At 45.5% G+C, this 72,089-nt stretch overlaps 3 protein-coding genes across 3 annotated transcripts; 2 read left to right on the top strand and 1 right to left on the bottom strand.

Moving 5' to 3' along the window:
* The first annotated feature begins 1,391 nt into the window (after positions 1-1,391).
* LOC115115376 (transmembrane protein 215) lies at positions 1,392-2,078 on the top strand. Its single transcript, XM_029643869.2, has one exon. The coding sequence runs from the start codon at positions 1,392-1,394 to the stop codon at positions 2,076-2,078; it is 687 nt and encodes a 228-aa protein (XP_029499729.2).
* A 771-nt stretch (positions 2,079-2,849) lies between these two features.
* LOC115115377 (PRELI domain-containing protein 1, mitochondrial-like) lies at positions 2,850-17,519 on the top strand. The gene is made up of 6 exons (XM_065003763.1): positions 2,850-2,988; positions 4,277-4,499; positions 5,318-5,543; positions 7,267-7,380; positions 8,452-8,530; positions 15,268-17,519. The coding sequence occupies exons 2-6, from the start codon at positions 4,408-4,410 to the stop codon at positions 15,381-15,383; spliced, it is 627 nt and encodes a 208-aa protein (XP_064859835.1). The 5' UTR covers positions 2,850-2,988; positions 4,277-4,407; the 3' UTR covers positions 15,384-17,519.
* Positions 17,520-21,594: 4,075 nt separating this feature from the next.
* mxd4 (MAX dimerization protein 4) lies at positions 21,595-60,805 on the bottom strand. The gene is made up of 6 exons (XM_065003762.1): positions 60,571-60,805; positions 59,816-59,915; positions 53,656-53,685; positions 30,404-30,518; positions 27,654-27,816; positions 21,595-23,567 (listed from the first exon to the last, which is right to left on the bottom strand). Exons 1-6 carry the CDS (start codon positions 60,632-60,634, stop codon positions 23,371-23,373), a joined length of 669 nt encoding a protein of 222 aa, XP_064859834.1. The 5' UTR covers positions 60,635-60,805; the 3' UTR covers positions 21,595-23,370.
* Positions 60,806-72,089: the final 11,284 nt, after the last annotated feature.

Genomic DNA, 72,089 nt, shown 5'->3' with positions numbered 1-72,089 from the left:
GTAAAACATGATAAAGAAAACATTACAGTGGCAATCAAACCAGGCTCTATTTAGTTGCATGAAAATCAATGAACCCATGACCCTTTCCGTGTATTTTTCCAAAACATTTTGGTACCCCAAGGATGACTCCCCATGCACAAGCAAAGGGACACACCCAGTTTTGATTTACAGCAAGGGGCTGGTTTTGCTACCGCCCTCCTATCATGTATCACTCAAATACGAGACCATTGAAGGAGCATCTCCGACTCCCCCATATGCATCAGACAGCACTGGGGTAATTGGCGTCTTCCTCTCTCACTAGTAGAAGCTTGACCCATGTCAAAACATCTTCCCTTGAAATGGGGGCCAGGACACACCCCGAAGCCATTTAAATCAAAGTCCAGAATTAGGTTCATAGGAGGTATCGTCATCTGTTGGACCAAGGTTAGACCCAGAGAGCTGATCTCCTTCTCTATATATTTGTTTGTGGTTTGGGTAAGGCACACTGTGTCTCTTGGCTAGAACCACAGAGCAGATGGAAGTGTTCGGGATGACTTTCATTCCACCTCTAGTAAGTCAGATCCTGTTCTAAAGGGTACGTGTCCATCTTCAACCTCCCTAGACTGTCTCCAAACACACAACCAACCACAGTTATATCTAGACAGACTTCATCAGGCGATGCAGCACAGACCAACTACACCCAGCCTTTCCATTGAATGAATCATTCATAAAGTATGAATATAATTCATGTTTGATAGAGGTTTTTCTACTAATTCAAAAGTGACTATTTTCTGAGTAGTTCAAGTGATTGCAAAGGAAAACTGCAATTGACGTTTTGACAGGGGAAAGTTTTTACTTCAGTGAATATGGCAGTTGCCTACCACCATTTGTTATGAAGTGGAGAAGGTAAGTACAACACAAACTAGTGCTGTGTAATAGCTAAGAAAGAGAGCTGAAGGCATGACATGCCTGGTTGAAAAGTGTGTTAATTAGACACTCAATGCCATTTGAGTGATCGACAGATTGCATGCGCCCGACATATCCCATCTTGTGAGTGGCTCCCAGAAGTCTTGTGGTGCTACACATGTTACTGCGGCATTCATTTACCATGATGTTGTGACGTGTGCTCATTCACTATAAAAGCAACCGTCTCCTGCTGGGACAGTTTATCCTTGTAATGAGGGTTGACACCTCTGTAGTAGTGGGCTTGCCTGTATTTGGGATGAGAATGTATTGCTGTATTGAGATCTATTTTCTACTATTATGTCCTAACCCATCATGGTAGAGTTTACCAGCTTTATTTCTGTATTGATTTGTAAACACCAGACTCTGGAATACAGTGTTACAAGAGGACTGTGAGGAGTGTACCGTCTCGAAGTGAGCGAACTCAGTGACATGGAGGGCTGGACACCATGAGGGTCGACGACATGAACCCCCGCACAGGGATGGTGGTGGCCATCAGCAGCCCCTTACTGTTCTTCGGCTTCATGTTCACCATGTCGGGCATGAAGGGAGAGACCCTGGGCGGGATCCCTCTCATCGCCATTGGACCTGCCATCTGCCTCCCAGGGGTGGTGGCTATCATTCTGGCTAACAGAACCAACGGCTGCACCAAGTTCCCCACCCGGCGCCAATGTCTCAACTGCCTCTGTCGCATGTGTAGGAGGAGGAAGCAGATGCCTAGAACCAAAGAGTCTTCCAGGGTGGCCAGAGACTCAGAGGAGCCTGATGGGGACAAGAGGACTGAGACTGGGTATAGATCTGGGGCTGGAGCAGACTCTGTATCCATTACCATTACAACAGTGAAGGAATCTGGTCATCTGATCAATAAAGTGAACCACAACCATGATGAGGTGCGACGCTACCCAGCTAGTGCCTTGATGGCCATGGCAGGTGTCTCTAACTACAGTATCTGTGAAAGTAAGTCCTACTCTATGGACAGTCACTGTGGGGCCTATAGTAGTAAGGTGCATCGTGTGCCTCAGCAGCAACGGGACAGTTTTGTGGTGTACTACGAGGGAGACTTCTCTCCGTACGGACCCGGTTACTGCTACACCAAACCCAGAGATTTTATGTGGGGCGTAGAGACTGTGGTCTAAGTGTGGATACTGAAGCCTACTGGGGAAACCCTATTACTGGAACTCGTAAACTACTACATCTATTTAGGTGTACCTGGGACATGAATAGTAAGCCTGTTTATCTTACAGGTAAATAATACTGCAGTACTAATGTTGAAGCAGGTAACATAAGAAAGACATTTGCAGTATTTGTTTCATGAATGAACTGTATGTTCCCTATTTATTTTGGATTTTTCTTTCATATTGAATAAATATCTAATCTAAATGGGCATTAAGATATTTCTCTAAATGGACATTTACATTTGCACTATTTTATATATTTTTGTCTTAATGATCAAGTATCTATTGCATATCTTATTCAGCAAAATCCATTTAATGCATTGGTGTGTTTATGGTATAGTTGCTAAATAAAGAAATGATGAAACGTTTTTGTGATTACATCTGCCCAGATGATGCACAAATCGACGTGAATCATGCACATAGTTCAATCTGCACATTACAAACCTGTTACAGAGACCACTAGAAAGGGATATACCACTGCCAATGTACTGTAGAGGCTACTAAAAACAAATTATTAACAGTTTGGATGTGAATTATTACCTTACATTATTTCAAAATGTAAACATCTCCAAGAACAGACAAATAACGAAAGATATTCCTGTTTAAAAAATGTTTACATCATGACAATGTATCTTCATCGGCGTGGTTTTCACCAATGAAGTCCAATAGAAGAAGAGAGTTGTAGTCCTGTCATGAATATTCATGATTAAAGCGGTGCATTGTTGGATACTACACATGCCATTTTTGGACTAGACAACTTCCGATTCAATGACGACTGCTGTTACGCTACTATCAAAATAGGGAAGATGACGGAGGAAATCTAACTATTGGTGCACTGAAAATCCCCATAAATGCTGCGATAGTATATCAGGTATGTGAACAGTTCAGTACAGTTTGATAATTTGATATAATCTGTATTTTGAGGAATTAGCTAGCTAGCTAAGCTACTCATGCTAACACGTAACAAAACGATAGCTAACGTTACATTTCACCATGTGAAACTGCTAAAATTATGTCAGTAAGCTAGACAAACCCGTATAGTAGCGAATTACTAGCTAGCTAGCTAATAATTTATCTAGCCTTCATAATCGTGCATTAATTTAGTGTTTTTGCCAGCTAGGTTGCATAATAGTACGATCAGTCAATGTGACATGTTCCACAAAGACCAGCACGCTCAATCCAGATAAGTACATTGTAAAGGGAACGGGAGTTATGTTCTTGGCAATGTAGCTAGGTATTAATAGAACAAGATTAATTTCAAAACCGGTATGCTTTTTCGATTGAATGAGCAGTTTGATGGTTGTCACTAGTTACCACAGCCACAAAGTCAAAATGGTCTAGTTCGTAAAAATTAATGAAAACAAATATGTGCTTTTTGGTCTTTAAATTAAGGTTAGTCACAAGGTTAGCAGTGTGGTTAAGTTTAGGGTAAAGCTTAGATTTTAAGGAGATAATTTGTAGGGACAGGCGGGGTTTCGTGATAATTATGACTTTGTAGTTGTGGTAACTAGTGAAGACCTTGTGCCAATCGTCATCTAACGTCACAACTGTCACATGTTGCAGGGGGTCACGTTATTTCCCATGCAACCTGAGCAATGTTCCTTCTCCCCTTGTACAGTATGTGACTGAATCTGTGACAGGTCTAGTAAAGCGAACGGTGATACCCCGCAGGGTGTACTGCTCTAAGTTCATATGGTACCTGTGTGTATTTGACCCAGCTGTCAGGAGATACTAAGCTAGCTACTTTTACACAGTACATCCTATTTTGTGGGACCGGCAGCACGTAGCCTAATGGTTAAGCGCATTGGGTCAGTAACTGAAAGGTCACTGGTTCGAATCCACAAGCTGACTAGGTGAATAATCTGCCGATGTGCCCTTGAGCAAGGCACTTAGCCCTAATTTCCCATGTAAGTCGCACTGCATAAGTGTCTGTTAAATGACTAAAATGATTGAAGCTGCACATAACCACAGAGGGCTGTAGCTAGCCAGTAGTAGCTACAAACCTAGAGCAGAGCAACATATCTTTTTGGTTCTGTTTTGAACACATACAGTATCTGATGTTATCAGACCTACATGTAGCTGAGATAAAGGTCTGTCCTATTATACCTGTTATCCTGAAATACCCCTCTCTCCCTCCCTCCACCTCTCTTCCTCGCCAGGGTTCAGTGTGTGCGTCAGGTGTGGATGGAGTCAGTAACATCAGAGCACCCAGCATAGTAATCACAGACAGGACAATCCGACGAAGTCCGTGTTCAGACCAACAGCCTGCACATCGGCAGGCAGGGGGAGAATGGTCAAGTACTTCTCTAACGATGTAGACATCAGGACTACGTGGGACCATGTTGTCTCTGCCTTCTGGCAGAGGTATCCCAACCCATTCAGGTACAGGACCTCGCGCTGACCTTTTTATGGCGGATGCCTCAATGATTTGGTGAGATGCGCATCTAGTAGGAGAGGGAAGGGATATGCCTATTTTCCATTGAGTAACAAACTCTAGACCCATGGAAAACCTGTCTGCTTTCTCCTACTATCAGCTGTGAATCTGCACAAACTGCACCAACCGTCATTCTATAGCCAAACTGTGCATCTGCACTGTTCAACCAAATGTGTTTTTGTCAAATGTTCAGTGGACATTGTTACAAGTTGTCCTTATGCATAGAGTTGTACTGTTTGTTTAACTTTGCAGTCATTGTTTTGTTTGATATACATTCTAAAGTGAAAAAAATCGGAGTCTCAGCATCATTATGTTACTGTGGAATTGCCCTGCTCTCAATCACAATGAGACGATGGTGTCTGACGCTGTTACACACGTTTAGAAAAAACAACAGTGAGAAGAGTTTATTAAGATGGAGAACTGAGAATGACCACAGTGGAGAAGTGATGCCAAGCTTTGTCAGATCAGAAGGAAGTGACTTCATTTAGTTTGTATTGTTCATTTCTGCTCTGTATTTAACCCGGCCATCTTTCCTTTTATTTGACTACTTGATTCAAGGTTTGTATTCGATTGCTAATAATCAAATACAAGTACTTGAAATGTACAAATCTGCAACTATTTAGCAGGTTAAATGCAGAAGTACTGACAATGTTAAAAATTTGTTTGTGGAGTATGTTAAGTGTCGTGAAAATATGTTATGTTGTCTGAACAACTAGTAATTGGACCAACTGATACTGCAAACATTGTGTGTGTTCCCGTGCATCAGCACCCATGTTCTCACGGAGGACGTGGTGCTCCGTGAGGTGACGGCGGACCAGCGGCTTCTCTCCAGACGCCTGCTCACCAAGACCAATCGAATGCCTCGCTGGGCCGAGTTCCTCTTCCCCTCCAACCTATCACGCTCCGTCTACATCGTAGAGGACTCCGTCGTCGACCCGGTCACCAAGAGCCTCACCACGTACACCTGGAACCTCAATCACACTACGTTAATGGTGAGGTACACCCCGACATGTGCTCCATTCTGAGTCGACCCCTAGCCCCTACACCAAGAAGTGAGTAGGGGCTAGGTGTTGATTTGGAACCCAGGGATACTGGTTCCCACAGCTTAGTGGTTGGAGAATGGTGCCTGTAACACCAAACGTGTGGGTTTGACACTCATGCCAGGCACATGTAGTTCATGTATGTGTTTGTTAGTACGTGTAGGTTTCTCTGTTTTACTAGGTTGGTGGACGCTCATGTCCCTTCACAGTACACTGACTCAGCACCATGTAGTGTCTTGTATTTGTTAGAAATCCGTGTTCTGTCTTTAGGAGATGGTATCAGCACCACCACCAGACAGAGGAACACGCTGTGTTTCCCCTACTGCATCTAGCAGCGGCGCACCACCTCTAAAAAAAGGAAACACTGACACTATTAGTATTGACTAAAATAAGAATGTATCTGCGTATTCGCACACAGCCTACTATTGAACAGAGACTTTGATATGCACGTCTACATGAAAACTGCTGTCCAAATAGTGTTATTATTGCATATCTTTAGATGCGGAATGAAATATATTTTTCCTCAATGGTTTAGGCTAGTTTGGTATCTGTCCCTTCATGACCTCCAGTGGTTGACCTATATTACAGCCACAAGACCCTAGACATTGACAAGAAAGTGCCCTCTGCGTTGCCCCGCCCCCCTGAGAGACTGGCTTGTTTACTGGTTGCGCTTGTTTGTTTTCTCTAGCAACCGACCGTCTCCAAGCCTACAGCACAATGAATATACTGTTTCCCAGAGAAATTCCTTCATGCTGATACCCACAACGTTTTCCATTGTATATAATTTGTGACATTTCCTATAAAAAAAATTGCAACATTTCCGCAGTCTGGCTGGATTGGTTCAGACTGGTAAGCCCTTGACTAAAGAGACACAGACGTGAAATGTATTGTTGGTGGTTTTCTGTTTCTCAGGGACCTGGTTTGTTGGATGAGAAAGAGATGAAGTTGTGTAACCTCCTTTGAGTCAGCCTGGTGGGTGGATATCTCATGGTTTACATCTCAAGTCTCTACGAGAGTCAGAGTTCACTCCATTCTACGGTTAGCAATAGAACAAGGCTTTAATGTGAGAGACTAAGTGAGACATTTTATCTCACCATACCTGGTCAATATCAACTAGACCTACACTACAATCATACACAGACCTTTTTATGATTCAACCAACACTTTGTCCATCCCCTTCCCACTTTGTGTTCGTCTCAAGATCGCCAACACTTGACGTCTATCTAACAAGATATGGTGCTGTCAACTTGATGGATGAGCAAAGAGGAGCACCATAAGGAACACACACCCACTCACACCCCACCAGATTATGCCCTCCGTCTAGTTAATGCAAAGCGTTGTGGCGGCGTGCTAGCGAGCGCTGTCTTGTTTTGATTCCAGTAGACGGCAGCTGAAGGAGGGGATGACTCATATCACTAGACAGATGGAACAAATTTGTAATTACCTACAAGATCATATTTCGGAACAAAATGTCAGATTCTTCCAAAACAGTATGTTATTATCGCATGCAACCAGTTCCTCAAAATGAAGTGGAATGGATAACTTGTTCTTCATTCATTTTGCATTGAAGTTGTTTGCTTCTTTTTGTATTGTGTCCTATAGTTGAGGGCAGCAAACCAACACCACCTGGTTAACAACCCTCTCCCCCCCCATCCCTTCCTCCTTTCTTTCCTAGACTGTGGAGGAGCGCTGCGTGTTCCAGGAGTCAGAGGACCGGCCTGCCTTCACGCTGCTCAGACGAGAGGCCTGGATCTCTTCTGGAGTCTACGGCTTCTCCAGACCTATCCAGGTACAGCACCGATGTAGTACAGACCAGCACAAGAGAAGATACCACAGCCCCAGAGCAGCTATAGGACAGGCCAGCCCCAGAGCAGCTATAGGACAGGCCACTATAGGACAGTCCTGTCTCCCTGTATGGATAGTGTACATCCAGGACTAAAGTAATGGTCGAAGCAGACCTGGGTTCAAATAGTGTTTGCTTTCTTTCAAATACTTTGAGTGTTTGATTGAGCCAGTCTGGGTTGCCGAATGAGTTTGGTTTTGGGACTACTCCATTGGTGACATTGCGCCAATCAGGCTCAAACAAGTGCAGCTAAATTATTTTAATGCATAACAAATACTATTTGAACCCAGGCCTGATGGCTATTGAATACATCCAAGTATACGAGGCTCAGAGGACCACTACACTACAGCAAAATAGTTGAAGTACCTCACCTCCAGTTCACCTCAGGACAGACAATCCCTTTTCATCACCAAAGCCATGACCTGTTTAAATGGGAGCAGATATTGAATAGCAGCAGTCTGCAAAGCAGCAGTACATTTGGATTTGTAGCCTGGGAAATCAATTTGAAGGATCTGCTTGCGGTCGTTGTTGGACACCTATGAGAACATATGTATATAATCCATCTATAACAAAAGCCCAGTCTGAGTTGAAAAACAGATTTTCCCTTAAGTTCCACCCAGATATTTGGTCGGGCAAATCTAAGAGGCCCACATAAGTATTTTCCACCTCAGCAAGCTAGGCATTCTCTCTCTCTCTCTTCTCTCTCTCTCACTCTCACTCTCACACGAGAGAGGGTTTATAGGGTCGAGTAATGGCACAAGAGGAAAAGTCTCTGCAGATGCCAAAACAAAGAAATGGTCATCTTCCACCAGGAATGTTTTCTACACAAGGGTAGAAAAAATTATTATTATTAGCAGTGTGGGCTAGCCTTGACTACCCCTAGAGAGAGAAAGGAAGTTGAGATGAAGGGAAAGAGAGAGAACGAGAGAAAGAAAGAGGGGGGGTACCCTGCTGTTCTCATGTCTCCCCATTTAAACCCTGCTGTTTCCTGTCATGTCCGTCTGTTCTGCTCCCCAGGAGTTTGGCTTGGCCCGCTTCAAGAGCAACCAGGTGAAGGCCATGAAGGGCCTGGAGTACGCTCTGTCTAACTTACACGGTACGTATTGAAGTAGGAGAAGCAGGGAACCAAACAACTTTATTTCTGGGATTTATGATGTGGTTGGAGGCGATGGGCAAACTTTTCTTAGAGGGAAAAAGTTATATTTTTGGGAGATTGTGTAATGTGGAAAATATGACGGAAAGTACCAAAAAGTATGTCAGTCTCCTCATGGCTGATTGCTGTGGTATGAAGTGAAGTAGTGAAATTAATCACAGCTCCCACCCACCAATCAACTCTCAACACTAACCCTCTCATCATGCCTTTGGGTGAGCAGACGCCAGATCTCTCTCCCCTGGAAGTGGAACACACAATCGTCTGTGGATAATCAGGCCGTGATTGCGTCTCTCGAAGTCCTTCGCCGAGTGGAGTGATACGACGATAATGATTAGTGATTTACTGCATGTCTTGAGTATGGCCATTTTCTCGTCTCGGAGATATCCCTCCCTAAAGATTGACACCTACTAGTTCCCACTCTCCTAATTGAACGAGTGGTTGAGTCAATGATTCAACCGTTTGTCTGTCTATGTTCAGAGGCTGAAAACATCCCATGTCACTAGCTTAAGCCGTATAGTCACAGACAAGTGTTTGGTCCCACGCGTTGCGTGACTGCGCCATATGCCACAGGGCTTTCAGGAAGTGTTCAGTACCCCTTGACTTATTCCACATTGTGTTGTGTTACAGACGCAATTCAAAATGGATTAAATATATAGTTTTTCCTCAACCATTTACACACAATACCCCATAATGACAAAGTGAAGACGTGTTTTTAGAAATGTTTGCAAATTTATTACAAATGAAATACAAATCTCATTTACATAAGTATTCACAACTCTGAGGTCAATATTTTGTAGAAGCACTTTTTTGGCAGCGATTACAGCTGTGAGTCTTTCTGGGTAAGTCACTAGGAGCTTTCTACACATGGATTGTGCAACATTTGCCCATTCTTTTCAAAAATCTTCAAGCTCTGTCAAATTAGTTGTTGACCATTTTCAGGTCTCTCCGTAGATTTAAGTCAAAACTGTAACTCGGCCACTCAGGAACATTCATTGTCTTCTTGGTATGAAACTATAGGACATATTTCCATTGTTGTCTTTGTCCCCTCTGTCTGTGTGCATCATGCCGTCACTACTCTGGACTAGGTCTCAGGTTTATTGCGATGGTAAGTACAGTACTAGGGTCTGTCACTAGGTCTCAGGTTTATTATGGAGGTCAGTACAGTACTAGGGTCTGTCACTAGGTCTCAGGTTTATTATGGAGGTCAGTACAGTACTAGGGTCTGTCACTACAGCTGGACTAGGTCTCAGGTTTATTATGGAGGTCAGTACAGTACTAGGGTCTGTCACTACAGCTGGACTAGGTCTCAGGTTTATTATGGTGGTCAGTACAGTACTAGGGTCTTACTACAGCTGGACTAGGTCTCAGGTTTATTATGGGGGTCAGTACAGTACTAGGGTCTGTTACTACAGCTACTAGGTCTCATGTTTATTATGGAGGTCAGACTAGGGTCTGTCTCAGGTTTATTATGGTGGTCAGTACAGTACTAGGGTCTGTCACTACAGCTGGACTAGGTCTCAGGTTTTATGGTGGTCAGTACAGTACTAGGGTCGGTCATTAGGTCTCAGGTTTATTATGGAGGTCAGTACAGTACTAGGGTCTGTCACTACAGCTGGACTAGGTCTCAGGTTTTATGGTGGTCAGTACAGTACTAGGGTCTGTCACTACAGCTGGACTAGGTCTCAGGTTTTATGGTGGTCAGTACAGTACTAGGGTCTGTCACTAGGTCTCAGGTTTATTATGGATGGTCAGTACAGTACTAGGGTCTGTCACTAGGTCTCAGGTTTATTATGGTGGTCAGTACAGTACTAGGGTCTGTCACTACAGCTGGACTAGGTCTCAGGTTTATTATGGTGGTCAGTACAGTACTAGGGTCTGTCACTAGGTCTCAGGTTTATTATGGAGGTCAGTACAGTACTAGGGTCTGTCACTGGACTAGGTCTCAGGTTTATTATGGTGGTCAGTACTAGGGTCTGTCTCAGGTTCATTATGGTGGTCAGTACAGTACTAGGGTCTGTCACTACAGACTAGGTCTCTATGGTGGGGTCTAGGGTTTACTAGGTCTCAGGTTTATTATGGTGGTCAGTACAGTACTAGGATCTGTCACTAGGTCTCAGGTTTATTATGGATGGTCTGGACTAGGTCTCACTAGGTCTCAGGTTTATTATGGAGGTCAGTACAGTACTAGGGTCTGTCACTAGGTCTCAGGTTTATTGTGGTGGTCAGTACAGTACTAGGTTCTGTCACTACAGCTGGACTAGGTCTCAGGTTTATTATGGAGGTCAGTACAGTACTAGGGTCTGTCACTACAGCTGGACTAGGTCTCAGGTTTATTATGGTGGTCAGTACAGTACTAGGGTCTTACTACAGCTGGACTAGGTCTCAGGTTTATTATGGGGGTCAGTACAGTACTAGGGTCTGTTACTACAGCCGGACTAGGTCTCAGGTTTATTATGGTGGTCAGTACAGTACTAGGGTCTGTCACTACAGCTGGACTAGGTCTCAGGTTTTATGGTGGTCAGTACAGTACTATGGAGGGGTACTAGGGTCGGTCATTAGGTCTCAGGTTTATTATGGAGGTCAGTACAGTACTAGGGGTCTACAGCTGGTCAGGTTTATTATGGTGGTCAGTACAGTACTAGGGTCTGTCACTAGGTCTCAGGTTTATTATGGTGGTCAGTACAGTACTAGGGTCTGTCACTACAGCTGGACTAGGTCTCAGGTTTATTATGGTGGTCAGTACAGTACTAGGGTCTGTCACTAGGTCTCAGGTTTATTATGGTGGTCAGTACAGTACTAGGGTCTGTCACTAGGTCTCAGGTTTATTATGGTGGTCAGTACAGTACTAGGGTCTAGGGTCTGTCAGTACTAGGGTCTGTCACTAGGTCTCAGGTTTATTAGCTGGACTAGGGTCTGTCACTAGGTCTCAGGTTTATTATGGTGGTCAGTACAGTACTAGGGTCTGTCACTAGGTCTCAGGTTTATTATGGGGGTCAGTACAGTACTAGGGTCTGTCACTATGGTGACGGTTTGGCTACGTTCCAATATCCATACTATTGTACCACTTGTCCAGTGCAGACTGTCTGAAGTTGATCCCTGTGTCCTATATAGTGCACTACTTTAGTCTTATGGGCCCTGGTCAATAGTAGTGTACTGCACTATATAGTACATAAGATACCATTTGACACAATAGTTTCCTCCTAAATGGTATGCATCAAATCAAAGTTTGTCACGTGCACCGAATACAACAGGTGTAGACTTGTGTGGATATTGCAACAGAGCCATGGATCTGTGACACCCTCGTCCCAACCCCTTGCTGGAGGATGTCACTCGTCTGTCTGGTAGTAGCTTCTGTAGCCGCTAGGCAGCCATTTCTAGAACAATCTCTAGTATCCACAGTAGTTGAGGAACAATGCAGTCCAGTACAGTCATGATTCCCTTTGGCATCAATGTGGACAGACATGACCAGCTTTTCTAGAGCATTAGATCCTGTATTGTGGTTCTGTAGCTGCTGCAAATACTGTGTACAAAACATTAAGAACACCTTCCTAATATTGAGTTGCAACCCCCTTTGCCTTCAGAACAGCCTCAATGTTTCGGATCATTGGACTATAAGGTGTCGAAAGCATTCCACAGGGATGCTGGCCCATGTTGACACCAATGCAAACTGTTAAGTGGAAAATCCCAGCAGCGTTGCAGTTCTTGTGCACCTGGCATATACTACCATACCCCGTTTAAATGCACTTCAATCTTTTGTCTCGCCTATTTACTCTCTGAATGGCACACACACAATCCATGTCTCAAGGCTTCACCTATACTGATTTTGAAGTTGATTTAACAAGTGACATCACACAATTGGCCCAGTGTCGTCCGGGTTAGGGAGGGTTGGGCCGGCAGGGATATCCTTGTCTCATCGCGCACTAGCAACTCGTTTTGTCGGACCGGGCGCAGTTCACACTAACCAGGTCACCGGGTGTACGGTGTTTCCTCTTCCGGGTTGGATGTGCATTGTGTCAAGAAGCAGTGCGGCTAGGTTGGGTTGTGTTTCGGGGGACGCATGGCTCTCGACCTTCGCCTCTCCCGAGTTGCAGCGATGAGACAAGACTAACTACCAATTGAATACCATGAAATTGGGGAGGAAAAAGGGGTAAGAGCAGGTGTTCGTGGAAAGAGCAGGTGTTCCTAATGTTTTGTAGACTCAGTGCATCATTTTGCCCCGGTTGATGCATGTGCATGTAGGCTGAAGGAATTCTAACTTGAGATGAATGTCAAGGGGGATTTTATTTTCATGAAAAAAGTAGTTTAGCTGTGAATCATGTAGTTATGATTCACATAATATTCCACTCTAAATTGATTTGATGTAACTTCTGTGATATTTAATTTTCCTGTTCAGGCGACATGAACAAAGGACATTTTCTAGTTTCATGCGTTTTTATTAATTCACTTACTCTGAGAATATAATATTTCCTCAGGGTGCAGAACCCCTGGCAGATCATTCCCCCACATAGTGGAGGATCGTTCCTAGCGTTTTTAAAGCTTTACAGGGTCTCTTTATCTTAGCACCGCTCTGCCTACCCAACCTCCCACTGTGCCCGACTTTTCAGTTAATTGGGCTCCACCGCCTCCACAGGAGCGGCCAGAACCGATACACAGTAGCTCCAGTACTGTGAAAGGAGTCGGAGCAAGGATGATACATAACTGAGCATACCAGATATCCAAGAAGGTTTGATCAAAGTCACGTGCGTCTGGAACGTCACCCTATCCACTATGTAGTGCACTACTTTTGACCAGGGCCAATAGGGAGTAGGGTGCCATTTCAGACAGTGTGGTAGAAACAACCAGGGCCACCTCCTGCTGTCATTGGCCAACATCAAACAGGTTTTTATTCATAACGGAGTGTGTGAGACTGCACGTATTTCTGTTGGTGTGTGCGCTAGAGACTATCCGGCTGCGTCAGTGTGTCTGCATGTGTTTGCGACTGCGTACACACACTACCAGTTTGTGTCAAGCGACTAATCTTCCCTCCTGCCTGCATCTCCAGCCGCGAGGTTCGCGACAGCGTCCGAGGAAGAGAAGCGAAGAGAAAGAGAGCGGGAGCGAGGGTTGAGCTCAAAGAGCCCAGAGGAAAGATGTGGCTTTGTGTGGATGCCTCAGAAGCCTTCTATACCCCCCAGAGAGAGGGTGCTCTGGGGGTCAGCCAAGGCAGCCAGCCCTGGGAAGGGACCAGGGCTGTGGTTATTCTGGTCAGTGGCTCCAGACCTGCAGCTGGGCTGGGTTCAGTCAGGGGGAGACGGGAGAAAGGGAGAGCAGAGAGAGTGTGTTGTCATAGTTTCCCCCCCATTGTCTGTCTATTTGTAGTAGAACAGTGTATGTGGTGCTATGAAGTCTTAGCCAGACCCTGGCCTAGCATAGAACATCTTCCTCCTCACTGTCTTCTCATCCCTGTTCCCAGTACAGTTACTATAGCTTCCTCCTGTCCCCTCTCTCCTTGTCACTGTTCCCATTACAGTTACTATAGCCTCTGTCGCCTCTCCTTGGCCCTGTTCCCAGTACAGTTACTCTAGTAGCCTCCTCCCTCTGTCCCATCTCTCCTTGTCCCTGTTCCCAGTACAGTTTGTCCCCTGAGCTAAGGTTCCTCTGGGCCACATCACGCTATGCTGCCACTGACCCCATCTCTTGTAGGCTGGCCAGACTCAGTGGGCCTGACCAACTCACTGACCAAGACACTTTTGTCTAGATCTCTCTTACTGGAGTACCCGCCACCTTTTTCTGAGTATCTTTCTCTCGCCCTCTTCCCCTAACTTTCATCTTAGTCTTTCTTGGCCTGTCTGACTGGATCCAGTGTGTGTGTGTGTGTGTGTGTGTGTGTGTGTGTGTGTGTGTGTGTCTTTCTCCCCCTCCTCCCTACTCGTCGCTCCAGATAGGATCTCTCAGCCTCAACAACCACTCCAAGATTGGCTCCTCTCCTCTCTGACAGTCTAAATATTTCCCAGATGTTTGAAGTATCTGTTAGAAGCATTTGGATGGCCTCCGTGTTCACAACTCACACTGAAGAAGAGGAATGCTCTGCTTGTCTTTGTTGTGACGGTGCTAGTGGTTGACTAGGAGACCTCCGAGGATGGTAGAGATCACCTTAACTCTAACCCCTACGTCTAAAATAATATTTTATAGGTGGATGGATAGATGGAAGATTATGATATTGCTTCACACATGTTTTAAAATGTATTCCCAATCAAAATCCTATTTTCCCTAAACATTTTAACCTTCACTCTAACCCCTAAGTCTAAAATAGCCTTTTTCCTTGTGGGGACAGGCAAAATATCCCCACTTGTCAAATGTTCCTTGTTTTGCTATCCTTGTGAGGACTTCTGGTACCCACAAGGATAGTAAAACCAAACACACACACTGTTAGAGAGAATGCTGACCCAGGAACAAACCCAAACCAGAAGTCCTGCTGGCTTCCTCATCATGACAAGAGTCCTGTTACCTGAGCCTTGTGATCTTTCCAACACACACACACACTTTTAGACTCAGGATATCAAATCTTGAAGTAATGTGGAGTTGTATTCATTCACTCCATGTTCACATTTTGCATTCATGGTACCACCAGTTTTGGAACCGAGTTGGTTAGTTTACTGTATACACACTCACCCCATGTCTCTCTCGTCTTCTGCCCACAGGAGAGGCACCCCAGCGCCAGCCCTGCGTCCGGGGCACAGTGAAGACTGCTACAGAGAAAGCCAAGACCCTGGCCTCGGCCGCCGCCCCGCAGAAACAGCCCCAGCAGTACGTGTGACAACAGGGGAACATCCACTGCCAATGGCTGGAACGGGACACCGTGCACACAGGGCAGGCACAAGCAACACATTCACATGCAACACACAGGCTGGCCAAATCTGATCTTTTTAAGAGCTCATCTGATTGGTCAAAAGACCAATTTGTAAGGAAAAACAAATCAGAATTGAGCTGTGCATGCACACACTCTTTTAGCTGCCTTTTCATTGACTGGAAGCTTGCTTGTATCAAGGTCTTGGTGTACAGTATGTGTACAATATGTCCATCTAAACCACTAACAGCTCTGCTCCTCTGGGGTTAGGCTCTGCTCCTCTGGGGTTAGGCTCTGCTCCTCTGGGGTTAGGCTCTGCTCCTCTGGGGTTAGGCTCTGCTCCTCCTTGTTTTCATTAGCCTAGCATTAATACATCTCAGGTACTGAGCCCCTGTCTGACTGCCTGCCACAACCTAGGGACATGTTCAATAGGCCCCAAACGTGAGAAAATGTTCTCAAACAGAGTGAAACAGAGATAAAAGTATGTGGACAGCCCTTCAAATGATTGGATTTGGCTATTTCAGCCACACATGTTGCTGACAGGTGTATAAAACCAAGGACAGTCATGCAATCTCCATAGACAAACATTGGCCTTACTGAAGAGCTCAGTGATTTAACGTGGCACCGTCATAGAATGCCACCTTTCCATCAAGTCAGTTCGTCACATTTCTGTCCTGGTCAATGAAGTGCTGTTATTGTGAGGCGGAAACGTCTAGGAGCAACAACAAGCTCACAGAATGGGACTTCCGAGTTCCAAACTGCCTCTAGAAGCAACGTAAGCGCAATAATTGTTTGTCGGGAGCTTCATGAAATGTGTTTCCATGGTTGAGCAGGCGCACAAAAGCCTAAGATCACCATACGCAATGCAAAGTGTCGGCTGGAGTGGTGTAAAGCTCGCTACCATTGGACCAGCGGAAATGCATTCTTTGGAGTGATGAATCATGCTTCACCATCTGTCAGTCTGACGGACGAATCTGGGTTTGGCGGATGCCAGGAGAACACTACCTGCCCCAATGCAGAGTGCCAAATGTAAAGTTTGGTGGAGGAAGAATAATGGTCTGTGGTGGTTTTATGGTTGGGGCCCCTTATTTCCAGTGAAGGGAAATCTTAACTCTACAGCATGCAATGACATTCTAGACTATTCTGTTCTAACTTTGTGGCAACAGTTTGGAGAAGGCCCTTTCCTGTTTCAGCACAATGCCCCCGTGCACAAAGCCAGGTCCATACAGAAACGGTCTGTCGAACTTGACTGGCCTGCACAGAGCCCTGACCTCAACCCCATCGAACACCTTTGGGATGAATTGGAAGGCCGACTGCAAGCCAGGCCTAATTGCCTAACCTCACTGGCTGAATGGAAGCAAGTCTCCGCAACAATGTTCCAACATCTAGTGGAAAGCCTTCCCAGAAGAGTGGAGGCTGTTGTAGCAGCAAGGGGGGGGGGCAACTCCATATTAATGCCCATGATTTTGGAAGAGCAGGTGTCCACATACTTTTGGTCATGTCGGGTACTTTCTGAACTTATCCAATAGAAACACTTTTCTGTTACAAAATGTTTTTATACGGTGTGCCATAATGAACACGACCCTGACTTGAGTAAGCTCTGGGATACATCTCTTGTGCACTCAGTGAGGCCTGTTTTGAAAAGCATAACATGACAGATCAGACATGCCAAATAACAGTGAAGGTACCAAGACAAGCTGAATAAATGATATAAATTCCACAACACTGGATGCATGCTGGAGTTTGAGAGTTTATCAAATAATATAAATTATTAGTAATTATTGTATTACCCTTCAACTGTGTCGTTTGACTGAATTTGTCAGTGAGGTCTATCATTGATCTGTTGGATATATCAAGCTATATCAAATTAGGAATTTGACTTGACATTTATGTTGATGTATTTAATTTGTTTTATTGTACATTAATAATGTGTTAGTCCGACATTGGTTTGTCTGTCTCTTAATATTTTTGCTGCATTCCTTTAAGGTAGAACTAGCTATTATGATTTTGAAATCATTTTGGCTGTGATTTTAGACTGGAGGAAATTGTCGTAAATCTTAACATTGAAAGAATACTGCACTTAAATAAACATCTGATTTAATGTTATTTGGGATACAACTTTATCAATCTTTCATTTAGTTTTGTTTCAGGCATTGTAAACTACTGCATATTATTTTCATGAAATCGGGTAATGTTCAATGCCATGGTTGTCATATTCTTATGAACTAAGTCGCTGTGATGCTATTGCAGTAATCTGACAACAGGGGGCCTGAAACAAGCCTGTAGAAGTTCAGCCAACTATTTAAAGGGGCAGTGCATTCAGTGATTTTATATAGGTTGGAATAATACTGTGAAATGGTCCTTTTTAGCATGAGAGCTGTTGGAAAAGACTTGCTGAACTTTTTTTTTTTTGTGTGTGAATTTTACCCCCTTTTTTCTCCCCAATTTCGTGGTATCCAATTGTTGTAGTAGCTACTATCTTGTCTCATCGCTACAACTCCCGTACGGGCTCGGGAGAGACGAAGGTTGAAAGTCATGCGTCCTCCGATACCCAACCAGCCGTACTGCTTCTTAACACAGCGCACATCCAACCCGGAAGCCATAACCTCCAGTCTCCACCAGACTAGAGGTTATTTTACATAATATATCGCTTCACCTTCCTGTATTATTGCATAGTAATAGGATCATTTGAAATCCCATTGAATCAAGTACTTACAACAGCCTGGACAAGCCTTCCTCAACCCAATCCTCGTTGCACCCCAGTCGTTCCATAATGATGGTGTAACACCAGCACACCTGATTCAAATTAAGAGCAGCTTGATGATTAGTTGACTACTTTCAGGTGTGCGGCTGTTAGAACTACATCAAATCTTTTTAACGGCTGGCCTAGACCACATGTGGTTGGTGGACCCTTCATTTGGGAGGAGGGGGCTCGTGGTAATGGGCTGGAGCGGAACAGGTGGAATGGTTGCAAATACATGTTTGATGCCATTCCATTCGCTCTGTTCCACCCCTTATGAGCCGTCCTCCCCTCAGCAGCCTCCATTGGCCTGGACGGTAGCTAGACCTTCTCAGAACCACTATAAATATTAAAACACAAATATATTTAAATCATGCAAATAAGGAGGCTGTGACAACCTTGTGTAAAAAACATTTTTTTAATTATATTACAATTAAAGAATACACCGTAATACCTTCAAGTGTGTGCCAAAATGTTATCCAGCACCAGGTAAACTCATGTATCCATACATAGGAATTTATATAATATAGCACATCTTTTGAAAGCATATTACAACATCTGCTATTAAAGGAACATATTCACAGATCTCTGGCACAGAACTCTCCCTACTCAGTGTTTTGCCTGACTACGATGCCAAGCTCCCTCAGCCCCCTTCATCCTCTCCCTCCCTCTGAACCTAATCTCAACCAGCCCCCCTCTGGCCAAAGTTCCGAGGCCCCTAAACTGTCTATCAACGAGACACACCCTCGGGACTAAGAGTTCTCTCATGCCAACTCGACAACAAGACGACAACAAGAGAAGGATCGCAGAACTCAAACATAAAAGAGGAAAGAAATCATTCCTATCTTCAGACGGTGCTCTAGCAATGTCACACAGAAAGAAACAGAAAGGACAGTAACGGGTTAGAGGGATTAAGAAGAGAGACGATGACACACTTGGGACTAAAATCTACATTTCATGTTGCTATTAAAGCTGATTTAAGATGGGATTCCATAGGTGTCTGATGACTGTCCGCAAGGGGGTGGAAAGAAAATCAAAGTGACTAGTTATTTGGCAGGAATCGGGTTTTCGTTACGGCATTATTCGATTGTTTGTTCATAGCGCTGCACTTGGAGAGGACAGAGGACAGGAATGGGTTCTATTTGTCTCTGAAAGTAACTGTCAGACCTGAGCTCAAATAGGAAGATTTCAAATACTTTGCTTGTTAAGTCTGCCTGCCAGCCAAATGGGTGGGATTTGCTCTTTTGGACCCATTCCATTAAAAACAGGCAGACAGCCACAATCAAACACAGCTAAAGTGTTTTCAGAGATTTCACAATACTATGTGAACCCAGGTTTGAGTGTATGTCCGTCTTTTGACTTTCCCCTTGCCTCTATACAGGCTTCACTTGTTTGGTCTGAGCCTCAACCTTATTTCACCCCAATCTCTCCCTCCCACCCTCCTGCTGACTCCCTTGGCAGCAATAGCCTGGCAGACAGACCCAATCATCATTTTGCTGTGCTTTTGTGCTTTGAAAAGAAAAATCAAACACACTTGGATACATTTCAGAGACTAGATGATTTTTAAAGCAGGGATCAACCACCTCTCGGCCTCGACAAAAGTCAACACATCTTGATTGATAAGTGTGTCAACCCCCCCCCTCCGCTCTGACGTTTAAAGGAAGTTTGTTGGACAGCACCATCGATTACTTTTACAATAATGTTGTTTTTGCATTGTGAAAGGGTTGGGAGTCGAGCACACATCTTTCAACCGATACTTTCCCCAGGCGTTTCCAAACTCATTCACAAATCAACACATTTAGTGTTCAATGCCTGTCGCTAAGTGATTTGCTCGACAATCTCTGTCACACTTTAAGTACAATCTCTCTGGTTAAAAGAAAACAAAGTTATTTTCAAGGCACATCATTGAAAGAAATTCCATAACCACTATCCAGCAGTCTTATTCCCTGAAACCTAGTGAGCGCAAGACTTTGAGAAGGCCACGTCTTTTCAACCAAAAAAGTCATTTTCAACACAAAATATACATTTTTCAACCAAAAAGACGTCTGCTTAACGTCTTTTCAACTTCTTTTGCTCCTACATTCAGTATCCTCCTCTGCTAATACACCTGCCCTCCAACCACTCACTCTTTCTGAACGTGCGCTATGTGCATTATAAAATGATGTCGCTGAACATGAGAAATCTCATACCTGGCCCACGTGTGTTTCCGTTTACTCATTGCCTCACATTAGCTGATGGGAGGTTCTGTGCAAGAGAATATTTTGTTTTCATTTGACAAGTTTTACTCAGTTGTTCATTTCAAAAGCAAACTGAAAGAGTAGTACATCTGTGCTCCTAACAGTCGTGTACATAGGTCCTTGACATGAATGTAAACTCAAGAACTGATCTTTCTCGGTTAGTTTCTTTTCGCCCTCCTTCAGTGTATGGAGAGAGTTCAGAGGTAAAATCCATCAACAGAAATGTTAACATTGTTGGTCACAAAATGAACCACAGAGTCGAAGCACAAATCTGTCTTTTTCTTCTTCTTTAAAACCCCAGCCTGCCTACCAACCAACTGCCCACTTCCTCTTTAAAAAGCACAAGATGGTCATATTGCTGTGTCTCGAGACGCCCCATGACCACCAGGGTCACGGTAAAACTATGGTAGTAGAGTAGAGTAGGGAAGGTGCCACCGGGAGGAGGGAGGGAGGAGAACACCACGAGCTGCCTTCATTGATTGGATTTCTCCTCCCTTCTCCTCACCCAATGGTTTCCTGTTCAAAAACAAGTGCATTTCATAAACAGAGCTAAAACAAAATGGCTGCCACAACAACAAAATAAACAGTTTAAACCCCATAATCAGGTTGACTGATTGAACCCCAATAATGACCAGCCAGGGCGAGTGAATGGAAGCTGCCATCGGGAGTTACCAGTATGGTCAGTGTTGACTTTAAGCGGCGTGGCAGGCAGGCGTCAAGTGGGTAGGGCGTACCTGGCAACCGCACCAGGGGTACACCTTGAGGAGTACTCGATGGAGGCAAAAGGGGCTCAAATCAGTTCTTCACGTGCCCCTTCTTCACTCAAGGAGGAGACAGATTTACAATTTGGCTTGGGGTGGAAGGGGTTAAAACAAAGTGTTCATCTACTCCGAAAAGGGGTGGAGCTGGGGGGCAAGGGGGTGGAGCTGGAGGAGTGTGTAGCAGGGTCAAGACCTGAGTAGGGATGGAGGGAGGAGGAGGGAGGGGGGCACACGACAACAGTCACCAAGGCACAGAATGACATTGGGGAGAGATCTAGAGAAGGGGGCAACCAGGTTCCTAGTTTCCCTGTTCTACACTCTCTCTACCTTCAACTAGCCTGGCCTTCTGTCTGTCTGCCTGTCATATATTTATATAGATATACTCTTCTTTTTTGTCTTTTCGTTAAACGAGAACATTTAGGAAAATAGAATAGAAAATATAGACTACAGTATCACTTTCAGTGACCGATAGCTGTTTTTTTTTCATTGCAAAGTTTTTCTAAGTCTTTTGTGATTTTTTTGTTTGTTCTTTTTTTGGTCTCAGACCTGCCAAGTCGTGGACTGGCCCTTTCTGAAGTGTTGGAATGCCAAGCTCTAAGGATTACGAGACAAACTCAGGCCTAAACGGTTAAATGTTCAGAAGGCCAAAGATGCCTCTTCCGTCAATATTTTATACTAGTGTGCATGGCTTTGGAGACAGTGCTCTACATTTCTAAGAATACATTACATTGGTCTTTTACAATGTCCCCAAAGCTTCAGAAGTAGTATCTAGCTAACAGATATAGCAGAGAAAATACACAAATCTACCTTTGAGTTAGAGAAATGAAAGCATTGTTATGATTAGTTTTGATGCAATACCTATTCCTCTACAGAGAGCTGATCATTAGAGCTGGCTTTTTATTCTTATGCACTTCTAGAGCTTTGACTTGTCAATGTGTACCGACCGTGCACACACACACTTACGCATGCACGCCTGCATACATACACACACACGCACACACATACACACATCTAGAACTGTTGGAGCTAGGAGTAGACTGATGACAGCAGGGTAATAAATGGATCTATTAGTGAATAACAAGAATGGTTAGCCTGATCTTGCTGATCCACTGTCTTCCCCTCCAAAATGCCCAGTTGTCCTCTATAACTTAGTAAAAGAGGGCAATCATGCTGCCATTTTGGGACAAAATTGACCCACCAGAATCGCTTAAATGCTTGAGAAAGCAGTATCTTCCCGTGTTTTATTGCTACATCAATATGCTACTGAAAAGTAAAGTATGGTTTTCGATTCTGGGGATGCACCGTGTGTGAATATTTAGGGAATAGGGTGCCATTTCAGACACTTGCACCATATAGGGAATAGGGTGCCATTTCAGACCCACTTCTAGTGTTGTGTTCAGTAGTGTGGAGTAGTGGTTAAGGAACTCAGCCAGAGGGAGAGATATGAATTTGTTGCCCTTAGAAATATTGACCCTAATGTCCAGTACATTTGGTAACATTGATTGGGGTTTGCAGATTAACAAGAGATGTTCCAATAGAACACTCCAATAGAACACTCCAATAGAACGTTCTTTTTTTTCTCCATCAGAAATTGTGCCTCATTCAAATGACGGAGTTGAAGTTTGTCCCCAGCTAATGCTCTATCCTATACCACACGCACACACACACAAACACGCACACGCACACACAACTATGCCACACACACACACACACACAACTATGCCACACACACACGCACACACACACAGTTAAACACACACGCTGAGTTCCCATTGACAAGTCAAAGCTGTCTGCCACCACACCACAGAGGTCCCCAACAAAACCACAAACTGCTCTGCTATATCCGAGCCTGCAGCCACAACAACAGGTAGAGGTGAGGGAGGTCTGGGGGTCAGGTTAGGCAAGATAAGGGGTGATAGGATAGGGGTGAGGTAGGGTGTGGTGTAGGGGTTAGGACAGGAAAAAGTCAGGAAGTCAGCCACGACAGGAACGTCTACAGTCTACTTCCTGGTTCCAAGGAATAAGCTCCAATGGGGACATTGGGGAGGGGGAGACCACAGCCGCTGTTTGCTGGGGGGTGGCTGATGACCGCGTAGCGTGGAGGAGGTGCGTGCTGGGGCAATGTTAGGGGGGGGTAGGAAGGGAATAGGAGGGTACGCGGGGCTGGGGTCATAGAGGGCTGATTGGAGGTGTGGCCCTCAGGGGCCCCCTGGTGGCCCCTAGCAGTGGTGCGGCTGCAGTCTGTGGGAGGAATGCTGTGTGTAGCTGGCGTCGCTGGAGCTGCTCTGCAGGTTGTAGTCCTCCTCCTCGCCGTCCAGGAGGCCGTCGTCACTGATGCTCTCGTCCACGCTGTCCCCCTCGCCCTCGCCAAGCTCACCCTCGCCCAGGGGGGACTCCATGCCTTCAATGTCCACCTCTGCATAGAGAGAGAGGGAGAAAGACAAACTGTTATTCTCCACATTTCATGGAATAAAATCAATAACTACAACAGGACTTTCAGAGAGATAGAAACAAAAACAAAGAGAGAGAGATGGAAAGGGAGGGAGGGAGAGAGAGGGAGATGGTGTGTGTGTGTGTGTGTGTGTGTGTGAGAGAGACAGAGAGAGAGAGGGAGATGGTGTGTGTGTGTGTGTGTGTGTGTGTGTGTGTGTGTGTGTGAGAGAGACAGAGAGAGAGAGGGGTACAAAACAGCGTTGTTGTATTTTGTTCGTGTTGAACTTTGGGCACGTACACTGAGGAGGCCTCTCTGTGTGTCGCCGGGCGGATTAGGGCCGGATTTAGACGGCCATTAACTTTGTATAACAGGCAGGTCTCTGTACTACCTCCAGTAATCCCTCCCCCTACTGATAAACATCCCCCACGTGTTTACCACCCTCATGATCAGTAAACAACAACACCCGTCTCCTACACAGGGGCCTCCAGGAGCCAAGTAGGAGAGATACTGTATACATTTCTTCCACTAATTGGTATGTTGACAAATCAAATCAGATTTTTTCACATCATATATTTTTCAGAGCTGATCTGATTGGTCAAAAGACCAACTAGTGAGAAAATATCAGAATTGGACTGCATGTGCAAACGCAGCCATAGAGCTTGGTCACCTCGGTTCCCATTTTTAAAAAATGGCTGGAACGTGGTCATATGATTCGAGAGAAGCCATCCATGTCATCGCCCAATAAACGGTCATTTTGAGAGTTTCATACAAAAACTTTGAGGGATTAACTTAAATGAACTTCATTTGGGATAAGCAGAAGGAGCAGAAATGGCATCTTAACTGCACCAGCCCCTTATAGCTCAGCCTAGCTCCAGTCTAGCTCCAGTCTAGCCCCAGCCTAGTTCCAGTCTAGCTCCAGCCTAGTTCCAGCCTAGTTCCAGTCTAGCTCCAGCCTAGCTCCAGTCTAGCTCTAGCCTAGCTCCAGCTTAGTTCCAGTCTAGCATCAGTCTAGCTCCAGTCTAGCTCAAGCTTAGTTCCAGTCTAGCATCAGTCTAGCTCCAGTCTAGCTCCAGCTTAGTTCCAGTCTAGCTCCAGTCTAGCTCCAGTCTAGTTCCAGTCTAGCTCCAGCCTGGCTCCAGTCTAGTTCCAGTCTAGCATCAGTCTAGTTCCAGTCTAGCATCAGTCTAGTTCCAGTCTAGCATCAGTCTAGTTCCAGTCTAGCTCCAGTCTAGTTCCAGTCTAGCATCAGTCTAGCTCCAGCTTAGCTCCAGTCTAGCTCCAGCCTAGCTCCAGTCTAGCTCCAGCCTAGTTCCAGTCTAGCATCAGTCTAGCTCCAGTCTAGCTCCAGCCTGGCTCCAGCCTAGCTCCAGTCTAACTTCATCCTAGTTCCAGTCTAGCATCAGTCTAGTTCCAGTCTAGCATCAGTCTAGTTCCAGTCTAGCATCAGTCTAGTTCCAGTCTAGCATCAGTCTAGTTCCAGTCTAGCATCAGTCTAGCTCCAGTCTAGCTCCAGTCTAGCTCCAGCCTGGCTCCAGCCTAGCTCCAGTCTAACTTCATCCTAGTTCCAGTCTAGCATCAGTCTAGCTCCAGTCTAGTTCCAGTCTAGCTCCAGCTTAGCTCCAATCTAGCTCCAGTCTAGCTCCAGCCTAGTTCCAGTCTAGCATCAGTCTAGCTCCAGTCTAGCTCCAGCCTAGTTCCAGCCTAGTTCCAGTCTAGCTCCAGTCTAGCTCCAGCCTAGTTCCAGTCTAGCATCAGTCTGGCTCCAGCCTAGTTCCAGTCTAGCATCAGTCTAGCTCCAGCCTAGTTCCAGCCTAGTTCCAGTCTAGCTCCAGTCTAGCTCCTGCCTGGCTTCAGTCTAGTTCCAGTCTAGCATCAGTCTAGCTCCAGTCTAGCTCCAGCCTAGTTCCAGTCTAGCATCAGTCTAGCTCCAGTCTAGCTCCAGCCTAGTTCCAGTCTAGCATCAGTCTAGCTCCAGCCTGGCTCCAGTCTAGTTCCAGTCTAGCACCAGTCTAGCTCCAGCCTGGCTCCAGTCTAGTTCCAGTCTAGCATCAGTCTAGCTCCAGCCTAGTTCCAGTCTAGCATCAGTCTAGCTCCAGCCTGGCTCCAGTCTAGTTCCAGTCTAGCATCAGTCTAGCTCCAGCCTGGCTTCAGTCTAGTTCCAGCCTAGCATCAGTCTAGCTCCAGCCTGGCTCCAGTCTAGTTCCAGTCTAGCATCAGTCTAGCTCCAGCCTAGTTCCAGTCTAGCATCAGTCTAGCTCCAGCCTGGCTCCAGTCTAGTTCCAGTCTAGCATCAGTCTAGCTCCAGCCTGGCTCCAGTCTAGTTCCAGTCTAGCATCAGTCTAGCTCCAGCCTGGCTCCAGTCTAGTTCCAGTCTAGCATCAGTCTAGCTCCAGCCTGGCTCCAGTCTAGTTCCAGTCTAGCATCAGTCTAGCATCAGTCTAGCTCCAGCCTGGCTCCAGTCTAGTTCCAGTCTAGCATCAGTCTAGCTCCAGCCTGGCTCCAGTCTAGCTACAGCCTCTGTGTTTAGTAATACTGTGAGTGACAGCAGAGTAGCTTGACCTTGACCCCCGGGCGTGACCTCTAAACCAGGCCGGGCTCAGCAGGAGTGTGTGGTCTTCACCAGGGGTCAAGAGGGGCGTTGTGTGTATGTGTTTACAGGTGTGTGTGTCTGTGTGTGTGTGTGTGTGTGTGTGTGTGTGTGTTTTCAGGTGTGTACAGAGTAATGCACTGGCCTGTAGTTCTCTCAGGCTCTGTACAGATTGAGGTGTAGGCGAAAGCACTATAGGAGTCCATCAAGTCAACAATGTGTCCAGAACAGACAGGGAAGGAGAGGCATCACAATAGACTAGAGCATGGTAGAGGGAACTAGGTTGTATCAAGGGCCTGGAGGCTTCAGGGCAGTATCCACTCTATGTAGTAGAGGTTGAGGTCAGGCAGAGTCCTGCACTGAAGCTGTGGATAGTATTGATCTTCATTACATGTGGATCAGTGCTTCTGCTAGATAAGGAGTGGTTCAGTGGACTATTCAGCTGTTTTAAGAAACAGTTATATCGGATCAAGTGAAGAGGTCAGGGCCCCTCAAGCCGAGTCAGTGGCTTTAACGAAGCTGCGAACAATATAGAGAATTGGTCTGTATAACTTGGCTTGGTTATATACAGATGGGGTCGGTGACCTGTTTGCATTATGTATGGATCAGTGGCTATACACAGTATAGGGATTTGTGTGTCTGTACAGATGTAAGATCTTAATTTGATCACCCTGTTGCAGGAGTACTATCTTTTGCAGGATAATACTTGTGGTGTATTTGAGGTTTAAAAAGGCTTCTAAAGTTTGTTATTTCCACTTTGTAATTTCAGATCAAATTTCCCCTTACAAAAAATGTATAAACGCCTACAAAAATATAAATGAATTATAATCCACATAATAATTCACATTTTCCTGCTGTAGCAAACTGGTAGATCATTGGCTAAGGTAATGCAGTGGTGTATAGGGGTTCTGTTTGGTGCTGTTTGGTACTGTTTGGTGCTGTTTGGTGCTGTTTGGTGCTGTTTGGTACTGTTTAGTGCTGTTTGGTGATGTTTGGTGCTGTTTGGTGCTGCTTGGTGATGTTTGGTGATGTTTGGTGCTGCTTGGTGCTGTTTGGTGCTGTTTGGTACTCTTTGGTGCTGTTTGGTGATGTTTGGTGCTGTTTGGTGATGTTTGGTGCTGTTTGGTGATGTTTGGTGATGTTTGTAACATACTATATCTTGTGGAATAGATTAATTCTGTGCTAGAAAATACTGAGTGTTCTACTTAAGAGCTGCAGTGCTGCCAGTTCTTGCTCCCCTCCCCTTGACCACTAATTAGTTCATTTACGGTCATTGACTTGACCTAAAGAGTCCCCACATCTGGTTCTATTGATCCACATCAGTTGTTAAATCAAAGGGGGGTCAAAGGATAAATGGAAACCACATTCATAGGTTACTAAAGGCTTCAGGGAGTCGTGTGTGTGTGTGTCATGCGGGTGTCCCAGCGTACCTTGCTCTGAGTACCTTGTATCTCGTGTGTCATGCGGGTGTCCCAGCGTACCTTGCTCTGAGTCGGTGGAGATGGTGGAGCCTAGGCTGTCGGTTCGGGTACGTTCCACGCCTCCAGGCATCACCAGCTGTTCCAGACGTCGTTTGAGGTAGCGGTGCTCTCTCTGGAGCTGCTCTTTGGTGTTCAGAGCCTTTCTGTCCGCCTCCTCCAGCTTCTACAGGGGAAACACACACACACATTTAGAATGACATTGGGACACACACACACACACACACACACATTTAGAATGACATTGGGACACACACACACACACACACACACACACACACACACATTTAGAATGACATTGGGACACACACACACATTCATAATGACATTGGGACACACACACATTCATAATGACATTGGGGCACACACACATTTAGACTGACATTGGGGCAAACACACATTTTACACTTGACAGACGTGTTCAAATACATGTGTATTTGAGTATCTGGTATTTAAAATACTTTTTCTGTGTATTTCAGTATTTTCAAATACACAGCCCAAAACAAGTACTTTTATTTTAGTATTTGAATGGTTATTTGTAAAAAAAAAAACAAATTGTCTACCAAATTGTATTTGACAGTATTTTCAAATACTTATTTCAAATACTGTTTTCAAATACCTGGGTTAAATGCACGGGAGTGTATTTTAGTCAGTGTATTTTGAGAATTTTAAGTGTATTTCAGTGTATTTTGAGAATTCTGATAGCTTAAACTCAGCTGTTTGGAGGTTGAGCAATATGCACACACGTGCATGCTCTCACATTAGTGATTATTATAAGGAAGTGAAACCATAGCAACAACATGACTTCAGCTGACCCAACGGGCAGATATTACTCACACACTACCCAGATTGCGACACAATTCCAACCAAGGGATTTTTAAAGAGGGGAAGAACAAGACAACGAACCAAAGCGCTGTAATCCTGTGCTTTTACAGATTCCTACTAACCAAACTACAAGCGTAGATATTATAGCACCAGTACACCAGAGGACAGGCCTATGTATCGTAAACAGGATGTGAAGAGTTAAATCAGGGTTTTTCCACCGACCACACAGTCCGTGCAGCAGCTGTGGAGAACTAGACTGTAACCATCTGAAGTCTCCTGCATCGCAACGGTAAAGCCACAAACTGGAATTAGTTTGGCAACTAAAGTACAGTCCTGCCACTTGGTTTGGTAGAAAGTTGAGGGACCTGGTTAGAGAAATGTAACCGTTCCCAAATTCACCGATGAAGTTCTATTCTTTAAGACTCAGTCCGCTGTCACTTCAGATTGTAGCTTTAATGCAGGAAGTAAACAATGTTGTAGCGCTTGCGGTTTCGTAGCGGTTCAAAAAAAGAGTATCCACTTCCCTTCGTAAACGGTCCTTCTGCGGTCCTGTTTACCGACCGTATTAAGCTTCCCTCCGCCTTTTCAACATCTAGTTTTGGTTTACATTTGGCTGAGTGGTCAACTAACGTGAAATCAACAAAAGTGTCCCCATGTCATTGCATTTAGGTTAGAAGTTGGGTGAAAAAGACTAAATTCCTTTAGGTTGATTACTTTTTTCAAAGCCAGTCAGTTTCCCACGCTGATTCAATGTCATCACCATTTTTTGGTTGAAAGGACATTGAAACAACGTTGATTGTTTTTGCCCAGTGGGTTGTCACTTGGTGTACATGAGCTGCAACAAGTAATGAACTGTAGAGAGGGCTGACCCAAAGCCAACCCCAAATCCAATTATAACGTTCAACCTCATATCTGAAAATCATCCCCATCTGACTCCAGAATTTTTTTCTCAATGTTCTTAAAGTTTCTCTTTGTTGACTTATCATTTGTAATGAGCAAGGGGGCTTTTTTTCTTCCCTGGTCTAGGGGATGGGAATGCTACTTTTTGCACGCTTGCCATTTTTTTAAGGCTTAACGGCTCTGATTGAAAGATTAGAGTATGTTTTCTTATTTTAGGAGAGCGAGAGAGAGAGAGAGAGACAGAGACAGAGAGAGAGAGAGAGAGAGAGAGAGAGAGACTTAAAAAGAAAGATGTAGAGAGAGAGAGAGCAAGAGAGAGAGAGACAGAGACAGAGAGAGGAGAGCGAGAGAGACAGAGAGAGAGACTTACAAAGAAAGATGTATAGAGAGGGAGAGCGAGAGAGAGAGAGAGAGGGAGAGAGAGAGACAGAGAGAGAGAGACAGAGAGAGAAAGAGACTTACAAAGAAAGATGTAGAGAGAGAGAGAGTAAGTGCCTGGCGGTGCAGGGAGACTCTGAGGAAACAGCAGCTGAGCACTGAGCCTCTGAGGTAGGATCAGGAGGTACTTCCTGAGGACAGGGAGACATTCCTGACCTACTTCTGTCTGTCTGTCTGTCTGTCTGTCTGTCTGCTAGTGGGTAACTCTCTGGGGTCCTTTAAAAGGAAAAGGAAAAGCTCTGATGCAGTAATTTATTCACCTCTGGAGTGCGACTGGGCCCAGTGGCATAATTATGACTTATTATGATTACAGTACAGCCTTTCAAAGGCCTGTGGTTTTGTGATTTGACGTTCAAGAACTTTCAGTTTCTGTTGTTCTGGAATTAAAGTATAAGATTATGTCTGTGGCCCGTAGAATTACAAACCATAGAATGATCTTCCAAAAGACACCAAGTTTGGTGACATCATATTATGTTCATTCTAGTAATTGTACTTCTACAGTGACGTCCCTGATATGGCAATTCTAGAAGGACGCATTTAAAATTCAGCGTGGCTCTGGTTGTGGTTGTGGCTCTGTGTGGTCGTGGTACCTTGATGTGCATCTTGGCCCTTTTCAGCAGGCTCAGTGTGGTGTGTCTAGTGCTGTCCGGACCCAAAGGAACCAGCTCCTTCAGCTGCTCAAGGTACAGCCGTAGTTTGGCACGTCTGTAACACAAACAACCAGAGGTGGAGAGTGGTGAGGGAGTGAGTTGAGTCAGCAACATGTACAAGAAAGGCTCCTACACTGCAGGGTCAACACAGGTGAACTAGAGATCCGTTTGAAGTCATCTGTGTGGTAGAAACACAGAGGAGCACAAATGCACGCAGAGACTGAGAGGAGATGGGGGAGGGAGAGTAGATGGCAAGAGGTTCGCTAGAGAGCGATCCTAATCACGTGACTGTTTTGTTGGTTTTCAGTGTCATATTTTCCTCTGGAACTCAACCACAATGCTTATCAGGTGAGGGGGTGGGGTCAAAGTGAAACATGCTGGGAGCATACACATCCTGGTTGCAATGTTCATTCCGGCAGAAAAACAATAGTACAAACCCCATGTCTCTACCATATGTGGTTCCAACGTTATAGACGATTCACTGTGAGAATGTAGCATGTTTACGGTGAAGGGAATGTCAGCACAGGCATGATCAACAAGGGGTCACTGCTCCACAGAACTCTGTGGCGCTGCTCCAGGGCAGAACGGCGCCAACGTCCATCGTCAACTGACAAGCTAACTAGTGGCTGCAGGTTCGGGAGTGAAAACATGGGCTTTTTCTACATGAATTCCGCTGAATACAAAACTAAATAGGGACTAAATATATATTTATTTACAAAGAGTATTTCCCTTTAAATTGCCATAGAAACGTCCCCTGTCAAAAGAGATTGATCGGCAATATAGACAATGAAAGCCAAGGATATCAAGTTGATTTTGATTGGCCCAACCAGCGGCAACACCAACAAATGGTACCACCCCACAACACCAAATATGGAAGAGCTACAACCAAGATTGGAGCAGTCTAAACTAGCAACTGTCCCAGCAAATTAACGCTCTTACTTCATCAACACTGGCAAGAACAAGTATATTAAGGTTTTAATATTGTAGAGAACAATCTAATGATTCATTATATGTATAATGACATAGGGCAAAGAAATCTAGTGTTTGACGTTCATTTTGTAGCATCCTCTTGAATTGCCCCGTTTTTCTCTACGTTGTACTGTGAACGTCCTACACTCTATAACACCCAGCTTCCCCAACTGCTCTTATCACACACCCACACATGCAAAACACACACACACACACACACACACACACACACACACACACACACACACACACACACACACACACACACACACACACACACACACAACCATACATCCACTTTCTATTCTCCATACATCCCCACACACACGCTCCCACACACTCAAGCTTGTGGACGGAGTGTGTTGAGAGAGCGGCAAGGGTCGAGTGCAGGTCGCACGCACTCACGCACACACACGCACGCACTCACGCACACACACACACACACAGACACACACACACTCCTTCTGCAGGTTTAATGGCCTGTCCAAACAACACAGCCATGCAGGTTGCATAACCCCCGACAGCCGCAGTGTGTGAGTGTGCTTTGTCACATTATGTCATAGTACAGAGAGAGACAAAGAGAGAGAGACAGAGAGAGAGAGGACAATATGCGTGTGCTGAGCACTGCCTCTGGTAGCAGGAGAGCCAAAGAGATGGGCTACGTCCCAATCGGCACCCTATTCCCTACATAGTGCACAATGTGCTCTGAAAAAGTAGTGCACTATCTAGGGGATAGGGTGCCATTTTGGGATAGAGGCCGGGGCCTTTTACGTCAACTCGTGAGCAAACGGTTGCACTAACGAGCACCCAAAATGAATTGTAAACTGAAAATTGAAAAGGGTAATCAAACATCAATAATGTGTGGGCCTTTTGGTCTCACAATGGGGGGAGGAGAGGAGGAGAGGTGGTGCAGGAATACAAGCTGACCATTTATGACCAGCCAGGGATGAAGAGATGATGGAGGGATGGAGAGATGAATGAACGATGCTCAGGCAATATGCTAGAGATGATATTCCACCACCATAAAACATGAAATCAACATTTAAGGAGAGATATTATCTTGATGCATGTTTTAATCAACATTTCAGGAGAGATATTATCTTGATGCATGTTTTAATCAACATTTAAGGAGAGATATTATCTTGATGCATGTTTTAATCAACATTTAAGGAGAGATATTATCTTGATGCATGTTTTAATCAACATTTAAGGAGAGATATTATCTTGATGCATGTTTTAATCAACAGTTAAAGCTGCAAAATGTAACCTTTTTGGAGCCAGACAAAATGCACTTAAGAAATGTGAGTTATAAATCTGTCATTCTCATTGAAAGCAAGTCTAAGAAGCGGTACATTTGATCAATGTGCACTATTTCTAGGCTTCCCTTTTGGTTTTGTACAGCAGCTTCAAACAGCTGGAAATACAATATTTTTGGTTGTAGAAAATATATTTCACAGCGGTTTAGATGTTACAATGATTCTCTACACTATACTATCTTGTTTTGTCACATAAACTGAAATTAGGCGAACCTATAGAATTTTTGCAACCAGGAAATGGCGGATGCATGTTTTAATCAACAGTTAAGTACAGATTGTACCTTAATGTATGTTACGGTCGTAAGCTTACAAATGACCTAATCTATGTCCAGTCCCAAACCGGTCACGACATGGGCTACACATCTCCAGGGCCTGACAGCCTGACACACTGACCTAAATATCACAGGCCTATGCCTTTACTGTCTCCTCTACTCTCTCCAGGCTATATCTCCTCCTGCCAGACTCATGGCAACGCTGGCCAAGAAAAACCCACACAGGTGTTCTCAGAAAGACGTCGTAACGTGAGTCGACCACCCCCAAAACCAAAGAGCACATCACACGGCCAAGGCATCTTTAGAACCAAAATGGCCGCTCTGTTTGTGTCCTAGTGGGATCAGATCCTCCACTCCTATCCTATACTACTCCTATAGTCAGTTTGTGTCCTAGTGGGATCAGATCACCACTCCTATCATATACTACTCATATAGTCAGTTTGTGTCCTAGTGGGATCAGATCCACCACTCCTATTATATACTACTCATATAGTCAGTTTGTGTCCTAGTGGGATCAGATCCTCCACTCCTATCCTATACTACTCATATAGTCAGTTTGTGTCCTAGTGGGATCAGATCCACCACTCCTATCATATACTACTCATATAGTCAGTTTGTGTCCTAGTGGGATCAGATCCTCCACTCCTATCCTATACTACTCCTATAGTCAGTTTGTGTCCTAGTGGGATCAGATCCACCACTCCTATCCTATACTACTCCTATAGTCAGTTTGTGTCCTAGTGGGATCAGATCCACCACTCCTATCATATACTACTCATATAGTCAGTTTGTGTCCTAGTGGGATCAGATCCACCACTCCTATCATATACTACTCATATAGTCAGTTTGTGTCCTAGTGGGATCAGATCCACCACTCCTATCATATACTACTCCTATAGTCAGTTTGTGTCCTAGTGGGATCAGATCCTCCACTCCTATCCTATACTACTCCTATAGTCAGTTTGTGTCCTAGTGGGATCAGATCCACCACTCCTATCCTATACTACTCCTATAGTCAGTTTGTGTCCTAGTGGGATCAGATCCTCCACTCCTATCATATACTACTCATATAGTCAGTTTGTGTAACTCTTTTCATAGCTACTTTTATCCCATTTTGTCCAAAAAGGGGCTTTAAAATATATAGACTTGTATATAGACTTTTCCACTGTCTTATTGACTGTATGTTTGTTTATTCCATGTGTAACTCTGTGTTGTTTGTGTTGCACTGCTTTGCTCTATCTTGGCCAGGTTGTAAATGAGAACTTGTTCTCAACTGGCCTACCTGGTTAAACAAAGGTGAAATAAATAAATTGCCTTCTGTTTTCTAGGATAATGCATGACGCCTTTCTTTGTCCTAGCTAGGCTTCCTTCCTTCCTCTCCTCCAGCTCCAGGCTTCTCTCCATGTGAACAGTAAACTGGTTCTAACTGCAGACTGCCTCCAGGCTGTCCTCAGGTCATCCCTCCATTACAATCAGTCTAATCACAGACAGGCTGCTAGCTCTCTGGCTGAGGAGCCCAGCACACCTGGGTCTGTTGTGAACACGCACACACAGCTGCATGTACACACATGAACACGCACACACACAAGCAAGCTCACACACATGAACGCTTGCAAACAAACAAACACACACACACACACACACACACACACACACACACACACACACACACACACACACACGGGGTCCTTGTACTTATCCCATGCTAGTTGTTTCTTTTTCACGGCAGGGCGTTGCCTGTGTTTTATAGGAAGAGAGACCCTCTTCCTCCCAGCCCACTCCATTAGGAGGTCATTATAAGACCCAGACAACAGAAGGTGAACCGTTAGACTAGCAGCCATCTTCTCTCCCCAACATCAAACATCGTTATTCCCCTCTAACCTCAATTAGAATGGCACCTTTCACTTCAGTGTGTTTAATCATTGTGGTCTTCAGAAAAACGTACAGCATTTCTATGAAAATAGTAGAGCAAAAACATCTTGCAGGTGCAGACAGGAATTCAGCTGAAAACGAGGGCTGTGTGAAAGTGTTCCAGCGCTTTCATTCCTATTTCTCCCAAGGGGGCACCTACCCCCCCTCGTCTCCCCCACCCCTAATATGTTACCCCACCCTGGCTGCCAACACCAACACACCCTCCTCACCCTCCACCCCACAGGAGAACAAGTGTCTTCAGAGGAGGATCAGGGGTGGGGGCCTCCACCCCAACACCTCCAACCTGCCCCACTCTCCCCACTCCCCAGCCCACATGAAGCAGCTGGACCCAGGCCAGGGGAGGCCAGAGGAAGCGGGCAGGAAGTAGGCCGAGGGCCGTGGCTGGGGTCCGATCTGGTGGTGGAAGACTACTTTCTCCTCTGGCTGGAAACATCCGCTCAGTGTGCTCAGCTGCACTAGGCAGGGCTTGGCAAACACATCATCCGAGCGTAACCCGAGCCAATGGGCGACCATCTTGGCTCTATAAAAAAAATGTATAACGAGGCGTAGCCCCTCCATAGTCCCCAATTCCCCTCCCTCCTCCTCTGGAGATTTACCACTGTTTATTTACCTGGAGTCAGTTCCAGATCCACACCTGCACAGAGACCTGGTCTTTAGTATCCTAACTGTCCTGGGTGATCTGACCTGAAACCAGGTTCTGTTTATCACAACAGCAGTGAAACAGAGTTCTGTTTGGACACCTCATACCAGGTAAACACAGACCTCGCTCGGAGGGGGAGAGAAACATCAGTAAAGTATTTTAGGATGAGATGATGGATGGAGTTTGCCGCTATGTCATTCTCCAATAAATGTTTCATTTTACCCCCCCCCCCCTATTTTAAAAAGTAGATGATTATTCGATTTGACTTTCCCTCCCTCTCTTTCTGACCCAAACCTTGCATGTCAGAGGCTATGAACCAGTTGTTCTCATGCCTGGTCATCTCACTCCAGAAACCTCGCAGTGTGTGTGTGTGTGTGTGTGTGTGTGTGTGTGTGTGTGTGTGTGTGTGTGTGTGTGTGTGTGTGTGTGTGTGTGTGTGTGTCCCTCCCTGACAGATCCTTGCTGCTACGTACTTATGTTTGTTATTAAACCAGACCCTGGTCACTCAATATTTATCAAGACTGCCTGGCTGACACACACACACACACACACACACACACACACACACACACACACACACACACACACACACACACACACACACACACACACACACACACACACACACACACACACACACAATAGTGTCCTTGAAAAGGGATGCCCATTTCATTCTGTTCCCGATACACAACGTTGAGACCGAGCTACTTCACATTTCTCATTCCAATTCATCAGGGTGGGTTGAAAATAGTATCCCCTTTTATGTTCCTGTGAATAGGAACCTTTGATGATCCAGACAGCAGACATGACAGAGAACTGGTTGATCTGAACACACTATAAAGTGCTCATATTTACCTATGGCCAAACCGGTCTGGGAACACTTCCCCATAACGACCCGTATGACTGGAAACACATCAAGGTATGGTAGCATACAGACACGGCTGTATTAACATCAGAATATATATGTATATATATATATATATATATAGCTACATAGAGACATATATCTATCTATGTCTAAATATCTATGGTTGACATTATAGTGAGTCTAAGGGCTTGTGACATAAGGCTCTAATATGGATTATAAAGACTCATAAATGGTTATTAGCCTCCAGGCAGTGCTGTAGGTCTCTGGGATAGACTATAGTCCCTCTACTGTTGGGCCCTGGTGGATTGTAAGGGTTTGAAGTAACAAGACTGTAAAGCTGGCTCTCTGGACTGTTGTGACCGCGAGAGGCGAGGCCCATTCACGGTCACGTCCAAGAGGAAGCCACCTGACCGCTGTCATTGGCTGCTGAGATTGGGCTCAGTCGGGTGGTTCATTTTGTGAATTACTCAGATGTCTTTTTACTAAACCCTTCCGTCCACTCACTCACTCACTCACTCACTCACTCACTCACTCACTCACTCACTCACTCACTCACTCACTCACTCACTCACTCACTCACTCACTCACTCACACTCACCACCACCACTCACACCACTCACCACTCACTCACTCACCACACACACACACACACACACACACACACACACACACACACACACACACACACACACACACACACACACACACACACACACACTTAAAGGCTTAATGCCAAACACAAAGCAAAGGCTTAATGCCAAACACAAAGCACCCACTGGGAAAAGCGATCCCCAACTCCCTTCCTTCAGAACACCGTGTCCACATTCTAATCAGTCCTACTTAACATAACCCACTACCCTAACCCAACTCCCTTCCTTCAGAACACCGTGTCCACATTCTAATCAGTCCTACTTAACATAACCCACTACCCTAACCCAACTCCCTTCCTTCAGAACACCGTGTCCACATTCTAATCAGTCCTACTTAACATAACCCACTACCCTAACCCAACTCCCTTCCTTCAGAACACCGTGTCCACATTCTAATCAGTCCTACTTAACATAACCCACTACCCTAACCCAACTCCCTTCCTTCAGAACACCGTGTCCACATTCTAATCAGTCCTACTTAACATAACCCACTACCCTAACCCAACTCCCTTCCTTCAGAACACCGTGTCCACATTCTAATCAGTCCTACTTAACATAACCCACTACCCTAACCCAACTCCCTTCCTTCAGAACACCGTGTCCACATTCTAATCAGTCCTACTTAACATAACCCACTACCCTAACCCTCTCACTTTGCTTTGCTTGCTTTACATTATGTCTTTTTGAATGACAACAGCCCATAAATACACACACACACAAACACACACCGACCCGTGGATGTGGAGGAATGAGCAGCACGCCTGCGCCTGGCGCTGGACCAAGCCTGTTCGTTCTAGTAAAGGTCAGGGGTCAGCAGAAACACTGCTGCGATGTTTCCCCTCGCTCGCCAGGCCAACTCGGTTCGTCATGTTTGGCCGGAAGGAGAAGAACCCACCCTGCCGTGCCTGACGCGCTTGTTTTGACTTCAGAACAGAGACCGAGAGAGACGTCCACATTGTTCAAAGAATAAGAGAGGAGGAGAAAGACATGAGTTAATGTCCAGAACAGGAGGGAACATAGTCGGACTGGCTCTGGAAAACATACTCCGCCATCCTCTTTGTTTCTAATTCTGACCACTTCAACTCAAAACAGAACCCCCGGTTCATCTGGTGACAAAAATGAAAGCCTCATTCCCTTTAAATTGATACTAAGCTGTTTACCAGATATGGGTCATGACATTACGACACACTCCAGGGGAAAAAACCTCTTAAAAGCTTCATTTAAAAGCCGAAAACGTTTAACCTAAGTAGTTCTAAATGCCCCCATGGTGTTAGCCTACTCTACTTCAAGTAGTGTAAGTGGTGTAAGTGGGCCTGAGCTGGATCGCCTGTATCGTATCGCCACGGTGGGTTTATGGAATTTTGGGGTTGCCAAGTATGGTGAATGGTTCCACATCTGGCAACCAGACAGACAGACTGAAGGGGGGAGGGAGAGGGGACGGAGAGAGAGAGGGAGAGAGAGGGAAAGAGGAGAGAGAGTGAAGGAAAGAGAGAGAGAGAGCGAGAGAGAGGGAAATAGGGGAGAGAGAGAGGGAAAAAGGGGAGAGAGAGAAATAGAGAGAGAGAGAGAGAGAGAGAGGGGTCTAAAGGAGAGAGAAAAGGAGAGAGAGGGGAAGTGGGACAAGAAAGAAGAGATCCAGTCCCAGCCTGGGGGCTAGCAGACACAGAACACAACACAGAACACAGCCCTCCTCTCCTCATCAGTCTCTCTCTCTGTCACCCTCTGGTCCTCAGCCCCTGCCCAGGCACACATGTTTACATTAACGAGAAAGAAGAGAAGAAGAGATCTGATGGGCCGACCGCACCATCCTCAAAAACAGCGGAACGGAGAGAAAAACAAGAAAAGAGAGACAGTCGTCCCATGTGAAACTGGCTTTGTGGTGAGACACAGCCCACGCCATCAGTGGTGTAGTGGAGGGCAGACGTAAGTAAACACGGTTTCCACACTTGTTTCTTTTGCTTGACAGTTTACACATTGAAAGTACAGGGTGTGTTGCTTTACTCACCGCCACTGGCGATAAGAGTTTACCCATCAACTTTTTTACCACAACATCACTGCACGCAATGTACTGTATGATAATAGAGAGAAAGGAAAGAGAGAGAGAGATAGAGAGAGAGAAAGAGAGGAGAGAGAGAAAGAGGGGAGAGAGAGCTAGAGAGGGGGGAGAGAGAGAGAGAGAGAGAGAGACAGAGAGAGAGAGAGAGAGAGAGAGAGAGAGAGAGGGAGAGAGAGAGAGAGAGAGAGAGAGAGAGAGAGAGAGAGAAAGAGAAAGACAGGTGAGAGCGATAGAGAGGGGGGTCTAAAGGAGAGAAAGAGAAAGAAAGAGAAATGGAGAAGGAGAGAGATAAAAGACAGGCAGACAGAGGGAGATGATTTCCTTTCAGATATGAAATGTCAGTTCTCTGGAACAGACAGTCAGGCTTTATTTGTTTTCTGTCAGCGAGGACGACACACCCACTGTGAGAATGTATGCGTGCGTGTGTGTGTGGAGTGTTTGGTGACAACTGTGCGAGGCGAGACAGAGACACAATAGGCCCCATCAACACACACACACAGACCTGGCCACAGAAACATGGGCTATGAGTCACGAGGCTCCGTCTTTAGCACGCAAGCGACTGAAACCTGCGTCAACACAGCAACCTAGCAAAACAACACAGTGTACGCCAAGGAGTGAGTGACACGGTCAACGTGGCTAGCTGAATTAGCCTACTTCAGCAGGAAATGCCTAAGTCTTCACACACGTTTTGATTTGTCTCTGTTGCCATAGAAAACAACAGGTTTATTGTTGTTCAGTCGTTGGTAGTATTTTCATGTCTAACTGGAATGTCCATGACTATTGGAATGCCTTGTTGCGATTGGTTTCGTTTGTCTCTTTCCAAAACTGAAACTAGCCCTGGGGTGACTGAAACTGGCCTTGGTGTGACTGAAACTAGCCCTGGGGTGACTGAAACTAGCCCCGGGGTGACTGAAACTAGCCCTGGGGTGACTGAAACTAGCCCCGGGGTGACTGAAACTAGCCCGGGGTGACTGAAACTAGCCCTGGGGTGACTGAAACTAGCCCTGGGGTGACTGAAACTAGCCCTGGGGTGACTGAAACTAGCCCTGGGGTGACTGAAACTAGCCCCGGGGTGACTGAAACTAGCCCGGGGTGACTGAAACTAGCCCGGGGGTGACTGAAACTAGCCCTGGAGTGACTGAAACTAGCCCTGGGGTGACTGAAACTAGCCCTGGGGTAACTGAAACTAAAGCATGTCAGATTAAAAACACCTTTGATTCAACATGCTCTGTATATACAAAGGTATGTGGACACCCCTTCAAATAAGTGGATGAGATGTTCGACGAGCAAGTCTCCACATACTTGTTGGTCATGTCGGGTACCTCTGTCGCGTAAAAAGCAGACGTAGTGTACAAAGCGCCAAAAAAGAAGAACGAGTGACAATAGAGAATAGGAAACGAGTGAGAATAGAGAATATGAAACGAGTGAGAATAGAGAATAGGAAACGAGTGAGAATAGAGAATATGAAACGAGTGAGAATAGAGAATAGGAAACGAGTGAGAATAGAGTGAGTGAGAATAGAGAATAGGAAACGAGTGAGAATAGAGAATAAGAAACGAGTGAGAGTAAAGGAGTGGCCTCCCGGGTGGCGCAGTGGTTAATGGCGCTGTACTGCAGCGCCAGCTGTGCCATCAGAGTCCCTGGGTTCGCGCCCAGGCTCTGTCGTAACCGGCCGAGACCGGGAGGTCCGTGGGGCGACGCACAATTGGCCTAGCGTTGTCCGGGTTAGGGAGGGCTTGGTCGGTAGGGATGTCCTTGTCTCATCGCGCACCAGCGACTCCTGTGGCGGGCCGGGCGCAGTGCGCGCTAACCAAGGTTGCCAGGTGCACGGTGTTTCCTCCGACACATTGGTGCGGCTGGCTTCCGGGTTGGATGCGCTGTGTTAAGAAGCAGGACTTTCAACCTTCGTCTCTCCCGAGCCCATACGGGAGTTGTAGCGATGAGACAAGATAGTAGCTACCACGAAAATTGGGGAGAAAAAGGGGTCAAATAAAAAATAAAAAAGAGAGTAAAGGAGTGTGAGAAGTCAAATGTCTGTTTGGAGATCGATCACCAGTTGTGTTCTATGAAGTGATGTGGTTCAAATCAAATCAAATGCTATTGGTCGCATGTTCACATAGTTAGCGGTTGTTATTGTAAGCTTAGCGAAATGCTTGTCTGTAGTGAAATGCTTGTCTGTAGTGAAATGCTTGTCTGTAGTGAAATGCTTGTCTGTAGTGAAATGCTTGTCTGTAGTGAAATGCTTGTCTGTAGTGAAATGCTTGTGTTCCTAGCTCCAACGGTGCAGTAGTATCTAACAAAACACACATCTAAAAGTTAAAGAATGGTTTTGGTGTGCATCTCTGTATCATTTCAAAGTCAGGATAGCCCAAACTAAATATGCACGTTTTCCAAAGCTGTGACAACAGTCTGTAATGTAATTATACAAGAAGTGCACGGAAACGCTCAAAATGTCCCTCCTGTCCTGAGTTGCATGACAGCTAAGGTTGGAGTCGGACAGACAGACAGACCTGTGGGGACACTAGTGGGGACACTAGTCCCACCTAGGGACATGGTGAAATGGGCTTACAGGTCTGCATACACACTGTGCCGATGTAAATGATTAACACACAATAACACATAACCCACTGGCACAAACCACCAATTCTCTCCTCTCCTCAGCGTCAGTATAAGAATGGGTTTCTGAGAAAGAGGTGGTGGGGGTTCCATGTATATTATATCATCGGACTAGTATTGTGTGGGTTGCACAATGGGTACACAATCTCCTACGATGTCACGCAGAGGCAGAGAGAAAGAGAGCTAGAGAGAGAGGTAGAGGGGGTTAGAGAGAGATAGAGAGAGGGGGTAGAGAGATATAGGGGAGAGAGAGAGAGATGGGGTAGAGAGAGAGGGGGTAGAGACAGAGAGAGAGAGAAAGAGAGGGGTAGAGAGAGAGAGAGATGGGGGTAGAGAGAGAAAGCTAGAGAGAGAGAAAGAGGGGGTAGAAAGAGAGAGAGAGAGAGGTAGAGGGGGTAGAGAGAGAGAGGGAGAGAGAGAGATGGGGTAGAGAGAGAGGGGGTAGAGAGAGAGAGAGAGAGAAAGAGAGGGGTAGAGAGAGAGAGAGATGGGGTAGAGAGAGGGGGTAGAGAGAGAGAAAGCTAAAGAGAGAGAAAGAGGGGGTAGAGAGAGAGAGATGGGGGTAGAGAGAGAGGGGTAGAGACAGAGAGAGAAAGAAAGAGAGGGGTAGAGAGAGAGAGAGAGAGAGGGGGGAGAAAAGAGGGGATAGAGAGAGAGAAAGCTAGATAGAGAGAAAAAGAGGGGGTAGAGAGAGAGAAAGAGAGGGTAGAGAGAGAGAGAGAGATGGGGGTAGAGAGAGAGGGGTAGAGACAGAGAGAGAGAGAAAGAGAGGGGTAGAGAGAGAGGAGGGGGTAGAAAGAGAGAAAGAGGGGTAGAGAGAGAGAAAGAGAGGGGTAGAGAGAGAGAGGGGGTAGAAAGAGAGGGGGTAGAGAGAGAGAAAGAGGGGGTAGAGAGAGAATTCAAAAGAGAGGGGTAGAGAGAGAGAAGGGGGTAGAAAGAGAGGGGGTAGAGAGAGAGAAAGAGGGGGTAGAGAGAGAAAGAGAGGGGGTAGAGAGAGAAAAAGGGGGTAGAGAGAGAGAAAGAGAGGGGGTAGAGAGAGAGAAAGAGGGGGTAGAGAGAGAGAAAGAGGGGGTAGAGAGAGAGAAAGAGAGGGTAGAGAGAGCATGCAGACTGTTTTACTTTCTTTTCTCTGAATCTCTGAATCTCAACACCCAGAATCAAACCTTGTGTACATGGGAACAGAGAGACTATATGAAAGGGAATTCAAATTCAGTTGTGTGTGTGTTGTGTGTGCACAACACCATGCATCAAATGAACTCTTCAAACAAACTTATCTCTCTAGCTGTAGCTAGCCATCCACTTTCCCAGACCAAAACAACTCCAGTCTCTTCTCTCTCTAGCTGTAGCTAGCCATCTACTTTCCCAAACCAAATCAACTCCAGTCTCTTCTCTCTCTAGCTGTAGCTAACCATCCACTTTCCCAGACCAAAACAACTCCAGTCTCTTCTCTCTCTAGCTGTAGCTAGCCACCTACTTTCCCAAACCAAATCAACTCCAGTCTCTTCTCTCTCTAGCTGTAGCTAACCATCCACTTTCCCAGACCAAATCAACTCCAGTCTCTTCTCTCTCTAGCTGTAGCTAGCCATCTACTTTCCCAAACCAAATCAACTCCAGTCTCTTCTCTCTCTAGCTGTAGCTAACCATCCACTTTCCCAGACCAAAACAACTCCATTCTTACATGAAGTGGTGACGTGGTCTTTGCGAGCCTGCAGTACATTCTCCTAGTACTACTAGGACTATTTCTACTGCCTGCAAGCTGAGTGTGTCACCCTCCCCTTTCCCCCTACCCGCCTCTGTTACACAACTCAACATTCCACCGTATGTGTGTGTGTGAGTGTGTGTTACGTGCAGAGCTGACCTCATTTTCAATCTGCTCTACTCTGCTGTGCCCGACACACCAGCCACGTCCTCCAGTAGCAGTCGGGAGGCCCTCCCACCCTAACCTCCAGCGTCCTCCAGTAGAAGTCAGGGGGCCCTCCCACCATACCCTCCAGCGCCACAGTGGAATCCCCACAGCCCCCCATCCCCTCCACAACACAAACAACACCCGAGCCTGCCTGACTTTCTAGGAATGGCCGAGTCAAGTCGGCCCAGCCTCGCTCGCTTTCTGTTCCTCACTTGTTTTGTGCTTCTGTACTCAGGGGCGCAGCTTTGGTTTTAGAAGTGGGGGGACATAACTTTTTTTTTTATCTAGACGGATAAACACTCCAAACAGCCTACCCGACTGCTCGGAGGCGTCCACATGGTCCTAAAGCACACCGTTGCCTCGTTTTGTATCACATTCCAATGCTAAAATCAGGGGGGGAAACAAAAATGCAATTTCAAAAAATGGTGAGAGAAAGTTGCGCCCCTGGTTGTCCTGTCGTATTTCACAACTCAAAGAACAGCCTTTATAGAAACAACATGCTATTCTTCTCTCTCTCTCTCTCTCTCCATCTCTCTCCCTCTCTCTCCCTCTCTCTCCATCTCTCTCTACTCTCTCCCCACCTCTCTCTCTCTCTCTCTCTCTCTCTCTCTCCCTCTCTCCCTCTCTCTCTCTCCATCTCTCTCTCTCTCTCCCTCTCTCTCTCTCTCCATCTCTCTCTCTCCCTCTCTCTCTCTCTCTCTCTCTCCCTCTCTCTCTCTCCCCATCTCTCTCTCTCCCCATCTCTCTATCTCACGGCCACACATCTCCATAGTCCACTCCAGGCACAGTGTGTGTTCATCTCTTTTTTTATGAGGGGCATCAGCTACTTTGCGTCAGTTGAAAATGATTTAGTGACAGAGGGAACTGAGCCCGGACCGACGACCTGGAGGCTTCAACACCTGAGATGGAGGTGTGACTACCTTCTCATTGAGATGTGGGTATAGGAGGGGTGAAGTGTGCATAACATAGACTACGTGAGCCTACACACATACTGTGAGACGGACACACACCACACATGGACATGAGCAAACACACACTAAAGCAGACATGTACCACATACACAACAAGCATGCTGACACACCCGGACATGGACACACGTGTGAACACACACATGCACACGTACGGTATTATATTGTATTGAAATATATTTTATTGGTGGTATTGTGTTGAATTGTATTGTAATGTGTTGAATTGTATTGTATTGTAATGTATTGTATTGTATTGTATTGTAATGTGTTGAATTGTATTGTATTGTAATGTATTGTGTTGAATTGTATTGTAATGTGTTGAATTGTAATGTATTGTAATGTATTGTATTGAATTGTATGATGATTGAAGGTGTCCAGCTTACTGGCATGCATGTGAACCTACCTTCACACCTACTGTACATTTACATGCACACCTATGATTAAGTCAACAACACACACACACACACGCACACACGCACACACGCACACACATTATGACAGTACAGTCCAGTAGACTGAGAGACTGACACGTGGCGTCTTCCGCCCCCATTATCCCCAATGAGTCACTGATCACTATTTAATTATGTGGAATGTTACAGAACGACTTGGCAGCACGGCGTGACCAAGAACCATAAAGGTCAGAACCATAAAGGTCACATGTCCTCAACACAGAACATGCCTATCTACCTACTCAGGATTAATAAGTTATGAGAGAGAGAGAAAGAGAAAGAGAGAAATAGCTGGCAATAACAGAAGCACTGAAGATAACAATTATGTCCCGTCATCAGTTCAATGTGCTGTTTCTGTGTCTATGACCTTAGGTATATGAGGACATGACCTTACAGTATATCATAGTTATAGTTAAAGACCCAACACAGACGTTTTTATATCAATATCAAATCTTTCTGGGAAACAATGAAGTACCTTTCTGCAATACATTTCAATTCAAATGGGCAAAATGGGCTTTTTAGCAACAAAAATAATTCTCAAGCAAGAATTTAGCTTGGACTGCCTGGGAGTGGTCCGAGTGGGGAGGGGAAAACTGACAACGAGCTGTTATTGGTGGAGAGGTTTGCCCATAAAAACCTGCTGATTAGAAAATCCTGTGTAGATTGTATTTTCACCCAGAAACTATCGAGAAATAAAATGTCTTAATACATTTACAGTGTTAGTTTCATCAGCTGTTGTACAATATGATATAAAACACCACAGGAAAAACTGAATTTTGACTGCACTGGGCCTTTAAAACCTCATCATGTCCAACATCACAGGCCTTCCATAGCCTGGGTCTTGTTCATTTGGACATACAACGGAAAATGTTTGCAAAGTTTCTTATTGGACAAGTCCTGGTAGTCCTTCCCTGTTTCAGTATGTTTTTGTCTGTTCGCTGCCTAATGACCACAACCCTGTTGTCTTTGTATCAGATGACTTCCTCTCACTCAGATGCGAGATCCATTTCAGACAGGGCAAGCCAGCCAGGGACTCTCTCTCATACAGTTTCCTGTCACAAAAGAGTCAGCCCCCCTAACCCAAATAAAAGGTAGGAGGGAAGAAGGGAGGAGAGAGGCATTTTGGCAGAGAGAGAGAGAGAGTGAGGAGGGTCCACTGTGAGCAGGGGCTCTGTAGGTACCCCTCCTCCCCATCTGCTTTCATCCTCCTCTTTCCCTCAGCCTTCTGCTGACTCAGTGAGAGAGAGAGAGAGAGAGAGAGAGAGAGAAACAAAGTAAAAAGAAAAAAAAGAAAGAAAACAGAAGAAACAGATGTGGTCTCTTTGGAGAGAGAAGGAGAGAGAGAAGGAGAGAGAGAAGCAGAGAGAGAAGGAGAGAAGGAGAGAGAGAAGGAGAGAGAGAGAAGGAGAGAAGGAGAGAAAGCATGAGAGAGAGGAGAGAGAGAAGGAGAGAGGGGAGCAGAAGAGGTGAAGTAACGGGTCTGCCCCCCCTCCTCCCCTCCCTCTAACATCCAGTCTGACATATCACACACTACAGAGTGGTGTTTCTTTCTACACTGGCTCCAGCCCCAGCCAGGTCTGGCCTCTAGCTACAATGGGAGAACAGGTCCCAGGTCTGTTTGTATAGCCAACTCCTATGGTCGTTATCAAGCCCAACATATTATATTGCAGGAGTTGGCAATACAGCACAAACAGATCTGGGGCCAGGCTATAGAGGGGAGGTTCTGAATAAGACAAGTAAGGAGGAAACTGTGATGAAGAATGGAATCTGAGAGGAGATCAGACAGAGAGTAGTAAGGCCTATTAACGTGCGCGCACACACACACACACACACACACACACACACACACACACACACACACACACACACACACACACACACACACACACACACACACACACACACACACACACACACACACACACACACACACACACACACACACACACACACACACCTCCCTATGGTAATGACTGGTCTATTTATTTCCCTCCTGGCAGAACATTACTCAGTATAGTTAGTTGTGATTTTCCAAAAACCTTGTTACAGGTGAACTGACCAGCTGAATCACAACACAGCAGGAAACATTGACTGAACTCAAAAGCAACATTGTTTTTCTCCATCTGTACATTACCGTCGGCCGTCTGGTATTTCCCCCTGGCCAACGAGAACACTTCAAAGAGGGCCACAATCAGAATCAGACCACATGTTATCAATAATAATAATAATCATTCACTTATCTATTTCTATGGCACTTTTCATGACAAGGACACTTTTAAAGTGCTTCATCACCAAACCATCAGCCAGATGTTTCTCTGAACTGAGTAACAGGCCAGATTGGTTTGTATTTAACTTCTAACCAATGCCTAGTCATCATTTTCCATCAATGACTCACTTTACGTGAAACAGTTGAATGAAACAGAGAGGGAGGGACACAAAACAACAGCTGACTGGCACCGGTAGGTAGACTGTCTCTGTCTACATACTCTAGGACCAGAAATAGACCTGAAGGGCAAACATACCACAGGACTCCTCCCAACGTGACGGGATATGAATCTGATCACGAGCAGAGAGCAGCCATGTCAGATGGGCTTTTCCAGTTAGCAGGTGTGTGTGTGTGTGTGTGTGTGTGTGTGTGTGTGTGTGTGTGTGTGTGTGTGTGTGTGTGTGTGTGAGTGTGTGTGTGTGTGTGTGTGTGTGTGTGTGTGTAAGCCTATGATGTGGGGATGAAGGAAAAACTGGTTTCCTGGACCTTGCCTAGAAAAGGAAACTACTGGTAGTCAGTCTGAACAGGGCAAAGAGAAAGAGAGAGACAGAGAGTCAGAGGGGTGGTAAAACAGGGCAAAGAGAGAAAGAGAGACAGAGAGAGAGAGGGGTGGTAAAGAGAGAGAGAGAGAGAGAGAGGGGGTGGAGAAAGAAAGAGAGAGAGAGAGAGAGAGAAAGAGAGAGAGAGAGGGGTGGTAAAGAGAGAGAGAGAGAGAGAGAGAGAGAGAGAGAGAGAGAGAGAGCGAGAGCGAGAGAGAGAGGGGGTGGTAAAGAGAGAGAGAGAGAGAGAGAGAAAGAGAGCGAGAGCGAGAGAGAGAACGTCGCCAGGGGCGATGTCAGAAATGGGAAGGAAGCCGATGGCAACAGAGGACGACCGAGCAACCAACCACGCGGTAGCGCTGCGGTTAGGAGAGTAGCACACTAGTGTCATGCTGGTTACCAGCAGAGCAGTGGCCTGTGAGAAGATTACGGAAACAGCAGCGTCAGCCTGGAGGCTTTTACCTACCTACCCATCTCCCCATATCTATCTATCTATCTATCTATCTATCTATCTATCTATCTATCTATCTATCTATCTATCTATCTATCTATCTATCTATCTATCTATCTATCTATCCTCACAGATAGATAGTGTCTGAAATGGCACATTATCCCCTATATAGAGTACTTGTTTTGACCAGAGCCCGATATGGCAGGTTTCAGGGCAGGGATGGGTTGTTGTGTGTCTGAGTGAGACTGTTCTGCTGTCACCCAGCCAACAGTGTCCTGGTAACAGCACAGACTGCATGGGCCTCCCTGTCACAGAGCCAGGGCACACACACACACTCACACACAGAAGGAGCAGGGCAATGAAGAACAGCTTGTACCAGCCAGGAGTACAGGACAGACCAAAACATAAAATAGTGTCGAAGGCTCTGTCCAAAATGGTAACTTATTCCCTTTATCATAGTGCACTACTTTTGGCCACACCCTATTCCCTATATAGTGCACTCATTTTGGCCCATAGGCAATAGGGTGCCATTACAGCCTCGCCCTAAGGGCGTGAGGGAGTGCGCACGGAGCTATGTGGATACCGATACAGGGATTGTCTCAGATTAAGTCCCAGTCATACTGTCATTAAACGGGTTGGACCAGGATGACAGCTGAGAGGCTGAGCACTATAGGGCTCCTTCCATCGTGGGTCGACAGGGATCAGCCTCCCAGAGAGATCCACCAACACAGAGAATAATTGAAAAGGTTCAGGATTAATCAAGCATTTGCTAAATTCCTTTGGCTATGGACTGGAATGAAAAATAATTGTATTGTAGTTTTTTGCAAAACCCTCAAATAGGGTATCACCGTAACATCAACAAAGATACAGGAAATAGAGACACGACAATGCCTTGAGCCAACCGGCCCACAGTTTCACTACGATAATGGGCTATTGCAGCAGGGAGTAGGAAACTGAACCACCTCCACATTTTAACACCTATGCATTCCCATAATGTAATTTGAGGACACAAGTCTGGACAGGGTTTGGGGATCCATGGTGCATTATGTTCTCGACGCATCGCAAACCCTCACACACACAACATCTCCCCTCTCCCTGAAAGCCTGTCATTACAGACACACACAGGCCTCTTTTCTCCCTGACATGGGAACAGGAAAACAAGGGAATCAAAAATGAAGGGGGAAAAAAGGAGATTGTTTTTGAAAGGAAATGAGGTTGAGTGAGCCAGAGTTGAGGCATTTCAACGTTGTCTCGATGCTGTCCCCGAGGCCTTCCCCCTGTGGGACACGGTGCCACAGCGCTGCCACAGCGTTGCAGGACGGTAGTTAGTCAACAGCGGCCCGCTACAAAAGAAAACAGCGGCGCCCCTTCATGACCCCGAGTTCACTTCTTCTTCTCTATGGCAACTGTCTCGTTGTGACAAGTGAGGTCGAAAGGCACCGCAACTTTTAGTTGGCATTTGAATTATATATAAAGAGTGAACCCCTGCACCTAGGAGTTCTACAGACACCTGTCATTTTGACCTTCTATCTTTTAGGAGCCCAATGAACACCCATTGCACCCCTTCACCCAGGAGGACCTTCTATCTACAGACACCTGTCATTGTGAACCCCTGCACCCAGGAGGACCTTCTATCTACAGACACCTGTCATTGTGAACCCCTGCACCCAGGAGGACCTTCTATCTACAGACACCTGTCATTGTGAACCCCTTCACCCAGGAGGACCTTCTATCTACAGACACCTGTCATTGTCACCCAGGAGGAACTCCTGCACCCAGGAGGACCTTCTATCTACAGACACCTGTCATTGTGAACCCCTTCACCCAGGAGGACCTTCTATCTACAGACACCTGTCATTGTGAACCCCTGCACCCAGGAGGACCTTCTATCTACAGACACCTGTCATTGTGAAGGAGGACCTTCTATCTACAGACACCTGTCATTGTGAACCCCTGCACCCAGCAGGACCTTCTATCTACAGACACCTGTCATTGTGAACCCCTGCACCCAGGAGGACCTTCTATCTACAGACATCTGTCATTGTGAACCCCTGCACCCAGGAGGACCTTCTACCTACAGACATCTGCCATTGTGAACCCCTTCACCCAGGAGGACCTTCTATCTACAGACACCTGTCATTGTGAACCCCTTCACCCAGGAGGACCTTACAGACACCTGTCATCTACAGACACCTGTCACCCCTTCACCCAGGAGGACCTTCTATCTACAGAACCCCTGAACCCCTTCACCCAGGAGGACCTTCTATCTACAGACACCTGTCATTGTGAACCCCTTCACCCAGGAGGACCTTCTATCTACAGACACCTGTCATTGTGAACCCCTTCACCCAGGAGGACCTTCTATCTACAGACACCTGTCATTGTGAACCCCTTCACCCAGGAGGACCTTCTATCTACAGACACCTGCAGTGTGCATTTCAAGTGGAAGTACCTAAACGACCATTCTTTAACCACTCAACCTCCTGTTCTAATCTATTGCATCAGTGACATTGAAGGTTGCATTCATAAACCTGGAAGTTCGTCACTTCAGCAAAACAAAAAAAAGACTACTTTTCAGAAACTCGTGGCCACATTTGATCGTAAGGGAAATGAGTACAGTGATTATGGAAGAGCTTACCAGCACTCACACATTTCAGCATGTGAAACTGACTGCAACTATCATTTCAGCACGTGAAACTGACTGCAACTATTTTAGTAACCCAACCCCACTGGATACAACCATGCAGTAATATCTCAACAACAAGAGACCTATACTCAGGTTCATCTCTCTCTCTCTCTCTCTCTCTCTCTCTCTCTCTCTCTCTCTCTCTCTCCCTCTCTCTCTCTCTCTCTCTCTCTGTTAGAGAGAGGAATATGTCTTTACATGTTTTTCACTGAGCTGTCGGCAGAGGTCAATTATTACTCGCTCACATTAGTCATGTGACCGGCAAACCCCGAGCTGGCTCTCAGCAGTCAGCACGAGTGACAGCTCACACACACAAACACTCCACCTCTCACACGCACACTCTAACAGGGCACATTCAGTCTGTTTTCTATTGGCCCTATCCTAAGCCCAGGCAGCAGTCAGTCAGTCTGTTTTCTATTGGCCCTATCCTAAGCCCAGGCAGCAGTCAGTCAGTCTGTTTTCTATTGGTCCTATCCTAAGCCCAGGCAGCAGTCAGTCAGTCTGTTTTCTAATGGTCCTATCCTAAGCCCAGGCAGTCAGTCAGTCTGTTTTCTAATGGTCCTATCCTAAGCCCAGGCAGCAGTCAGTCTGTTTTCTATTGGTCCTATCCTAAGCCCAGGCAGCAGTCAGTCAGTCTGTTTTCTATTGGTCCTATCCTAAGCCCAGGCAGCAGTCAGTCTGTTTTCTATTGGTCCTATCCTAAGCCCAGGCAGCAGCAGTCAGTCTGTTTTCTATTGGTCCTATCCTAAGCCCAGGCAGCAGTCAGTCAGTCTGTTTTCTATTGGTCCTATCCTAAGCCCAGGCAGCAGTCAGTCAGTCTGTTTTCTATTGGTCCTATCCTAAGCCCAGGCAGCAGTAAGTCAGTCTGTTTTCTATTGGTCCTATCCTAAGCCCAGGCAGCAGTCAGTCAGTCTGTTTTCTATTGGTCCTATCCTAAGCCCAGGCAGCAGTCAGTCAGTCTGTTTTCTATTGGTCCTATCCTAAGCCCAGGCAGCAGTCAGTCTGTTTTCTATTGGCCCTATCCTAAGCCCAGGCAGCAGTCAGTCTGTTTTCTATTGGTCCTATCCTAAGCCCAGGCAGCAGTCAGTCAGTCAGTCTGTTTTCTATTGGTCCTATCCTAAGCCCAGGCAGCAGTCAGTCAGTCTGTTTTCTATTGGTCCTATCCTAAGCCCAGGCAGCAGTCAGTCAGTCTGTTTTCTATTGGTCCTATCCTAAGCCCAGGCAGCAGTCAGTCAGTCTGTTTTCTATTGGTCCTATCCTAAGCCCAGGCAGCAGTCAGTCAGTCTGTTTTCTATTGGTCCTATCCTAAGCCCAGGCAGCAGTCAGTCAGTCTGTTTTCTATTGGTCCTATCCTAAGCCCAGGCAGCAGTCAGTCAGTCTGTTTTCCATATAGAACAGAAGAAACACCACACTACTAAATCAGCTGGGTCGGAGAAGACAAAAAAAAACTACACACAGAGGTCCAAAAACACACTAGACTGTTTTCTTTCATCTACTCTCCTCAAACATCCCTCTACATCCCTCACTTTGCAATATGACACTTTGTTGTACCATGCAGGCTCCAGTGTGTGTGTGTGTGAAAGAGAGAGAAAGAGTGAGAGAGAGAGAGAGAGAGATAGAAAGGTGCAATGCATTCTGGGACGTGAGTGGGCGACTCAACAGGCCTAGCTAAGAGACATGACAGGCGAGGCCTCCTTCCCCTCCTTTCACCACCCGCCACTGGATTATCACATTAATGGCAGGATTCCCCTGCCATACATGGTAACACGTTTCTCCCTATGAACAGACACGGAGGGACAGACAAATCTAACACAAAGTCTAGGTTGAGGTTTGCCTTGGAAATCCGATTATGATCCGTCTGCCCAAGGCTCCTCATCTTTGATGTGCTTTTATCTTTTATCCGAGGTGGTGGAGCGAGAGAGGTGAAGGGAGGGGACTGCGCGAACAAGTGGCCGGACATTTTGATATTTTCAGTCTACTATGTGCTTTTTAAACTTCAGCTCCACAAGAATACATCTGACATTTACCAACAGTCCTCACCCCATCACCTCTTGTTTATTAGGGAACAGGGAGTCCATCCAAGCAAACCATGGGACTGTCTGCACGAGAGACATACAGTTTATCCAGGGAAATGAACAAGAGAGACAGAGGGGGAGAAAGGAGGGTGGGGAAGGTTGAAGCCTGCTCTCAGATCTGTTTGTGTTGTATAGCAGAGTCTAAATGACCTATAGGACTTGGCTATAAACTGATCTGGGATCAGGCTAGCACCAAGTCTAATAGACCTATAGGAATTGGCTATTAACTGAAGAGAACTGGCCACCCCTCAGAGCCTGGTTCCTCTCTAGGTTTCTTCCTAGGTTCCTTACTTTCTAGGGAGTTTTTCCTAGCCACCATGCTTCTACATCTCCATTGCTTGCTGTTTTCAGGATTTTGGCTGGGTTTCTGTATAAGTACTTTGTGACATCTGCGGATGTAAAAAGGGCTTTATAAATAAATGTGATTGATTGATCTGGGATCAGGCTAGCGCTGAGTCTCATAGACCTATAGGAATTGGCTATGAACTGATCTGGGACCAGGCTATATAGCACAGTGTTGTCTGTCATCTTACCTGTGTTTCTCCAGCTCGTTGTGTGACGATCTGAAAGGGCAAATAAACAGAGACATGGATGAGTGCTTTAGGAACTGATAGTTACACTCTGTAGTTACTCTGTAGTTACTCTGTAGTAACACTATGTAGTTACTCTGTAGTAACCCTCTGTAGTTACACTCTGTAGTAACATTCTGTGGTTACACTCTGTAGTAACACTCTGTAGTTACACTCTGTAGTAACACTCTGTAGTTACACTCTGTAATTACTCTGTAGTTACTCTGTAGTAACACTCTGTAGTAACACTGTAGTTACACTTTGTAGTTACTCTGTAGTTACACTCTGTAGTAACACTATGTAGTTACTCTGTAGTAACCCTCTGTAGTTACACTCTGTAGTAACATTCTGTGGTTACACTCTGTAGTAACACTCTGTAGTTACACTCTGTAGTAACACTCTGTAGTTACACTCTGTAGTTACTCTGTAGTTACTCTGTAGTAACACTCTGTAGTAACACTCTGTAGTTACACTTTGTAGTTACTCTGTAGTTACACTCTGTAGTAACACTCTGTAGTTACTCTGTAGTAACCCTCTGTAGTTACACTTTGTAGTTACACTCTGTAGTTACTCTGTAGTTACACTCTGTAGTAACACTCTGTAGTTACTCTGTAGTAACCCTCTGTAGTTACACTTTGTAGTTACTCTAGTTACACTCTGTAGTAACACTCTGTATTTACTCTGTAGTAACACTTTGTAGTTACTCTGTAGTTACACTCTGTAGTAACACTCTGTAGTTACACTCTGTAGTTACACTCTGTAGTAACACTCTGTAGTTAATCTGTAGTAACCCTCTGTAGTTACACTTTGTAGTTACTCTGTAGTTACACTCTGTAGTAACACTCTGTAGTTACTCTGTAGTAACACTCTGTAGTAACACTCTGGACACTGTCATTAATACACACCGTCTCATGACCAGGGTGCAGGATGGGAATGCGCACTTGGGTTGTGTTCATTTGGGAAAACGCTTGAAAACATTTTTCGATGGGATATGAAGACGAGCGCTTCTGAGGGAGAGTTTTCCGGTTTCAGTATGTTTTCTTCCGTTTTGGTACATAATGAACATGACCCATGGTGAAGGTCAGGAGACAGACAGAGAGAGAATGTCTTGATATTAGCAAACGGTTTGGTAAGTGGATGGACAGATGAAATGGAGACGTAAAGGGTAGAAGAAGTGTGTGACCTACATAACATGTGGTATAAAGAGGATGTTGTTCGGCCCAAGCCCTTTCCCAGTTGTCCTTCCTCTGCTGTTATATGGGTGGCTCTGCAGCTTTGAACACGTAGGATACGTTCCAATGTTACTTACATACTCTACTGAAATTGCAGGCCACATTCATTGCTTGCTTCATTCTAAGTAGCATGCTAGTGTGGATATTGTAACAGGGCCATAGAGTCCTTGATTGTGTTAAGGTCTTATAAGCTAACCTAGCTACAGACCCGTGGGAATTTCATGTTTATTTCTGCATGTTCATCTAGTATTTGTTGGAAATAACACACAGCGTCTCTGCAGGCCTAATCAGGCTTGGAGAGATTCAAGAGGCTGATGCTTGGAAAATGTGTGTGTGTGAGAGAGAGAGAAAGAGAGAGGGGAGAGGGGAGAGGGGAGAGAGAGAGAGATTCCCTCTTTGTGGTCTGACTGCAACTCAGCTCGTCAAAGTGCTCTTAGACTAAACCGCCAGGCAGCGCCAGGAGGGCCAGTGCAGGAGGGCCAGTAGAGGAGGGCCAGTGCAGGAGTGCCAGTCAGGTAAAAACAGCCGCTCAAACAAACACTGCAAGGATGCAAAAATAGATGGGAGAGCTGTAGTACTCTTGTGTAACAAATGGTGAAACATATTTCCCAGTATTAGATAAGGCATACAGCCATGCATTTATTTTACATAAGCTGGAAGGTTAACAACCTCTTGTCGCAGTGCATTCTGGGACAATGCAGTGGAAATTCAGAAAGAAGGCTAAATACTAAGAAGAAGAAGAAGGCCTTCGCTCGTTCCCCTTTCCCCCACACCTCCATTTCTGTTTATCAGATCGATATATATATATTATTATTTTATTTTTTTGTACAAAGCTCTGCATTCGTCATTGTGTGGAAAACTAAATCCTCTTCCCTCGATGTGTGTGTGTGTATGAAATCTGTCAGAGAGCTCTCAACGGAGGACAAAAATGGTCCATGGTGAGAGGGAGAAACGCACACACACACAGACACACACAGACACACACAGACACACACAGACACACACAGACACACACACACTAGACTGGACAGCAGTATGTGTATGTCAACAGTCCTACACTGTAAATTTGACAGTGGCTTACGGGCAGCTCGGTGGCAACTTAAGTCAAATTCTGTCTTTCATATTACAGTGCACCTACAGTCATTTAAATGTGTATCAAAGCAAGTACTGTGTAATGACACACGCCTTCAAATACGTTAATAGGCCAGAAACAACAACATCATACCATATATTTTCTGGCAGATGCACCAGAGAGGTGCAGTGAAATGTGTTGTTTTACAGAGTCAGCCATAGTAGTACGGTGCACGAGGGTTAAGTGCCTTACTCAAGGGCACATCCACATGTTTTCCCCCTTTTCAGCTCGGATATTAAAACGACCTTTCTGCCACTGGCCCAATGCTCTAACCACTAGGCTACCTGCCACCCACGAGTGGTCAAAAGGTTTTACAGTGCCATTCCAAATACAGCAATTACTTCCCCACCCACAATATTTTCCCACAATGCACCATTACGTACAGTACGCTGCAGTAAAATGTTTTAAAGTATTTTCCTGTTGATGATACCCCAAATTACCGTATAATTGACAGTTTTCCTTTTCCATTACAGTGTCGACACTGCAGCATACTATTTCAGGCCAGGGAGCTTGGAAGGCTATTAGGACGACCCGCCAATGGAAATGAATGAGAGCACTGGAGTTCATCTTTATAAACAAACCCCTTGGTTCTTGTCCCAATAATACCCTGAAACTACCATCTAGGATGCCAAGGGAATAACAAGCCAAGACACGAACACAAAGACCCCTGCCGTCGAGTCCGCCACTCTTTTCAGCCAATCCCTCTTAAGTGCCCTTGTACTGTCGACTTCAGCCGTGGTTCCCACAGATGTGCAGGGATGGGAGCGGGAAGATGACCTGAATCTGCGTAGGCCCCACTGCCCCACAGCTCACTGCATGAGACGCTTGAGCTGATGCTAGCCTATCCTGTGTGCACCATCACCCATCGTCATAGTATCCGGGGTGGTGTTCACTAGGACACACAACCGAAAACGCTTGAAAAACATTTTTGCAATGAACAACTTGCCTTTTTGACTGGACAAGTCCAGGTAGTCTCTCCTGGTTTTAGTCAGTTTTCTTCCGTTTGGTGCCTAATGATGATACCCATCTGCCCATAACACTGTGTTATGTGTGCTGCCCCTAGGCCTCTCACTGGCCATGCTCAGTGGAAGGGGGAGGGGCTCAGCCTACAGACGCTGCTGACAAGCCCTTTTCACCATCCGACGCCAGGGGAGAGGAAATGCTTTATCTCCTGTATAAGGAAGTAGTCCTATTCAAATTTTAAACATGTGCAAATTGGGGACAGGCAAAGCACGAGGCGACACTCCATGGTTTCCTTAAGCGAGGCACGGGTGAAAGAGGCCCAAAGAGGCCCGGCAGGGAGGCACAGTCCAACACCAGACTTGCCTCATACAGCAACAACAGACACATGACTTTGAATGTCATATAAACTGTCAGTATAAGATTGACAAATCATCACTCTAGCGTGGACAGTACCGGTGTGTAAATAAGGCCGACATCAGCCGCCATTTTGGGGATGGATGAAACCAGTCGCTTGGTTATAAGTGCATATTATATGAAGGCCTGGGATGTGCTCGTTTGGTAGCAATGCAGTGAAAACAAAATGAGGAGCTGTATGCATCCGTTTGTTGTTTTTGAGGACGCACATGTTCAAGGATGTAATCTTATAGTTGTGTGCATGTACGCCCGTGTGGCCGTTGCATTTAGTGTTTGTGTCCCGATTTAACCTCGGTCTTCAAAGTAAACAGGGAAACTCACCCGAACGTTCTCCTTTCTATGACACCGATTTGCCTCTGTCACGTGTCGGGCAAAAGGCATAACATTCCACTGCAATATTTATACATTCAATCTAAACATGTACGGAGGGCTGCTAAATAAAATGATGGAAAACCATGTTTCCATGTGTCAACTAACCTCCACTGATCTGAATGCAGAAATGGGGTTGTACTGACGACGTGCTGTAGTCTGCAGAGCAATGAACTGCTACCAGAAAGAATAGCTGTAGTCTGCAGAGCAATAAACTGGTACCAGAAAGAATAGCTGTAGTGTGCAGAGCAATGAACTGGTACCAGAAAGAATAGCTGTAGTCTGCAGAGCAATGAACTGGTACCAGAAAGAATAGCTGTAGTCTGCAGAGCAATAAACTGGTACCAGAAAGAATAGCTGTAGTCTGCAGAGCAATAAACTGGTACCAGAAAGAATATAGTCTGTAGTCTGCAGAGCAACAGAAAGAATAGCTGTAGTCTGCAGAGTAATGAACTGCTACCAGAAAGAATAAGTCTGCAGAGCAATACCAGAAAGAAAGTCTGGTACCAGAAAGAATAGCTGTAGTCTGCAGAGCAATAAACTGGTACCAGAAAGAATAGCTGTAGTCTGCAGAGCAATGAACTGCTACCAGAAAGAATAACTGCAGAGCAATAAACTGGTACCAGAAAGAATAGCTGTAGTCTGCAGAGCAATAAACTGGTACCAGAAAGAATAGCTGTAGTCTGCAGAGCAATAAACTGGTACCAGAAAGAATAGCTGTAGTCTGCAGAGTAATGAACTGCTACCAGAAAGAATAGCTAGTCTGCAGAGTCTGCAGAGCAATAAACTGGTGAAACCAGAAAGAATAGCTGTAGTCTGCAGAGCAATAAACTGGTACCAGAAAGAATAGCTGTAGTCTGCAGAGCAATAAACTGGTACCAGAAAGAATAGCTGTAGTCTGCAGAGCAATAAACTGCTACCAGAAAGAATAGCTGTAGTCTGCAGAGCAATAAACTGGTACCAGAAAGAATAGCTGTAGTCTGCAGAGCAATAAACTGGTACCAGAAAGAATAGCTGTAGTCTACAGAGCAATAAACTGGTACCAGAAAGGGGAGAGAAACTCAGGCTGCAGCCAGACCAGCTGTAAACTGAGCCCTCCGCCCAGGCAGGGGCAGGGTCTGCTAAGGCTGTGTCTGTGGGACACTGTGTTATGTGGACATCTGTGTGAGCTAAGTTGAGTTGGCCACCACACCCACCTGAGTGTGCCACATCCCCACTGTTTTGCTCCAAGAAAACACACTGTGACTGCACCACAAGACTTGACAATATAGGCCACTGACAGATCCTATATATCTCCCACAACATACGGTTTATAAAATGAGCCTCTTTGGTGAGGGCGGGTCATATGACGTCTCATATGTTGATGGAGGAAATTAAAATAACTTGCTGAACTTACGAAGAAAAAATGTATTATCAAATCGTGAGACTGCTTCTAAAAAAAGTTTTGAGGGCACTGCGCAGGACCTATCATATGATATGCTAACCAACCAATAAAAAACTAGAATGGCCGGTAAAATTAGCGCAGTAACAACAACAAACATTTCTTAAAAGTGGTGTAATCTTTTTTTTGCAATTGCCACATTGTTAAATGCTCCTGAAGCACAGCCGTACAAAGCAGCCTCAGCACGACACGAGAATCGATACATTTAACAGTCTTTTTCTGTTATCTATGTCAGAACGCCGTGTACTGTTACCGAGATGACGACGCGCGCTCGGTGTCATATGGGTCATGGGAGGGAGTGACATAACACAAGTTCCAAAACGTTGCAAATGCAGCAGAAGTGTGCATGTTCAAATCAATGCGTGAATGCATTGGGGAAAAGGGGGTAAATGTCAGAATGAAGCATGGGTGTTGAAAAGGAAAGTGAGCACCAAAAAGTGATGCTGTACGCGTGGCAGTGTTTATACGATATCTAAACAGTGAAAAGAAAAATGGCGTTTGTATGAATGACGAATAAACACAAACAGATCGATTGAACTATTGCTATATCGATAGAAAAAGGTGTATATTTACCTATTGTTCGGAGTTTTTCTTGTAATTGGTGAAGCTTTCGTTTTCTTTCGGGAAAAGTCGCTATTGTACGGTAAAACAGACGCGTAACCATGTTCTGCTTCTATTGACAAAGTAAACAAAAACAACAGGGTTAATTTCTACACATGTAGGCTAATAAATTAAACGTAACAAGGGATATAAACTGACGATCACATAATAGAACTGTCAACGCCATATATGACGTAGCCTAAGCAAAACATGTTATTTGATAAAAGTGGTTATGGTTACGTAAATAAACTCGTTGACAATGCTGGAGCAAAGCACAAGATTCAGGACAATCTAATATTGAGTTTATCAACATAACCATTTATAATAAACATGATATACATCATGTATTTTGATAAGAAACTGTATCTTGAACTTGTCCCTAACCAATTTTAAACAAGGCTATAGCCATCAGATAAAACAGGTTATAAGCATTGACTGATCATACTAATGCAAAACTACAAATGCACATAGGTTATATCTCAAGACTTGTCCTAACGTGTTGACTAGTTTGTTAATATGCAAGTTATATCTAGGTCGGTCGGTCTGCAATAACATCACCGCACCAGCACAGTATGTTCATTGCTCATAAAGTGACATCATAGCTGCGCTATAGCAGTGCACGTCCACAACTTCACATAAGATATAATAAGAGACCGTTTTAATTTTCCTAACATTAAATACGGTCATTATCCCAGTCAAAGCCATCTGACATTCTGTCAGGGAAATACCTCTGTCTCTTCTTTCCAAGTATTCTGCAGCCTCCAGGAGAATTAAAAGAGAATTAAGTTCCATCTTGTTGACTTGTATAAAAATATAAAATAAAATCTATATACACAAATGTACAGCTAATGTAAAAAAAATAATATGAGACAAAAATGAAATAAAAACTAAAACTGTGTTAGGTCGATATGAACGTCTATGTTCAGTTCTGAGTCTTTGGGACTCCCAGCCAGATTCATATCAACTGCACCTAACTAAAAACCTGCGAAGTAAAGGACGGCTGTTTTGGCCAATTAGAAAATAATAACATCCACATAGGCGGGCCCTGAATACGTGCCTTGGCCAATAGGGAAGCTCAGTGACGGGTTTACCAGGAGCATGTTGATACATTGCGAATTGCCTTGTGATTGGCTTGACAGTGATAGTAACAAGGTAGAAGCTATACCCTAGCAACAACGCGTGTGACCCAGCCCCGTAATCGTTCATTGGTCTGATATCTAGATAACTGGCTGTTGATTGGCAGAGGGGTACTTTTGGGCGTGTCTTTTTCCTTCCTCTTGAACATTGAACTTGGCTGTTGTCTGGGTTGCCAGTGTGGTTTGCTCTTCGTCAAAAAGTCTATCTTGAATCGTGTAGGAAGTCACGTTGGTGTTTGTTGAGCCAACTGCTTCAATTAGACAACTTATTTCAGAAAAGTTTCAGCTCTGGTGTAGAATAGAGGAAAACTGCTAATATGTTGTCATGACATTGTCTAAAAAAAGATGATACTTTCACTTTAATAAAATATGATACTTTCACTTTTAAAATGGTATACTTACACTTTAAAGTGTATTATCATGCTAAATATCCAGCAGTTACATATGATTCAAGTAAAAGAAAACATCTTGAAGGATTTTTTAAAATAGCATTTGGCAACCACAGGATGCTGTTGGAGAGAGAGAGAGAGAGCGAGAGGGTGGATAAAGGGCAGGATTATTATGAAATGCAAAGACTTGTGTATGTCATTATCTTTTTGAAAGATACATGTTGATAAAATGAACCATTTTAGAATGAGATAGATGACCATTATTAAGAACAATGTATTGCAAAGCCTTCTTCAGGAGAGAGCCTGCATGCCACAGTGCCGGGGGTATTCACCAAGCTGTCTGCACATTTCCATGGCTCATTTTCCCAGTATTCCCTCAACTGCAACATTTTATGGAAATAGCCCTCAATGTCCGTCAGTGAGTGTCAAAATGACTCTCCAGGTGACATTTCTCAGTGTTTGCCTTTAAGTGTCATGAAGGGTAGATCAACAGAAAATGTACGTTGGTGGTGGTTGTGTGGATATTGTAGAAGAAAGATATTGAACAAGAATTTGGGTAAATATAATTTGGCTAAATGTCATTATATAATTCTGTCGTGGACACACAATATTTCATATTTTTTTATGGTAGTGTGCATTTTTCTCCAAAATGGTGCAAAGCAAGACGTTAAAATAAAAATACACACAACAAGCCCATAGCTTCCTCTCCACATTGCTGTAGTCTGTTATGGTGATGAGGTCACACTCTCAGCAGGGTCACAGGGTTTGGGCCTAACTGTGCTGCTGTCCCTCAAGGCAACAACACACTGCTTATGCTGTTACCATCATAGAACCAGGCCATACTGTTAAACAAAACGCACCTCACTGTTACTATAAACCTTTTACAGTAATTGGTTATAAAGTGATATTTATGATTATTACCAGGCTATATCACATACCAATCTAGTTATGTCAGTAAAACATTGCCCTGTGTGTTCTAATAGTAATCTTGTAAACTTTTATTCTGTTTTATTGTAATTGCACTTAATCATTTTTCAGCTCACGAGCCTTATGATAGGCAATATGTCAGTCTGTCTTCAGATGACTGTAAAACATGGCCCAGTTGGCTTAGCCTGGTTAGACCAGACTGAACGCTCCACTCAATGGTGACAGGGTGGTTTTGGCTCAGGGTGGTTTTACCAGGCTTCAGCTGGCAACCAAAGTCAACCAACCTCACCCACACACTTACTATAAGACCACACAAAAGGAACACACAGCCGAGATAACGAAGTGGCAGAGACATTATTACGTGACAACATTATCAACGAGGATAAATGTAAAGATAAGCAATCAGCGTTATAAACTTGATCTAAAAGCTCACCAAAATGCTCAGTCTTTAGGTGTAGCCGGGCAATGTACTGAGAAGAAGAAAGGAAGAGAAAGTAATATAGGGTCTCAGGAAGATAGTGATAAAAACAAAGATGATGACAGTTATTGCCAGATGCTTGTAGTGACCAAGAAAGCATTGGCTGTGTTTGAAACATCAGAGAAATGTCTGCATGCACAATCACTCCATACGTAGGCTGACTCTCTCTGTGTACAGTTCATGTCAACAGACGGGTGAGACTGGACTGATGCAACATGTAGGGATCAACATGAACTAGTTTAGTGATCATTTTTGAGCTACAGGACTGTTTGTCAGGATTTTGAATTATTCCCCAGATGTGCTATAGTTGGGTGTGTGTGTGTTTGTGTGTTTCAATATCTAATGACACTGATGGTTTAAGTGAATATTGAGAATATCACTGAATACCACTCTTTTACCAAACAGATCAAAGACAATATAGAAACCATATAAATGAATCACCTTGAGTTGCCACAGAAACCAGGGGACTTAATACCAAGAATAGTGGTCCCTAGTGGCCTACCCTTTGTTTAGCTGAATTCATATGCATGCCTTTTTTTATTGTTTCCTGATACTTGTTTGTTGCCGTACACTTCTGCCTCTGTGAATGTTTCTACCGCTATTATTAGCAAGCCAATTCTCCATTGTTCCTGTGTGTGTGTGTGGGTGTGTGTGTGTGTGTGTGGGTGTGTGTGTGTGTTAATGAAACCATTTATTATATAAGTTCATATTTCAATTGATATATTATAGGCCTATATAAACACTGGTAGGTTGGTGTGTGTTAAGCCAAAGGCAGGTGGTGTTTCTGTGTGCTATTTCCTGTTCAGCCACGACTGTGTGGCTTTGCACCACACCAACTCCCTCATCAAGTTTGCTGATGTCACCACGGTTGTAGGCCTGACAACCAACAGCGACGAGTCAGCCTATAGGAAGGAGATAAGTGAACTGGCATTGTGGTGTCATGACAACAACCTCTCCCTCAACGTCAGCAAGACCAACACGTTGATTGTTGACTTCAGGAAGCAGAGTAGTGAACATGCCCCGATCCACATCAACGGGACTGCAGTAGAGAGAGTCACGAGTTTTAAGTTCCTCGGCGTCCACATCACCGAGAACTTGTCCTGGACCAACAACACCACTCTTGTCAAGAAGGCGCTAACAGCATCTCTACTTCCTAAAGTGGCTGAAGAAATTCTGCATGTTGCTCCGGGTCCTCTCCACATACTACCACTGCACCATCGAGAGCATCCTGGCCGGTTGCAACATGGCCTGGTATGGGATATTGCTCCATCCACGACTGCAAGGCCCTCCAGCGGGTGGTGAAGACGCCCCAGTACATCCCTGGGACCATGCTCTCACCCATCCAGGACATCTACTCAAAACGGTGCCTGAGGAAGGCCAGCAGCATCATCAAGGACCCCACACACCCCACCCATGAGCTGTTCTCTCCCCTACCTTCGGGTACATGGTTTTGGAGTATAAGGTCTGATACCAACAGGCTCAGAGACAGTTTCTATCTACAAGTTATCAGTCTGCTGAACACCTGCTCTGATTCTCCTCACTTTAGCACACCCACACAGACACACACACACAGACACGCACACAGACACGCACGCACACACGCACGCACGCACGCACGCACGCACAAACACACACACACACACACACACACACACACACACACACACACACACACACACACACACACACACACACACACACACACACACACACACACACACACACCCACACACACACACAGTATACATTCATGTTACACACACATCACAACTGCTGCTACCAGACTCTTATTATACTGCTCAGTTTATACCCTGGCCCCCATCCCCAATACACTTGTAAATATTGGACTATTAATTGTGCCTTCCTGTTTTATACTTATGCTAAAATGTTTCTTCTATTCTACTGAGCCATTTACTTTATGTTCATATTCTTATCCGTTGTTATTTCTTATTATTGTTGCATTGTCGACAAGGAACCTGAAAGTAATACAACTTGAAACTTGAAACTAAGACGAGTCTCATTTATGATGCAGTGTGATATTTGAGTTGATAATGTCACTCCCAACTGTCTCCACCCACTCATAGTTTCAATACCACATACTGCAGTTGGTTCCGTCATTGCAGATGGTAGTAGTAATAGCCGGAACACACGTATAGTAGCCTGGTCACAGATCTGTTTGTGCTGTGTAGCCAACTCCTATGGTCATTGCCATGCCAAACAATTTGTACAGCACAAGCTGATCTGGGACCAGGCTGGAGTCTGTTTCACAACGACAACTGTTACAACTGCATTTCCAGGCAGGCCGGCCTAAAAACCTTCTATTACGTCCACACTTCCTCAGTCCTGACGATCATCACATCCTCGTTAGGCCGATTTATGTGGAAATGATAGATTTATGCAATGGGTGCACTTTTTAAAATCATTGTAGGCGGTCCCACGATGCAGTACTGACTTCACTCACTGAGCTGCTGCTCCACTGAACTGAGCTGAGCTCTGTAGGTCTGCGTCTGTTATCAGTGTGTATGTGGTGTGTGCGTCCTTTATCAGTGACAGATATTACGAAGGGCTTGACCTTGCTTGGAGTTCCAGGTGAAATGATTGGCCTCTTCAAGCCCTATTGATTGAACTCAGTATTTTCCAATGCTGGCTAAAGATACATGTGATAAGCGTATTATACATGGTCTCAATCATAGATACATAAGAGGTTTAAGTGATAGCTTGGGACTTTGGCAATGAAGCCCTTTATTTAATTGCCAAGGAAGTTAGAGGTAGCTTTGAAGAACAAATGCTACCTAGGTTAGCACAAAGACTGCTAGCTGTACCCAAATACTTCCAGTCTTTGCGCTTCGCTAGCGCTAACACTAGTTAGCACTGGCTCTAGAAACGACCTCTACCTTCATACTGGATGCAGAGATACAGTGGTTGCGAGCTTATGCTGAGATACAATATCCACAAGTTCACCAGACTCTGGGGAAGGAGATGAAGGGCTTCAATGCCAAAATCCGAACTTTCACTTCAAAAGTCATGATTTGAGAAAAGCTAAATAGGTTATACCTTTTTGTCATGGGCAATGGTGCCAAATGAGGTATGGTGCTACATACATAGTCCTGTGCATCCCAAATGGCACCCGATTCCCTATTTAGTGCACTACTTTTAGCCAGAGCCCTATGGGTAGCCCTATGGGATCTGGTCAAAAGTAGCGCACTACAGAGGTAATATGCTGCCATTTGGAACGCATCCCTAAGGAATCAGACTGCAATATTAACTTGCTGAGTAAGCTACAGTAACATCTGGTTCTGTAAAGTGCCTATCCAGCTGTATTCTGTACTGTGGATATCAGTGTTAATTGTCTGTTACATTTTGGTTAAGTTTGCAATGGTGACCCCACACAATGAGCACGTGTCAGGAACATGATTTCTAGAGTTAGTTCAAAGAATTACCGCGATCAACACCAAATACAGCCGTTATTGATATAGCCTGTGTCACGACTCCTACCGAAGGTGGCTCCCCTTCCCGTTCAGGTGGGGCTCAGCGGTAGTCGTCGCCGGCCTACTAGCTGCCACTGATTCTTTCCTCCCCCTCCTTGTCTGTTTATTGGTTACACCTGTTATGCATTGTGGTGATTAGTTGGGCTTTATTAGTCAGCCAGCCCGCCTGTTTCTTTGTGCGGGATTGTTTGTGTAACATGTGTGCATGTTGGAGTCCAACGTGTTTGTTCCTGTTCATGGGTTTTTGCTGGACTATTTTAGTCCCCGTGTTTGGGGCATTTGTTTTTTGTGAGGGCCCTGTGTTTCGTGGGGTGGCCTATGTTCGCCGTGTGTGCATTAAAGATCACTACCTTGAACTCTCTGTTTCCTGCGCCTGACTCCGCACCCACGACACCCAGATCGTTACAGCCTGCCGAGACTAAAGTTAGTTTTTCTGTATTGTGGCCAATCTGACTAAGGCCTACAGTACATACAGCTAAATAGAATGTGCTTCAAATAATATGTGTTTTGAGGCAACCTTGTGTATAACATTGTGTGTAATGCTACCATTGTGGTGATACATTTAGCCGAAAAAAAGTGTTTTTATTCTTCGTTATGAGATTTGTCTGGATGAACCATGCTCTGACCTATCAGTTAATCGTACAGAAATAGTACCTCCACTTTATCACCAATATTATCTCCACTTTATATAACCAGCCATCCATGCCTCAGCCTCAGCCTCAGCCCCAGCCTCAGTCAGACCTCATGCAAAGCGCCATGGGCCATCACCATCAGTGACTGGAACCAGAGCAGTGAACCAGAACACACTGTCTCTCCTGAGAGAGAGAGAATATCAACAACACAACACAGGGAAATGGTTGTTTGGATTGAGATAAATTCCACTATGTTTGTGTTTATTTTGCGCTGCATTGTACAGGTTATGAAAGTGGGCCTGTGTTTTTCGTGACTTTCCACTTGTGTCCACCTATACTATAATACTATCTAGGCCTGCATTTTCCTACGTGTATACGTAGATATGTAATATCTTTGTGCAAATGTGGATCCTAGGTTGACACTTAGCTTTTTGTTTCCAAATAGCACAGGTTCTGCTTTCGCCGTGCAGCCTGGCTATAACGTAACTGTTGGCTCTCTCTGAGGAGAGGCTGCTACAGCATTAGCACTCCTAATCTCTCTCTGAGGAGAGGCTGCTACAGCATTAGCACTCCTAATCTCTCTCTGAGGAGAGGCTGCTACAGCATTAGCACTCCTAATCTCTCTCTGAGGAGAGGCTGCTACAGCATTAGCACTCCTAATCCCTCTCTGAGGAGAGGCTGCTACAGCATTAGCACTCCTAATCCTCTCTGAGGAGAGGCTGCTACAGCATTAGCACTCCTAATCCCTCTCAGCATTAGCACTCCTAATCCCTCTCTGAGGGAGAGGCTGCTGAGGAGACAGCATTAGCACTCCTAATCCCTCTCTGAGGAGAGGCTGCTACAGCATTAGCACATTAGCCTAATCCCTCTCTGAGGAGAGGCTGCTACAGCATTAGCACTCCTAATCTCTCTCTGAGGAGAGGCTGCTACAGCATTAGCACTCTCTCTGAGGAGAGGCTGCTACAGCATTAGCACTCCTAATCCCTCTCTGAGGAGAGGCTGCTACAGCATTAGCACTCCTAATCCCTCTCTGAGGAGAGGCTGCTACAGCATTAGCACTCCTAATCTCTCTCTGAGGAGAGGCTGCTACAGCATTAGCTAACTCTCTAATCATTAGGCTCTCTCTGAGGAGAGCTGCTACAGCATTAGCACTTCTAATCCTCTCTGAGGAGAGGCTACAGCATTAGCACTCCTAATCCCTCTCTGAGGAGAGGCTGCTACAGCATTAGCACTCCTAATCTCCTCTGAGGAGAGGCTGCTACAGCATTAGCACTCCTAATCCTCTCTGAGGAGAGGCTGCTACAGCATTAGCACTCCTAATCCCTCTCTGAGGAGAGCTGCTACAGCATTAGCACAGCATTAGCACTCCTAATCCCTCTCTGAGGAGAGGCTGCTACAGCATTAGCACTCCTAATCCCTCTCTGAGGAGAGGCTGCTACAGCATTAGCACTTCTAATCCCTCTCTGAGGAGAGGCTGCTACAGCATTAGCACTCCTAATCTCTCTCTGAGGAGAGGCTGCTACAGCATTAGCACTCCTAATCCTCTCTGAGGAGAGGCTGCTACAGCATTAGCACTCCTAATCCCTCTCTGAGGAGAGGCTGCTACAGCATTAGCACTCCTAATCCCTCTCTGAGGAGAGGCTGCTACAGCAGCATTAGCACTCCTAATCCCTCTCTGAGGAGAGGCTGCTACAGCATTAGCACTCCTAATCCTCTCTGAGGAGAGGCTGCTACAGCATTAGCACTCCTAATCCCTCTCTGAGGAGAGGCTGCTACAGCATTAGCACTCCTAATCCCTCTCTGAGGAGAGGCTGCTACAGCATTAGCACTCCTAATCCCCTCTCTGAGGAGAGGCTGCTACAGCATTAGCACTCCTAATCCCTCTCTGAGGAGAGGCTGCTACAGCATTAGCACTCCTAATCCCTCCTGAGGAGATACAGCATTAGCACTCTCTGAGGAGAGGAGAGGCACTCTAATCCCTCTCTGCTACAGCATTAGCACTTCTAATCCCTCTCTGAGGAGAGGCTGCTACAGCATTAGCACTCCTAATCCTAATCTCTCTGAGGAGAGGCTGCTACAGCATTAGCACTGCTACAGCATTAGCACTAATCCCTCTCTGAGGGAGGAGCTACAGCTGCTGAGGAGAGGCTGCTACAGCATTAGCACTTCTAATCCCTCTCTGAGGAGAGGCTGCTACAGCATTAGCACTCTGAGGAGAGGCTAATCCCTCTCTGAGGAGAGGCTGCTACAGCATTAGCACTGAGGAGAGGCTGCTAATAGCACCCTCTCTGAGGAGAGGCTGCTACAGCATTAGCACTTCTAATCCCTCTCTGAGGAGAGGCTGCTACAGCATTAGCATTAGCACTCCTAATCCCTCTCTGAGGAGAGGCTGCTACAGCATTAGCACTGAGGAGAGGCCTAATCCCTCTCTGAGGAGAGGCTGCTACAGCATTAGCACTCTCTAATCCCTCTCTGAGGAGAGGCTGCTACAGCATTACAGCATTAGCACATTTCTAATCTCTCTCTGAGGAGAGGCTGCTAGCAGCATTAGCTAACTCTGAGGAGAGGCTGCTAATCCCTCTCTGAGGAGAGGCTGCTACAGCATTAGCTAACTGAGGAGAGGCTGCTACAGCATTAATCTAATCCCTCTCTGAGGAGAGGCTGCTACAGCATTAGCACTCCTAATCCCTCTCTGAGGAGAGGCTGCTACAGCATTAGCACTCCTAATCCCTCTCTGAGGAGAGGCTGCTACAGCATTAGCACTCCTAATCCCTCTCTGAGGAGAGGCTGCTACAGCATTAGCACTCCTAATCCTCTCTCTGAGCACTCCTAATCCTCTCTGAGAGGCTGCTACAGCATTAGCACTCCTAATCCCTCTCTGAGGAGAGGCTGCTACAGCATTAGCACTCCTAATCCCTCTCTGAGGAGAGGCTGCTACAGCATTAGCTAACTCTGAGGAGAGGCTAATAGCACTCCTAATCTCTCTCTGAGGAGAGGCTGCTACAGCATTAGCACTCCTAATCCCTCTCTGAGGAGAGAGGCTGCTACAGCATTAGCACTTCTAATCCCTCTCTGAGGAGAGGCTGCTACAGCATTAGCACTCCTAATCCCTCTCTGAGGAGAGGCTGCTACAGCATTAGCACTCCTAATCCCTCTCTGAGGAGAGGCTGCTACAGCATTAGCACTCCTAATCCCTCTCTGAGGAGAGGCTGCTACAGCATTAGCACTCCTAATCTCTCTCTGAGGAGAGGCTACAGCATTAGCACTCCTAATCTGAGGAGAGGCTGCTACAGCATTAGCACTCCTAATCTCTCTCTGAGGAGAGGCTGCTACAGCATTAGCACTCCTAATCCCTCTCTGAGGAGAGGCTGCTACAGCATTAGCACTCCTAATCTCCTCTGAGGAGAGGCTGCTACAGCATTAGCACTCCTAATCCCTCTCTGAGGAGAGGCTGCTACAGCATTAGCACTCAGCTAATCCCTCTCTGAGGAGAGGCACATTAGCACTCCTAATCCCTCTCTGAGGAGAGGCTGCTACAGCATTAGCACTCCTAATCTCTCTCTGGAGGAGAGGCTGCTACAGCATTAGCTAACTGAGGAGAGGCTGCTAATCCCTCTCTGAGGAGAGGCTGCTAGCAGCATTAGCACTTCTAATCCCTCTCTGAGGAGAGGCTGCTACAGCATTAGCACTCCTAATCCCTCTCTGAGGAGAGGCTGCTACAGCATTAGCACTTCTAATCCCTCTCTGAGGAGAGGCTGCTACAGCATTAGCACTTCTAATCCCTCTCTGAGGAGAGGCTGCTACAGCATTAGCACTCCTAATCCCTCTCTGAGGAGAGGCTGCTACAGCATTAGCACTCCTAATCCCTCTCTGAGGAGAGGCTGCTACAGCATTAGCACTCCTAATCCTCTCTGAGGAGAGGCTGCTACAGCATTAGCACTCCTAATCTCTCTCTGAGGAGAGGCTGCTAATCCTCTCAGCATTAGCACTACAGCATTAATCTAATCCCTCTCTGAGGAGAGGCTGCTACAGCATTAGCACTTCTAATCTCCTCTGAGGAGAGGCTGCTACAGCATTAGCACTCCTAATCCCTCTCTGAGGAGAGGCTGCTACAGCATTAGCACTCCTAATCTCTCTCTGAGGAGAGGCTGCTACAGCATTAGCACTTCTAATCCCTCTCTGAGGAGAGGCTGCTACAGCATTAGCACTCCTAATCCCTCTCTGAGGAGAGGCTGCTACAGCATTAGCACTTCTAATCCCTCTCTGAGGAGAGGCTGCTACAGCATTAGCACTTCTAATCCCTCTCTGAGGAGAGGCTGCTACAGCATTAGCACTCTAATCCCTCTCTGAGGAGAGGCTGCTACAGCATTAGCACTTAATCCCTCTCTGAGGAGAGGCTACAGCATTAGCACTCCTAATCTCTCTCTGAGGAGAGGCTGCTCAGCATTAATCTCTCTCTGAGGAGAGGCTGCTACAGCAGCATTAGCACATTAGCACCTAATCTCTCTCTGAGGAGAGGCTGCTACAGCATTAGCACTCCTAATCCCTCTCTGAGGAGAGGCTGCACTCCTAATCCCTCTCTGAGGAGAGGCTGCTACAGCATTAGCACTCTAATCCCTCTCTGAGGAGAGGCTGCTACAGCATTAGCACTTCTAATCCCTCTCTGAGGAGAGGATACTACAGCATTAGCACTTCTAATCCCTCTCTGAGGAGAGGATGCTACAGCATTAGCACTCCTAATCCCTCTCTGATGTTTCCCTCTCCTCTTGATTACTAGTGTTGCTGTGGAAGGATCATTTGTTTTGGGGATCAGATTTTTATGGATGGCACATCAATGCCTGGGCAACTAAACCAGCGAGCTCCTCCAAGAGAAATCGTGTGTGTGTGTGTGTGTGTGTGTGTGTGTGTGTGTGTGTGTGTGTGTGTGTGTGTGTGTGTGTGTGTGTGTGTGTGTGTGTGTATGTGAGCACAGTGCAGAGTTTAGTATCAGCGAAACCAAGGCTTAATTTGTTTTGTTTTTATGGTCACGGGAGGTGAAAACACATTTGCTTTTATAATTAGCTGTCATTCATCACCATTTTTATGGTTTTATCCGTTGTCATAAAAGCATAAAAAACACCATGTGAAGTTGCATCGAATTAAACCACAAAAATGCTTAGCGTAGCATTAATCTTCCTGTCGTTGTTTGAGAGGGTTT

Source organism: Oncorhynchus nerka, linkage group LG18 (genome assembly GCF_034236695.1).
Source record: "Oncorhynchus nerka isolate Pitt River linkage group LG18, Oner_Uvic_2.0, whole genome shotgun sequence".
NCBI lineage: Eukaryota > Metazoa > Chordata > Actinopteri > Salmoniformes > Salmonidae > Oncorhynchus > Oncorhynchus nerka.
This window is presented reverse-complemented; position numbering and strand designations above follow the sequence as displayed.

Excerpts from the sequence above, each read along its gene's own strand:
- LOC115115376 (XM_029643869.2), top strand. The coding sequence starts at position 1,392 with ATGAGGGTCGACGACATGAACCCCCGCACAGGGATGGTGGTGGCCATC.
- mxd4 (XM_065003762.1), bottom strand. The coding sequence starts at position 60,634 with ATGGAACTTAATTCTCTTTTAATTCTCCTGGAGGCTGCAGAATACTTG. Across the intron at positions 53,686-59,815 it reads AGAAAAACTCCGAACAATAG|ATCGTCACACAACGAGCTGG; the intron begins GTAAATATACAC and ends TTGCCCTTTCAG. Across the intron at positions 30,519-53,655 it reads AACGAGCTGGAGAAACACAG|ACGTGCCAAACTACGGCTGT; the intron begins GTAAGATGACAG and ends TTTGTGTTACAG.
- LOC115115377 (XM_065003763.1), top strand. The coding sequence starts at position 4,408 with ATGGTCAAGTACTTCTCTAACGATGTAGACATCAGGACTACGTGGGAC. Across the intron at positions 7,381-8,451 it reads GCTTCTCCAGACCTATCCAG|GAGTTTGGCTTGGCCCGCTT; the intron begins GTACAGCACCGA and ends TCTGCTCCCCAG. Across the intron at positions 8,531-15,267 it reads CGCTCTGTCTAACTTACACG|GAGAGGCACCCCAGCGCCAG; the intron begins GTACGTATTGAA and ends TTCTGCCCACAG.